Source organism: Electrophorus electricus, chromosome 8 (assembly GCF_013358815.1).
Source record: "Electrophorus electricus isolate fEleEle1 chromosome 8, fEleEle1.pri, whole genome shotgun sequence".
Classification (NCBI taxonomy): Eukaryota; Metazoa; Chordata; class Actinopteri; order Gymnotiformes; family Gymnotidae; genus Electrophorus; species Electrophorus electricus.
This window is the reverse complement of record NC_049542.1, coordinates 15976216-16047895: the sequence shown is the minus strand read 5'-3', so window position 1 is coordinate 16047895 and position 71680 is coordinate 15976216. Positions and strand designations below refer to the sequence as shown.

General features: G+C 41.2%; 4 protein-coding genes and 1 long non-coding RNA gene across 5 annotated transcripts; 2 read left to right on the top strand and 3 right to left on the bottom strand.

Annotated features, from left to right (window-relative positions):
- Positions 1-6942: 6942 nt before the first annotated feature.
- actb2 (actin, beta 2) lies at positions 6943-10740 on the bottom strand. The gene is made up of 6 exons (XM_027023528.2): positions 10638-10740; positions 9146-9275; positions 8799-9038; positions 8040-8478; positions 7758-7939; positions 6943-7660 (listed from the first exon to the last, which is right to left on the bottom strand). The coding sequence occupies exons 2-6, from the start codon at positions 9266-9268 to the stop codon at positions 7517-7519; spliced, it is 1128 nt and encodes a 375-aa protein (XP_026879329.1). The 5' UTR covers positions 9269-9275; positions 10638-10740; the 3' UTR covers positions 6943-7516.
- Positions 10741-17067: 6327 nt separating this feature from the next.
- Positions 17068-21728, top strand: LOC113586310. Its single transcript, XR_003411630.2, has 5 exons — positions 17068-17218; positions 17429-17527; positions 19092-19250; positions 20051-20161; positions 21170-21728. It is a non-coding gene; the product is annotated as an uncharacterized LOC113586310 (long non-coding RNA).
- An 8872-nt stretch (positions 21729-30600) lies between these two features.
- fscn1a (fascin actin-bundling protein 1a) lies at positions 30601-37666 on the top strand. The gene is made up of 5 exons (XM_027002963.2): positions 30601-31568; positions 34602-34758; positions 35086-35207; positions 35445-35612; positions 35773-37666. The coding sequence occupies exons 1-5, from the start codon at positions 30746-30748 to the stop codon at positions 35976-35978; spliced, it is 1476 nt and encodes a 491-aa protein (XP_026858764.1). The 5' UTR covers positions 30601-30745; the 3' UTR covers positions 35979-37666.
- Positions 37667-39132: 1466 nt separating this feature from the next.
- Positions 39133-58423, bottom strand: rnf216 (ring finger protein 216). The gene is made up of 17 exons (XM_026997965.2): positions 58318-58423; positions 57264-57431; positions 56889-57034; positions 56124-56753; positions 54232-54308; positions 54037-54139; positions 53688-53849; positions 53473-53587; positions 53221-53357; positions 53013-53063; positions 52494-52631; positions 51849-51997; positions 51632-51710; positions 44404-44501; positions 43579-43801; positions 42293-42368; positions 39133-42156 (listed from the first exon to the last, which is right to left on the bottom strand). Exons 2-17 carry the CDS (start codon positions 57328-57330, stop codon positions 41876-41878), a joined length of 2532 nt encoding a protein of 843 aa, XP_026853766.2. The 5' UTR covers positions 57331-57431; positions 58318-58423; the 3' UTR covers positions 39133-41875.
- An 8768-nt stretch (positions 58424-67191) lies between these two features.
- On the bottom strand, positions 67192-67844 carry LOC113571055 (urotensin-2 receptor; the record flags this gene model as incomplete). Its single annotated transcript, XM_035529183.1, is given in 2 exon segments — positions 67192-67398; positions 67401-67844. Coding segments are annotated over 2 exon segments (651 nt in total), but the record flags the coding sequence as incomplete, so codon positions are not given.
- Positions 67845-71680: the final 3836 nt, after the last annotated feature.

The window sequence follows — 71680 nt, the reverse complement described above, 5'->3', positions numbered from 1 at the left end:
CCATCTGCTGAGACAGTGATCTAGGAAGAAACAGGTTTTTCATAGTTTGTAGAACCTGCATGCATGCACATGTACATACATGCATATGTTCCCCTCCCTCTCTCTTCCTCTGTAGTATCCAGGAGTGTATCTGCTCACTTCTGTGGGTATCGTCACTACTGTAGCATGGAGTGTTTTGCTTGGGTAAGCACATCTCCTCTTCAGCTTATTTATACATTTGTGAGTTAGATGTCATGTGGCCTGTTTCGACTAGGAGTCCATTATTTACCTGATCGCTCTTGTCTTGTCATACCTTCTGCAAATGTTGATTGGTGAGGGAGTGAAAATTATGGAATTCACCAGGGGACTTGCCCACGGAGGCCATGTCTAAAGGTTGCTTGCACTTACTTTTCCATTGCCAAATAACCAAGAATTCAGGTTTCCTGTATTCTGTAAATGCCTCAGCTGTTGCCTGGGACATTCTGCTCACCTGTGAGACCTGTGTTTGTGTACAAACAGGGGCTGTTACTTACTGGCCATGGAGTCACAGGGACTAGCAGTGGAGACTGAAAGATCCTGGATCCCAGGATGCAAGTGTCTCTTCCCTAGATTTCCATTTTGCTGTCTGTCCACTAATCCACTTAGTGACTCTGAAAGGGGTCATTGTGCATGAAGTGAGTGGCAAGAGTTACATGGGTTTCTGTTTGGAGTGGGGCCTTGGAGAAGTGTTCACCTGACGATGTATACAAACAGGGAGGGGAGGTGCAGTTACTCACTTATGCTTACTTTATGTAGATATCATACAGACAAGCAAGTGGCAGCACTGCCAGCAATGCACTACACAACTTTACATCAAAGAAGAAAAGGGGTGTGTTCAGTAGCACAGGGCACCCAGGTGTTTAAATACAAGCAGTCTCTCGGGTTTTCCCTTCACCCAAGGGTAGACCTCAAAGAGAGGTTTCTGGAAACCCAAACAATAGCCAACAACTACCAGTTATATTAATCTGAGTAATGGAAGAATCTGAGTCTGATCAGCATTACCATGGCAATAGATTCACAAATGTTACTAAGCAAGCTGGTAGAGGCAGTAATGATGCGGTCTGAAACAAAGGTTATCTTCCCTATCACAAAACAGAAGACAAAATTTCAGTTCCTGGACTTAGCGCCAGAAGGAAGATTCCCAATATACCTGGAGGACATCAATGACGTTCACTGAAGAATTAGCACTGACAATTCCCTTAAAATTCTAGATGAATTCTGTGAGGACAGCTTGGATAATTTCTGAAAATATCCAACACGTGAGACTTTGGTAAAGATCTACGCATTGTTTAGTTAAAGAACCTAAAGGACATGGTCCTTAAAGTAAAATACAACAGGACAGCAGGGTTAGGGGAGAGGGGAGACAGCTCACATGATGATGTGAAAGTCAGGAGCATATGATTTAATAATGTTATGCTTTGTGGAGGCAGTGGTGGTACATCATTATACTAACTGTCGTAATAAGGAGATTCTCATTTTTTTGATTATATAAACCAGATTTATGCAGATATTTTTGCATGCCTACTTTAATGTACATGAGTCACATCTCAGTATTATTTTGCTTTTACAAAAAAAAAACCAACTTACCACCATTGTGCTTTGTCCTGTGATCACGTTAGAAGAAGACCAGCTGAGCTTATTTACATACAGCCATGCCATTCTGTCATTCATACTTCATGCCATTTTATTATTTTGGTTCTCCATAGGCAAGCCAAACCAGCAAATCTCCACACTTTTTACATCATGAACATACCTACTCACTTTTCTTCTGTTTCTCATAAGCAAAATTGCCTTTTAGCTTGTCTACACTGTAAATGTATCGATAGCTGATTCTAGTCCGTGTCTTAGAGTAGTTATTTTCACTCTGTCTGTCTATCAGTCAAATTCTGATTGTTGCCAATATCTAAAATAAATCATATGCACATAATGATCACTATCATCAGTCATCATCTTCATCATCATAAAACCATCAGTATGTTCTTTAGGTAGAATTAAGAATTGTGTTTTGATTTTATATATATATATATATATATAAAACATTGAAATTATGTTGCCTGCACTCGAATAGCATAAAGCAGCACTGCAGTGGAAACAATGCAGGAAAGTGGGGTAAGAGGAGACATCTCACATGATGATGTGAGCATCAGGAGCATATGACTTTATAATGTTATGACTTTATAATGTTATGCTTCGTGTAGGCGCACAAGTGGTGGTACATCATACTAACTGTCGTAATAAGGCGGTTCATTCTCTTATAAGTCAGGTCAAGCATCACTAAGTCCATAGTTCCATGAAAGACCTGCACTAAAACAGTATTCACTCATAGTAAACAATATTTGTATAATATTGTATGGAGTGGAAAAAAAAATGCAATTTCAGTTTAATGGGATGTAAAATAGGAAGATCATTGTTGTCAGTTTGCCGTTTTTTGCCTTTATTTTTAGCCATATTTTTTAAAATACAAGCCTGAATATGTGACACCTTCATGAACAAAACAATAATGAATACAAATGCTTTTTATGGAATTCTTTTCCAGCAAATTATGCAATCTTATAATGCCACAAAAAATGTCCCATTTTAACTTATATATCAAAACTGCCGTGTATTGGTCTGAATGTAATGCTTCCTCTGTTATGTTTGAGGATGTGGATGAACACACAGCCCAGGGATCTGAGATGAATGCTCCTTATAGGATATCTCCAGATCCCTTCGAAGCCCTGGTCCTCTCATGTGCTCTCCTCTCCTCTTGATCTGTAGGTTTTCAGAGTAGTGCAGATCTGGGGATAAGCTTCTCATTGCAAAGGTTTGATTCTGTACTCATCTGGAGGGAAGTTTTGGATCAGGGTCCTACCGTACCCAGGAGTGATTTAGTTTTTTCTGGAAAAGCTAGCTTGATTTCATCATAACATAACAATATCCCCAGAGCCTTCAGAAGCACATATCTATAACCATATTTCACAGAGTATGGTATGTATGGACCTTACTTTCTCTGGCAATCCCAGTGGTAGAAACTCCCCCACCCTGTGTACAGAAGAATGCACACACATCCTTTTCTAAGAAGATTTAACACATTTTCACTTGATTTCGGCTTCTTAATTACTGGCCCAGTAGTAAAAATTACTATTTTTAGGCATGTATCCATTTCTTAAAGAATTGCTTTGTTTATGAAGGTAAAACTTTTATCTAAAATTTTGTTTTCTGTCCATGTTAGTGAGCCAGGGAATGTAAACTGTAAAATCTAACTATACACTGGAAGATACTTTCATTAGAATTTCAAAAGTGCCAACGCATTCACAAATATGACATTTTCAGTTTTACATGATGCAAAAACATACATTTAAAAACTTTGCTGATGGCAAATGGCAGATCAGGAATTAAATCAGAAGATGTGTTTGTACTTACTCATTATCCACCCATAACCCCACAGATCTAGTTTTATTAACAAATTTATTAAAAGCTAGATTTCTCCCATATCAAGACCAAGGTTTTTTTTCAGTCCTTTTATGGGGATGGGGGGGGGGGGGGGGGGGGGGGGGGGGGGGGGGGGCTGTGGTCAGTCACATAAACACAATTGCTCAGTGATCATCATCACACCATATTGCATGATTACACCCCTCAGTGAAAATCTGGTTGTTCTCCAAAAATGCACTTGTGTTTCAGAGAAAAACAAGCAAATCATCCAAAAAGAGTAATTGTGTGAACAGTGTATTATGTCTGCAGTCTCCTACAATATGGTAGCCCCCACCCTTTACTCTAATGAAATACAGCAGCAGTGGATATAATGCCTGGACTTTGTATGTATGAGTGTAGAGTTACATCATGTATATCAGCCAAGGGCACAGAGAGGTTCTGCAGAACCATAATGAATGGTGTGATGAATGCAACATGCAGTGAATTCTATCTATAATATCCAAGCATATTGAACTTAGAATCAAAGAATCTATTCATGTGTATGATTCATTATTCACAAAGTCTAACTATTCTGAGATATGCTAAAAGCTGCAGAGTCAGCATCCAGGTCTGTTCAGTCCATGTGTTTTCTATTTGAAACCATAATGAAACAGTTCTAAAGACCAGCTCTGCTTGACTTTCCTCAAAGGTTCATCTGTAACACAAGGCAAAATCTTTACCCATTTTCTCTACAACTGTGCTATATTGGTGTTTTTAATCAAATGATTTACACTGAAGATAAAAACAATGGAGATGGAAAACATGTTCTGTGAAATTCTGCTTTTAAATGCTCTGCTGCCTAAAGAAAGGAGGAGGAGCAAATGCTTCTTAATTTTCTCTTGTTCATTTATTCAAACTAGCAGTCAAAATAAATATTACTGATGTGTAAAAAAAAGGGAGGAGGAGTTGGTAGGAATTTTTTTTAACATCAACAAAGGCTCATCAGATCATTTCTCAGTGATTATGTGCCTGCAATTACTTTAGTCCTTGAGGTTTGAAAGGCATATAGGAGTTTGTCGTAAAAGAGGAAAAATATCTTCTGAACCCATTGTAATTGGTCCTCTTCTGACCTGTGAAGCCAAAAGAAGAAAACCCTAATTTAGTGTACTTACTAAAGAGGTTATATAAATTAAGTGATGCCTTTTATTGACAGAGGATTCAAATGGCCATGTGCTACAGTGCAACAGCAGGGCTCTGGCTGGGCCAGGACTCCTGCCCCAGTCTCAGCATGGAGTCTGAAGCCCTCCAGAGTGGTTCAAGCTGGAGCAGAGTCTTCACACATGCTCGCGCCAGACGTCACCCAGTCCCAAAAAAATTGCTCTGAGACATACACTGCTCATTTCACCTTGGGTCCATGAGTACCCCAGTAATACAGTGGATTTAATGGCACTGTCGGCCCTCCATTTCACAAATTCCCCGAACTATAGTCCTCTCACTGCTCCCTGCTTCTGTAGCCTCTCTCTCTTCACACTTCCACTTCTCTTGCTCTCATGGTGAAATGATCCATTCCAAAGTCATGGTAAAATCAAAACCTCCCAAACATAAGGTTTTTCATGAAAACATTCAGTGAGAAATATTGATGCCTACAATCTGCATTAGTCCCATGAACCACAAACTGCTATAGAAGAGCAACAACGCTGTGGTCATACCTGGAGTGAACCGTGGCACGCTGTGCTCTGACTAGAGACACTTTATGTCATTCTGCTTGTTTGTAAGGAGACATGGCATCCTGTATCTGAGGAAGGGAACTACAAACACCTGCAATTAAAAAGTAGTCACATGACTACTAATACAAAACACCTTTAACAAAGGAGTCTTGGTTGAAGGTAGAGTACAGTTCACATGTGTGGGTGTGTGTGGATGTGCAAGTAGGACAAATAGGTTTTCTTGGCTGAACTAACATAATACCATACATTTTTATGAGATATAAATCATGTATGTAGCTTAATGAATGAAACATTTGAATCTATTTCCCAGGCAGAATTGCTTATTCATGGATACAGGAAAAGATGACCTGATTTCACTGTGTAATTAAATCAAAATTAGATTTGAAATAAAAGTGTAAAAAAAAAATTCTCTTTTAGTAGGTGCCAGTTTAAAAAAGACAAGCTGTCACCTTGTCATAAGCATATAGCCATAATTCTACATAATTGCACATTATGAAAAAAACTGTTGTCAGAACAAATTGTGTGATGTTCACTTACATTCTTACACACAGGATCATGAGGAACTGACTCGATCATATTTTATCAAGTGCTGTCAGAACACAATGAGCAGTTTGGAGTAAATCATATGCATCTAGGGCACCCATTCGTATCTCCCCATCTACCCTATAAGTAACTAAAGGAGCTTCAGCTCACTGAAATGTGCCTAAGACAGCAGTCACTTATTAGTGTATAATATTAACAAGGCTGATCTGATGTGCACTGCATTTTGTTATTCTATTTTGTGCCACTTTCATTTCAGTAGAACATCTTTCATTCTCTCCCAGGAGATAACTCTGGAGCTGTGCAGACGGCTAGTGCTTGTTTGCTGCACCACGGCAGGACGTTTGGAGGGTTTTCTGAAGACGGATAATGCATGTGTCTGCTGAATGAGCACAGCACCATCTGGTGTTTGGTCTTCCAAAATTAAGTCTGAAATATTCCACTTCCAGAAAGAGGATTCTTGATACACTGACCATGAAAAATCAAATGTAACTGCAAGCCTGTCAAGTTTTAAGTAAATGCCTTTCTACTCATACTCTGAAATCCAAGACCTTCTCATTTGTGTATTGCTTGGACTAAGTATTAACTATATTCACAAGATATTTTAATAGACTATTATAAACACTTCTAGAGACTACAAATAGACCAAGTATTTTTAATGAAATTGGTCATGGGTTAAAACTGGTTAAGATAAATTTTAAACTGTTGAGAGATCATGAAGAATATCCCTTCCATAAGAGGTTTGAATAAAGCCAACCAAGGACTGTAAGATTTGAATTGTTAAAATGTAATTATGTCAGACTGTAAATATCATAAAGGCAGGTATAAACCTTTACTGGTTTACCCAAACAGCCTGGTGCCCATTGTACCAAATTCTGCATACAAGTCAAGACATCAAGCATATATTGTAGGCCCACAACACCTGAAAATTTAGCAAGACCCTCAATGAGGCAAAATCTTTTGCTGAATAAGTACTTTGTAAACATCTTTACTATGCACAGCTCACAAAAGTAAACAGCTATACCCTTCACCTTTAAGAAAAAAAATAAATAAGCCAGCTTATGCAGTTTAATACATGGATGCAGCTTTATTGCTACTGTAGTTCCTTAGTGATTCAGAAACAGTTGCAGACCCAGCTAGCCTTCAGTTAACATTTAAATACTTGTATTGCTGTAGAGCAAGAGATTGATTAAACTTGTTGTGGCTTATCACTTAATATATAAAACCATTTTAATTTAAAGAAAAAAAGTCTCGGAGAAAGACAGGGTGATGTCTTACATGTGCACTTTTATTGGAATTGAATTAGTCAGTGTACAGGTTGGCCCCACCAAATGTCTGGCACCACCACATTCTATACAGACTAACATTTGCCCAGGGGGGATGGAAACCTTTACATTTTGAAGGTAAAGCTTTTGTTTTTTCCATTTTGTAACAAACAAAACTGAGATTAAGGCTGAAAGTACAAAACCCAGACATTGTTCTGTTAACATAATTTACATACAAGTAATACTACAAATGTTATGTATGCTCCCAATTACTGGGTAGCCTTCATAGAGGCAAATAAGTTTCTGAACAATGCATTTAACATTTGGAATGACTAAATGGAAAAACCAAAAGGGCAAAAAAAACAACAACAAAAAAAAACCCAAAAAAGGCCTTTGAGTCCTCAGATGCATTGTAGAACTTCAGGGATGCTTATTTGCCAAAAAAACATTACCGTCACCTTCACCGTTCCAGTTTTTAGATCCTGAGTCAAGCGCCAAAAATAAGCCATGCCAATGTTGTCGTTTCAGGTTTTGCTTTGCGCAGTTTTGAGTCGGCGTGAAGTGGTAACAGTCTGTTTAGAAGCATTTACGGTGGACAATGGAGGGTCCAGACTCATCATACTCCTGCTTGCTGATCCACATCTGCTGGAAGGTGGACAAGGAGGCCAGGATGGAGCCTCCAATCCAGACAGAGTATTTACGCTCAGGTGGGGCAATAATCTGCAAAAAAAACAAAAACAAACAAACACACCATTAGTCACATGAAAGCCTGATGTTAGGCATCAACTACCTGTGTACAGCCAGAGCCTAGTCTCACCTTAATTTTCATTGTGCTAGGTGCCAGGGATGTGATTTCCTTCTGCATTCTGTCTGCAATGCCAGGGTACATGGTGGTACCACCAGACAACACAGTGTTGGCATACAGATCCTTACGGATGTCCACATCACACTTCATGATAGAGTTGAACGTGGTCTCATGGATTCCACAGGATTCCATACCTGAGGACCAAGGCAACATTAGGCAGGCACTCCTAGTATTGCCATCAGCATAGAGGACCTTCCATTGTAGAGAAATTGATAGCTCATGCAGTGTACTTACCCAGGAAAGATGGCTGGAAGAGAGCCTCAGGGCACCTGAACCTCTCATTGCCAATGGTGATGACCTGTCCATCAGGCAACTCATAGCTCTTCTCCAGGGAGGAGGAGGACGCAGCAGTGCCCATCTCCTGCTCAAAGTCAAGGGCAACATAGCAGAGCTTCTCCTTGATGTCACGAACAATTTCCCTCTCAGCTGTGGTAGTAAAGCTGTAGCCTCTCTCAGTCAGGATCTTCATGAGGTAGTCAGTCAGGTCACGACCAGCCAGGTCCAGACGGAGGATGGCATGCGGCAGGGCGTAGCCTTCATAGATGGGCACAGTGTGTGTAACACCATCACCAGAGTCCATCACAATACCAGTGGTACGACCAGAGGCATACAGGGACAGCACAGCCTGGATGGCAACGTACATGGCTGGGGTGTTGAAGGTCTCGAACATGATCTGAAATGAGAAGGGTTGTCAGTATTTGTTTAAATACAGCACAATCCATGCAGAGGTTTATTAAAAAAAGAAATTAAGTCAAGGCAAGTTAAGAAAAAAGGCATGAGTGCAAAAAAACAGGTTCAACACAAAGGGGTGCAGCAACAGCAAGAATGCAGGAAAGCCAGGCAGGGGAAGAGGAAGTAACCTGCTGCTTCCAGCAGATGAGAAACTCAGGAGTTCAGGAGATAAAGCCTGGAGAAAATGAATGAAGGAATGAATGGGGAGAACTTGGGTAATGAAAGTTTTAAAAAGTCAGACAAGAGGCAGATTGAACCAACCTGTGTCATCTTTTCCCTGTTGGCTTTGGGGTTCAGGGGGGCCTCAGTAAGCAGGACAGGGTGCTCCTCAGGGGCAACACGCAGCTCATTGTAGAAGGTGTGGTGCCAGATCTTCTCCATATCATCCCAGTTGGTGACAATACCATGTTCAATTGGGTACTTCAGGGTCAGGATACCCCTTTTGCTCTGGGCCTCATCACCAACATAGCTGTCCTTCTGTCCCATGCCAACCATCACACCCTGTAACAAAACCCCATTTAGTCAAGTCTTCTCTCCCCCACCCCTTTTTTGTGTTAGAGACCAGCATTCACACATAGGAAGGCAGAAACGCAAGTAAAACTACATACCTGGTGTCTTGGGCGACCCACAATGGATGGGAAGACAGCTCGGGGAGCATCATCTCCAGCAAATCCAGCTTTGCACATGCCAGATCCGTTGTCAACAACCAGTGCGGCAATTTCATCATCCATGGCTGAGCTTAAAAAAAAAAGAAAATATTTACTGTAAAGCAATGTAGCAGTGTCAATGTGACTATACTGAGCCAACTTCCTGTTTTGCCCTGCATTCAATTTCCTAACCACTAGATGGCGCTGGAGCGGAACAATGCATACTCCCAGAGATATGCCAGACAAAGGAAGTCCCTCCGCTTTCTCGTTATTACCATAAAAGGCAATGTTTGAGGCGCTTTGCGGCTGCCGGTGGTGTGGCATCCAGCCAAAGGAGAAAGGTTCAATAAAAAGGAACGGATTTCGAAATTCATGTCCATAGCCACTCCCTAAATAAGTTTCCATTCCTCCTCCCACTGCCGGCTAAGTGTGCTTTACCAAATTGACAATTAGGCAACTCTACCTGACGAACATTACTGCGTCATATATCTGCAGCCAGTCGTGATGTTCCAGTTTCAACTCTTTGGCCGTCTCTACGAGCCTTTCAGAGCTAGCCAGCCGAGTGGATAATTTCAATAACAGTTATAGGCCTTTGCTTAAGTTCCTGCATTTTTAAAGCATAGAACATTTAACAGTCTGATGTGGTCAAATCTGAATTTCTGTTGAAGTAGTCGACTTTAATGGTCTATGCCAAACCGTTATTTCAAACAACTGATACTGAGCCACACCTTGTTCTGTCAACTGTCTTGTTCATTTGAAAGCGCACACCAAATGTGACTCGCGAAATCCGTTGAGTGACCGCTTTTTAAAATTCCGTGCTTGTTTTATCGGATATCCATACCATTTTATGGCGATTGCGTTCGATAGACGTATACCCGTCTCTGGGTCGTTTCAGAAGGCAATGTACATAAGTAGTGTGAAGAACACCTGGCCAGCCAGATAGCAAATGCCGGCTAGCATGCTAGCAAGCTAACGGGTAGCGTTAAGTAGGTCACACCCTGCTGCAGCAAAGGCACAAAGAACTACCCATGCCAGGCATAAATAAAGTGCCAGGTAGGTCAAGTAACGTTGAACCCTCGAAATGTTTAAGTTTACAGTTTAAAAATGTAAACGTCATTAAAGTGAAACACTAAGTGCCACCTGTAATTTGGGGAGCTATTCAACATGTATGCACAACCGTCTAGCGAATGGGTAACAAACTTAATCACAGCCAGTTAGCAGTTAACCTAGCTAGCAAAATAACCATGCCAGTTCCGAGCGTCATCTTAACTTTGGACTTAAAGATGCTCACTTCTAAGTACAGCCACAATAACTTAACCATAAAGTTGCCCGTTAATGTATTCCTAACATCTCTACTTGAAATAACCAAAAATGTTACAATTCAAATTGATTAATAGCATTTTATGCAATGAAAAGCATGTGGGTAACCCACTCCCTAAAGAAAAAAACTTACCTTAAGATTGGGGGGGGGGGGCTTGTCGGCTTAAGAAAATTTGTTACAGGCAGATGATATTCCGCACTAGCTGCGAATGGAGGAGCTCAAAGTAAGGCTGTGAAGCTGGGCGCACGTTTTTATACAGAGTTTGATGCCCGGCTCTCGCCATAAAAGGTAAACTTTCGCGGCTGTGCGCTCTGATTGGTTCAGCGTCACACACCCGGGCTATCGCGTGCACATTGCTACACTTGCTTGCAACTTGAGAGCGAAAGAAGGGGAAGCTAGCTAGGTTTGTAGCGGGAAACAGGCCTACTTAAGTCTTATGAAATTGTGCTTTTGTACTAAATTATTTTATTAAAGTCAATTTTTTTTGTTAGTCGCTGTTATCTTAAAAGAATGCATTTTCGTATTTTTATTCAGTTAATTCACCTTCACATTCTTTCTGTTGTTTACAAGGCCAAGCTTTTAACATGGATACTTGATTACAGGGCCTCATGTGTTTATAGTGCAAAAGAACAGTGACCTGACAAGTTGTTTAGCTTTGTTATGATTGTACTTTTAGTTATTGTTCAATGGGGCAGGATAAACATGACAAATCACCAGTACAAATGCTACTCCACAGTGCCACTTGTCAGGAGATTAGTTTGAGCTGATACAGGCTAGAATATGCATTTTCTTTAGCTTTTATGTTGAAACTTTGTGCAGGGGTCTATAAAGTCCTGTTTGAATTTTGTTAATCCATGCATTCAAGTAAAAAAAAGTAATTACCTGATTTATTTTCACTTCAGTAAGCCTGCACAACCAAACTTGCTCCATGTCACTGCTTGGAGGACAGCAGGATAGTATAGTGCACAGGTGTGTGCATATAACATAACACTTATAAGGAGGGGCAGATATGTCATTTTTGTATAAATGAAGTGTTGTAAGGTTTTATGGATTGAAACATGGAGCTTGATTCTGGCTTACTATTGGTTTATGCTATGTTTTATGCTTTCAAAATCTTACATTGAATTGATATGCAATCAGTGTCAGAAATGCAGTGCTGATTTTAATGGAAACATGAATGGAAATCGTTCTGATAATTACATTGATTCAGTCTGTTCAGAAATAATTGCAGGGGCAGTGCGGTGGCTAAGTGACTAGTAATAAGAAGGTTGCCAGTTCAAGCCCCAGTGCTGCCAAGCTGCCACTGTTGGGCCCTGAGTAAGGAAGGCTGTTAACCCTTAATTGCTCAAGTTGTTTTCAGTCATAACTGTAAGTCACTTTGGATAAAAGTGTCAGCTAAATCCCACAAATGTAAAATGTTTAATAATTCGCAAGCTTACTTCAGATGCTTACAGTCCTTTGTGGAGGATCAGAAAGACGTTCTTGTGACTTTTTAATATGTAAACAATGAGCAATGCTTGTGGAGCTTAGTCAAGAAATTTGTAAGTGGTAGTTAAAGTGGTAGGTAGCTCTAAAAAGAAGAGCTGACTATGATAGGCTGATTATGTCTGCTATCAGATACATTCTGTGTGGTTAGCTAAAGAATCATGTTTACATAATTTCAGACACATTACTGCTCCCTCATCTGCCTCTGTAGTATTCTTTAGTATGTGTCATATATTTGATTGGCAAACCTATTCAGATCTGAATTGTATTTTGTGAGGGCTATTATTTTTTGTCCTGCCCAACCATTGCCCAACTGTAGTGAGAGTGTAGGAGTTATAATGAAATTCAAAATTCTAATTTCAAAGGTTCATTTCAGGCCTAAATGAGTTCTCAAAATAGTGTTACAACTGGTGGGTTATATTCCTGGCATCAACAACTCAAATTAGGGAGACAGTGTTCAGAGATTAAGATAAGGACATGGTGCTGGTAGACTGAGTGGTATCTCATCATTTAGGTTTGAATACAGTCTCTCAGTCTTAAATAAGGATTTAGAAATTACAGGAAAAATCCTTTGCCATCCCCTCCCCCACACCCGCTTCAAAGAATCTTACAAGTCCAACCTCCTTTCACACAAGCTAACCTTAAATTACCAAAAGATTTTTTTTTAAATTATTAGTTTAATTGTTGTATTGAGGTGATATTTGACAGTATAGTTTAAGTTTGTCATTTCTCTTATATATTTTTCATTGTTACTTTAGTCATGATTTTCCCAGGCTGCATGGGGTCCTTCTACTGCAGATCTGCTCTGGCTTCCAACCCCACAGATCTGTGGGGTGCCTTTCTTCTGCCTTTCTGGACTGCATTTCTTATTCTGTTTCACGTTTATCACCATTCTAATAAGTTTACACTTTAGACAATTTCCAAAAAAACATTCACAGTAATCTGGATTTGCATTAATGAATATATACAATTACAGTATTCAGTGGATTTAATATGCATTAGCCAAAAGGAATTTAATGCATTTACATTTATTTGTTTGATTGTTTGTTTGTTTGTGTGCATGTGCGAATGTGTGTGTGTGTTTAGTGGGAGCTGCTATCAATACCTTACACCCCCAGTAAACTGAAGTGTGTCAGAGACTAGCCTATCCTGCTGAATTAGCATTTGTAAAGACAAACACACTCCATCTTAACCCCTTTCTCCTGAAATGTTCTCCACACACTATTTCTTAGCATCCAAGAAGGCTAGTGGCTTCCCCAGTAAATTTAAATGGACCACTTATTGGCAGCACTGTTACTACACGCTGATTTTTGAATCATTTAAATGTGCATCTTTACCCAGAACTTCTGAATAAAGCAAAACAAACAAAAAAAACCCCAAACAAACAAGGAAGTCACATTGTACTGTGCTAGCTGGGTTTTTAGTTTACAGATTGGATTAGACTTCAATTTATGGGCCATCTGGATTAATCTCCTCGTCCCCACACACTTAAAAGGGACACTTTTTTATCCCTTTGACCTGTTTCTTGTGATCAGCATAAATGTTTTTGATTAATTTAGAGGACCTCCATTTAATTTTATGTTAAACATGATAAGCAGGCCATAATTGTACCACTAAATGCTTTAAACAACATAAACAATGTTTTAAACATCCTTAGTGTTACTACAAAGAACAAAAACAAAGAAATGCATTGTGTGGTGATGCATTTAAAAATGTTCTGGAACAGGAAATGATACTGACCATGCAAAAAAGAAAGAAAGAATGAAAAAAACAGTGTTCCTATCGGCCTTAAGTGCTTCGGTGGTGGCAGTGTACTCTTGCCATATCTCTGCTTTGCTTCCTCTTTTCAGTGACAAGGGACCATAGGTGGCCTTTATGACTGCGAGGATTTACAGGGTGCTCAGAGCTCCATGTTCCCACAGCACTGGCTTGACCACCTTGGCCTTCTCACTTTGGTCCTGGCATGGTGACATGTCTGAGGTTTGACTTCTCACACAGGTGTCTCACTGCCACACTACCACCAACAACTTGGCGTGAGGGCCAGGTTGTTTGCTGCATGTGCGGTGGGTCACCGTCTGGTCACAGGGGGTGGGGTATGGTCTTTGGTACTCTTGTTAGGACAGGCAGATTAATGCAGATCGGTGCCTTAATAGCATCCCACTGAGATGCCTGCTAACTAGGGCACACAGAGTTCTGGAGAGATATTTCTGCAAATACAGAGCCATTCACTGAAAAGCATACTCTATGCAGCCATTCACAGTGGGGTCAGACATTTTGAAGTTCTAAAGTCGTCTATACAAACCGCACACCTGTATAGTTCTGCTCCATATACTAAGTGTGATACATTATATAACAGTAAGACTATGAGCCGTGGTATTCACAATAGTTACGATCCCTTTTGTCCATTGCTTGCATATTTCTTCTCCTTAAGTATAGCAATTAAGGGTAGATAAGGGGTAATCATGGCCCATCATGGCCTGCTATTCAGTGCTAAAGACTGCATGGTTGAAATTACTCTACTAAGCAACATTAATAAAACTCTGCTGAGGAATTGCCCAAACTACAATGGTACTAACTGAGTTTAGTGGAAGAGAGCATGTTGAATATTCTTACTATAGAAATTGTATATATAATTCTGAATTCTTATCTTCTGTAGTAACGAGATCTCCTGCTGTTTTCAGCAAAAACTGGGAATTTAATTCTTATAGGATATTGAGTAACATCTGCAACAGCAGAGTTCATCATTGTTTAACTCTATTGGTGATCATTTCCACATCCTGGAATCTTTGCTTAAAACCTTGGGCCTCACCCTTTCTATGCTAGTGTTTAAAAGGTTTTGCTGGCGTGGCCTTTTGATCTTCCAGATAAATGTTTATTCATTATGCAGTTAGTTAGGTAATGCATCATTAAGGCTAGTTGTATTAGTTGTACTGTACACCATAGTAGTTGTACTGACATCACACGCTTGGGCTGACACTTAGACTCCACCCTGCTAAAATAATACTGAGATTAATACACTAACTGACACTGGTTAGAACTGGTGAGACCTGTGTCTACGTACCATTCACAGGACTAGATCCATCACTATGCACAGGTCCTGTGTGGCTGGGAAATGCAATGCCTCTCTCACCTCTCTGCGAGGACAGGTTTCAACATCAATATCTGTCTTAGAAGTATATTTATGTTTTGAATAACACCTATCACTCCATTAGCATCTCTGCTATCAATCAATCAATCAATCAATTAATAGCCAGGCAATATAGCCAGTCTTCATGGTAATGATTTAAAAAATGCATATTAATTTTGATAAACTTTCACAAGTAAAGCAAGTAAAATAAAAAGGATTTAGGCCTCAGTGCATGGGAGACCTAGCCTCTAGGCATATGTTCATATAAGTTGCCAAATAAGGGAACAGCCCAAGCATTCAGAACAGGAAGTGAATTTCTGAGGGATCCCTTTTTTCTGCAAGTTTGTACAGGAAATCACATTCAAGCATTTGAAGCTAGGAGAGGGCTGCCTGACGCTGGAATGCACAGTGTGGCTGCGTGTGTTGACTGCTCTTTATCCCAGCCTGTCATAGCCTGCTAGCTCACACTGCAGTGGGAAAAGACGACGCGACACACTACCAACAAGTCATTTTAATTAGCACACTATAAACAAACTGCCTCATCTGTGTACTCTTCTGTGTTTGGTTAGACATGTGATCTAAATTAGTAAACCTCTGATATTGCAATAGTCTTAACATAGATTACGATTAAGATTATTGTTAAGATTAATATTATTGTTGTGAAAGTTTGTTTGTTTTGTTTAACTTGGCGGTCTCCGAACAATTTTCTTACTCTTTAGTTGAGAAGCCAAACATTAATTAGAGAGCAACTGATGTATAACCAGCCTTCAGGTTTTCTGATTCATCTTATCTTTCTAAGACGTAAGTATACATGCCCTTGTGGAGCTCATATAGAGCACTGCTCTCAATCCAGTACTTTTAAAGCATTTTGCATATGCTCCAGGCAGTAGCATTGAGCTAAACACATATATGGTAGTTTTTATTGTCGTGATGGGTAAAGGCAAGGTTCCCTCGTATTTATTTCCTCAAAGGCATGGCTTTCAACCGTTCATGCAATTTGGTAGTGTTAAGGCCTCGCCCTCTAGCAGATGTAACAGCAACCACCATAAAAGGAAATCTTTAAGTGTGTCACATGGTAACAATGTCAAGAATTCAAGGCCGCTGTCACATGGCACTTTCTCAAGGAAATCAGATTGAAACTGCTGGCCAAATGAATGAAGTATTGCTTGCTAAGCGATGCTAGGGAATTTTAAGCAGTGATGGTTTTCACTTTTATTTTGATGCACTCATAACCATGTTTTTTCCCTTTGTAAAAACTACAAGGTAACCTGTATTGCTTTTTAATCTCCCATGTTCATACAGCTGTACTTTGGTTTTGCTGTGGGGATTTGACATTCTGCATGTGTTTCTCATTCTCTTTGCTCATTGTGTAAAAGGTACAGTAGCTCTTAGTGACACTGAGAGGCAAAGATAAATGCTGTAGCAGAGATCCACATCACAGCAAACGAGAAGGAAGTGGTCTAGAATGATGATAGCGGAGTCTTAGCCTTATATAGTCAGCCTTGGCAAAGGAAAAGATGACTGATATATTGTGTCAACTTAGGGCAGCGAACTTTGTGCTTCAAGTGTGTAAAACTAAACCATTATCATGCTGCACTGAATTTCTAAATTTCACATCAATAGTTTTCAGTCTTAGTCTTTTCAACAAGTTCTCTATCTCTCTTTTACTCACACCCTCTCTTACACATGTACACACACATATGCTGTCACGCACACTCATACCCACACAATAACTCTTACATTTTCTATGAAACTCCCATCCTATCACTCCCATTCTCTTCCCTGCTTGTACTGTTTAGATGACAAACAATTGCGTGCTCAAGGCCTCTGGGGAGGAGCTTCTGTGCACTTCTCATGTCTCAGGTGCCATATAAGGGCAGAACCAGCAGGTAGTTTTTGCCAAACTTAGTCATCAAAGTGCATAGGGCTCAGTCACACAGTCAGCCCACAGTATTTGGATGAAACTTAGGGGGCGTGTTTCTTTCTACTCCAGGGCTCTATGTATTCTGGCAAATGCATGGTTCCCAAACCAGTTTATGATCTAGGCTTGTTTCTCCCCTTAAAACCCCAAGACCTAGAACTCCAAGAACAGTTTCCTCAGGTACAGTTGGTGAAAACCACTGGGGCATCCTGCCATTTTCTGTAACTGAATCTATAAGTGTTGTATAGAGGTTTACAGGAGTACAGTTATTAACATATATGCCTTTCTAAAGTATGAATACTGCTTCTTTTTAAAATTTTGGCCATGAGTTGGTTTTTTTTGTCTTATATTTAAGGGATAAATTATTCACATAATTCTGTTTTTCTGTAGGTTGTTAACTGAGCTTGTGTGTCCTAAGCAAGCTACATTTAGGACTGAGACACACAGAAGAAATACACACCTCCTACTTCCCACACTGAGGAGCTATTGGTTAGCGATTACTCTGATGTAACAGAGGCACTGAGTTTGAACAGAATCAAGTGCTTGCCTATGCATGCTAAAAATTCTAAGAAATGCTAATTGCTCTTCTCCTAATGATGTTACTAAACAGGACGACTGAAAATATGGCCTTGCTTTTGTCTCCTACAAGTTATTAATTCAATGTTTTTGACTTTTATGATCACTAATGATGGACTGTTTGCACTTGTGTAGCATGTTGTCTGTTGTTTTGTGTTGCACCATGGTCCTGGAGGAACATTGTCTCGTTTTTGTTGTGTACTTGTATATAGCTGAAATGACAATAAAACCTCTTTGAACTTTGAACTTGAACTTGAACTATTATCAGCAGTTATTGTTAGATGCAACTGTAACTGTCAAAGACAAGCCATGACACAGGTTGGATTGAACTGCAGGATTTCTCCTGTAAGAGACATGGTTAGGAAGCCCATGGGTAACTCTGGATATCCAACAAAAATATGTTTGGATTTTATGTAACAAAAGATTTTTTAGTTGTTATCTTATGCAACAAAGAACTTGATAACCTTGTATTCATCATGTGAGCACTGGATTGATCAACCACTTTAGATATGAAAATAAACCTTTTAAAGACCGTGATGTGATTACTAAAAGTGTTAGGAAGATCTCTGAGATAATGTGTGGGTAGGGATAGGAGTAATGTTGTGAATGGTTGAAGGCAGATAAAAAAAAGATTATCATGTATATCCCTTGATTCAGCACAGGCCTCAGTTTCCTGTTATTGTAAAAATGGAGTCCAATTTCAGATAACTTCCCCTTTCTTGTACTTTATGTGTTAAAAAAAAGAAACTTATTTGAAAAAGCACCTTCTTTGCTTCTTTGGCTGAAGTGCAAAAACTGTTTGCATGATTATGTTATTGATGTGTCTCAGAATCATAGCATTTACACTCTCCTTTCCCTCAACCACACCCAGGCCCACTGAATGTGGATGTGCCCACATCTTTCCCTTCACACTGTTCCATAATGCTAATTTCAAACAGCTGGAAAAATTTACCACATTATTTTCTAAAGCATGTGAGCATATATCTTCATACTCATTGTAAAGAACTTGGAAACTGAAATAAACAGGATTACTTCATTTAAACTTAAATCAGATTTGTGTTCACACCAGCTGGGTCATTCAAGATTATAACTCATCAATTATGCAGAGATAACTTTGCTGCAGCCAGCATTGACTCATATGTTGTGACCTACTTCTGGGCTATAACATTGCTCGAGCTTGACAGAACATGGAAAAGAAGTCAGTGAGAGACAGACTGTTCCGTGTGAATATGTGAAATATGAGGGATCTCTTTCCCCGCTCACTCTCTGCCCCTGTTATTATCCAGATATGTATGGTGTAGAGAGGGAAAAGAGTCTGGATTTAAGAGCATCTGTGGTTTACAGGGCATTGAATCAGAGATGCTTGGTATTCTGGCTATCTCTCTGCCTGGGCTGCTTCCTCTGTCCCTGTGAGGAGCCTTGTTGCCTGCTTACCCTGATCTCTTTTCTCCCATCAGCCAACTTTCACTCTGTGCAGGGTCAGTCAGAGGCCTGTAGAGGGAACAGAGGCTTCAACCGTGCTGGTACAAAGGGGTGAGAATTAGATGCTTGCTCTGCTGCCCCAGCTGTCCAGTTAATTCCTGAGTATGCGACCCATGTCCGTCATCCCACCCAGCCAAGGAAAGCAGTGCTGGAGGTGAAGACATCTCTTCCATTGGTTGTATCCATTAGGCTGTGGCTATGGTCATTATTCCATAATGGCATATTACTAGAAACAAGGACTCCTGTTCATAAGAAAGCATTTCAGTTTTGCTAAAACACTGAATGCTTTTCAGGCATTTTTCCGAAACGTTCATGTCATCTTTATTTGCAGCTAATATGTATCGGGCAATACTCACTGTATAATGTGTTTACCTTCATATAAAATAACATGCCACATGACATAGTCATGTTTAATGGATCCTTATCTTCTGTGGCAGTGAGCTTTGCCCTGATCGGTGCTGGGCTTTGCTCACAGAGAGTGGGTGGAAGAGGCAGTGATGGGATGGAGCTCTGGGCCACAGGGAGAGAGACAATACAGAGGAAGGGGAATCCAGTGTCACTCACTGCAAGCCTGTCACAGTCATTCCCTAAAAAGGCAATCCAGTCTATTGGCATGACTGAGGAGCACCAGATGGATATAGAGAGAAAGAGAGAGAGAGGGAGGAGCATTCCTGGGCTAGGTGTTGAGCCAGGTAACCCTCACAGTGTCTGTGAGAGTGTTCCATGGTCAGAAGCTGCAATCCATGCTAAGTTCCTGCCTAGCAGCTTACTACAGGTAGAGTGCAGCTCTCACCCTACCCTGTACGTTAAGATCATACTTTCTGCCTAAATAAGGAAAGATTGAAGAGTAGAAGACTGACATATGTAGGGGTGGGCAGAATTGCAACACTTCCATGCCTGAAATTCTTTATTATCTCTCTTTCCCTCTCATATTTTGTCTCTCTCACACTGCAGGAAGTTCGATGGTTCTCAGAAAAGAACTCCCACTGAAGAGTGTGTGGCTGAGCATAAACACACACGCCTGGTTAGAAGCAATATGTAACCTGAAAACTCAGTGATGTGCTGGTAGGGTGTTGCATAACTCCCAGTAATTGCACCATCTCCAACACGCAGTGTGAAGGCCAAGTGTAATAAAATAATGGATTTCATATCTCAAATTGGTTTCAGCTCCTACTCAGTGTCCTACATGTAGAATAGTCCCACTTTATGATAATCTAAGGATTTACAAATTTGGGATTTCCTTTGTTTGTTAAAAAATCTCTCAAGAGGTTTACAATTGACAAATGGCATTTTTTTTAAAAGGAATTTGACATACTTTTTGGCAAACATACTAGGTGTTTTTATCTTGTATGTTTGTAGTTTATATAATCTCTTTGTCCTAGTACAGTTCTGTGGTCAAATTCTTCATACTCTGCATACTCCTGACAACATTTACATTTGCATTTACATTTACATTTACGGCATTTAGCAGACGCCCTTATCCAGAGTGACTTACAAAAGTGCTTTGTCGTTTAGTCATAGAATATATCCTAGTACAGTATAGTAGGTTAGAATTAAACATACCAATGAACTAGAATACTGTAGAATACAGGAATTAATGCTGATACCTAGAAGTGCAAAATATATAAGGTCTATCTTAAACAATGATAAGTGCTATAAACAATAAGTGCTAGAGTTTGTTAAAAAGCATAAATAATGCCCTACAATAAGTACTAAATTAGTCAGTCAGTAAGGGAGCAGTGTCAGTTGTCCTTTAAATATTCTGCAAATAGAAAACAAATATTAATAAACAAATATTAATAGCTTGCAAGACAGAAAAAAGGTAAGTGAGGGCAGTCTGCTACATGTTTTACAGACTGCCTGTACTTTGTGAACACTTTATGAAGTGACAAGAGACACAGTTTCAGAGAAAGGTGGCAGTTTTTCTTCTAATTTTCTTCTAATTCAGTTTTTCTTCTAATTTTGAAAAATATTTTTCTTTGGAAACACTCAACCTGTCCTGAATTACCTGTCTGTTTTGGGGGGAAAAAAAGGCAAAGTGACCAAGCAACTGTCCATATTTCTCTCTATCAGGGTGGTGATTTGGACAATGTGCCGTTCGTCAGATGAAAGCTACTGAGCGGAAAGAAGGAGTGGAGCCAGGCTGGGGACGTGGACCATCATGGTGTTCGCCCCGGAGGGACTGACTGTTGTTGGCCAAATGAACAAAAGAACGTGTGTCACTGCAGGCTGGACAGATGGGCAGCAGAAAGCCTCCATCCCAGGTCACAATAGCATGGCTCAGCAGGAGCAGCGATAGAGCCTGGAGACTCCACAACACCACCCAGCTCCATTCCTGGCCACACCTCTGACCAACTACAGATGCCTTTATCTCTTGTTACACTGCCAGAATACATGGGGCTAACCCCATGGATGCATCTGTAACTGCAAATGGAGACTGTTCTACGATGAGAAAGGATCAGACCTTTATTAAATTGTAGTGAAAACTGTTGACTACTGTTGTCTGTATTATAACTTTTCTATCAGCACAGCCAGCTCTATTTCTATTAATTGAAAGCAGTTAGTAACCAGTGTAATAATTATGGGGAGATGTGCAAGTATAATATGTGTGATAATAAAATTATTACAATTCCGCATGGGTCAAACTATGTAATGTGAGAAGAATTAATGGTGTACCCTTAGTGCACCAGTAATTATCATACAATGGGCACTCTGCCAAAGAGGCAGGAGACCAAAGCCCTCTGTTGTGGGGTATCAGTGGAGTGTTGGTCTGTGTGTGTGTTTGTGTGGGTGTGTTTGGCCATCTGTGCCAGATGTTAAAGAGCCATCTATCAGCAGATGATGTGTGTTCCCACATTTAAAAACAAGAGATTTAAAATAAGAGTCTTTAGACAGTATCATTGTCAGTGTCATATTTTTTGCATCAATAACATTCAACTAATGAAGTGATACTAGAGGAATATTTCAATAATTCAGGCCTAGATCCTTGAAATAAATTACCCAAATTATCTTTCCTGGGGCTACTCTGCCAATTAACTGATGAAACTGAACAAGAAAAAGGGGTTAAAAAAGAGGGTTAAAAATGTTTATATATATATTCATTTATTTTCTCAGCTAGCTGAATCAGCGGTAAAGCAGTGAGCAAACAGCTGGTTGTGGGTAGTGTGTGTGGCTGAATGGCTGAGGCCTGAAGAATGGGGGCCCTCCAGAGTTGCCGCTGTTCATTGTTAGCTTAGTGCATATCATTAACATCCAAATGCCTTACTGACCAAACAGGCAAAATAGGCATGTCCAGAGAAAAGGGGGAGAGGCTGAGAGTGCAAAGATCGCACCCAGACACATGATAAGAGAAAGGCCTCAGTGGATGGGCATCGCCTCTGAGAACAACAACCATCTTACAAATGCTGAGGAACTAGGAGATGTTTTAGAATGACCAACATGTAGTCATCCACTCAGCAATCATAATCATCTACTCCTTGGTTCAAAACTAAATATTGTGTGTAACCATACAAACATGTGTAAAATAGACATGAAATATGAAATGTTCTGTGAGGAAAAAGGGATATTGGATTAAAAAATGGATATTGAGTAAAAATGAATATAATCTTCTAGGAGACGTTGCTATTGTAATGTCATTGTAGTTGATGCAGTATCTCAATTGGATCAGTAGGTGGAGTAGTAGAGCGCAGAAAAAAAACTACTTTTACGTCTGCCCACTGATGTGATTATAATCACAGGAAAATAAACAAACCACGAATTAACACAAAGAACCCCATATCCAGCGACTATCACTAGCATCTTAATCCAAACAGAAGAACATATTTTAGTGAATCCTGATCAAGCCTAACTGCAAAACCCTCTGGAAACTCTAGTAAGTTGAGAAGGTTCAGAAAGTGTTAAAAGATGCCCTTGATGAGTAGGCTGCAATGAATGTGACCTTGACCACTGAGTGGGTACAGTCTCTTACATTTGCCACAGCAGTTTTATTCTGGGATCTTGTTCCTCCAGCCACCACAGAGCTGATCTCCCTATGCAGATCGATGGAAGAGGAGTGTAAGGGGAGACAGCAGCCAGGCTCATGTACTCCATGCTGCAGGTACATTTGATGGGTCTTCTTCTCCTTTTTCAGCCACCCGTAAGCCATCCGTGATGGAGTCAGTACTGGATGCATAAGTTCTTGTATAAGTATAAGTATAAGTATAAGTATAAGTGCACTATATTGGACTGTTTGCACTTGTGTAGCATATTGTCTGTTGCACTGTTGTTTTTATGTTGCACCATGGTCCTGGAGGTACATTGTCTCGTTTTTGTTGTGTACTTGTATATAGCTGAAATGACAATAAAACCTCTTGAACTTGAACTTCTTCTGGCACAGGTTCAAATAGCAGTAAAACACCAAACCTTTAATCCAGTGAGGAAATAAAACTTTTGTGATAAATAAAACTGAGGAAATAGATGAGGTCTGCATGTATGCAAACTATCACCAAAAGCCAAGACAAAAGGTTTAACCATGAATGAAAACCCAACAATAATTTTGACACACACACACACACACAAACACACACTCACAAACTTGTACGCCTGGTGCTTTTCATGCAATTCAAATCAGCCTTGTATCAGGCTTAAGAAGCTTAGCCTAAATCAAAACAATAACAAGACTTTGTCTCTACATTTTTGGAGTCCAAATGGGTCCATCTTTTGGAGATGTGACTGAGATGTAATTACCGTAATCCAGTCTTTTGTAATTAACCTCCAGTCCTCTCTGTGTGATCCTAATTACTCCCTATAAACCATATGGGATCACTCTTATTCTGAGGAGACATTCTCCCTGCTTTTCATGTGGGGGCTTCTAAGGGGATTGGAGCTTGCTCTTAGGCAGGGGGGAACCCACTGATGGTTGACCCACACTGGGTTTACATGCCTGGGGTGGAGGTATGTGCAGCTACACCTGATACCCCACCCTCCAGCCTGGATCCATTTTGCAGCTAAAATCCTCCATCAGGGAATGCATTGCCTTTAAAGCAGTCAGCATGAGGACTGGGGAGAGGGATTTTTTTTTTCCCTCTCTGCTGATAGGAATTCAATAAATCTCTGTGCAGATAACTCTGTTGACATTATAGGTATCATTATCCACAAAGAGGCAGGCACAGATAATGCTTTATTTATCTGAAAGTGCATGCCAGTCACATAATTGTCATTACTGATTGTTACTACTCAGTTTATCATTTCGACGACAGCAATACAGCGTAAATATGACTATCAGCAGTGCTAAAACAAACAAAAGTGAATAGCACATTATATCAGGATATACACTGTTGTTTATACAACTGAAATGTCAGTGCAGGAAATGATTTCATTGTCCTCTGGCCCTCTGGATACCTACCATCTGCTGCCTTAGGAAGTTGCAGAGTGAGGCCACTCTTCCCTTTATTTGATCAGTTAACTAGACATGTAATCCAATACCTGTTTTGTATGCTGTGAAATGTTATTTGCAAAATAAGCGCTGTCTCTCTGCAGGCATATACAATTCTCTGCAGCTCCACTAAAGTGATCAGGGAGCTTTATGAGGTGCTTTGCATTGCACAGTGACCTTTAAATGAAAAGACTCACCTGTTATCTTGCATCCAGTGGAGCAGGATCTCCCTGTGGACCAGGTGATGCGTGCTCCACTTCCCAGTGTATCATCCATACCTTTGCAGACAACTCTCTTTGCCTCCTAGTCCCTCAGTAGCAGGTCTAGACCTTAGCCTTGCCTGTCTTTGAGTCTGACTGACCTGGATGTGCATGCTCCGAGTCTAATCTCTGTCCTGAGCATGAGCATGCTCCCTAACATTTTGTGATCTTTGGTCATCATACTGTGGTCTGAGCAAGACGGAGCCCTTGCAGCTCCCGACAGGAAACCCCTTCACTCATCTGGCATTGATGGCCTTTCTGAGGGTGCTGCAGGGATGCCTGCAGCAGGATTCTATGGGCTGGACAGTGGGTGAAGGGTAAATTTTGAAGGGTGGAGGGAGGCTTTGCTGTTGCACTGATGGATTAAGCAGGATCTGCTGACTTTGGCCCAGACAGAGAGAGACGTTTTTTCAGTTGGCATGACAATAATGGGCAGGAAATGTCAGTGCTCCAGCAGCCATACAGCCCCGTGAAGAAAAAAACACCTGGGACCTCTCACCTCATCTGCTGGAGGGATGGGCAGTTTACACTGACAGGGCTCCCCAGTGGTTTCAGGACTCATACTCTAAATCTGCTCAACTGAGAGGTTTCATGAGCTTTACTGGGCACTGTGTTCCTGGAATCAGATAAAGATATAAATAAAAGGTGTCAATGTAAAGGTTTAGCAGGGGAAGTGAAAATGTGTGTGTGTGTGTGTGTGTGTGTGTGTGTGTGTGTGTGTGTGTGTGTGTGTGTGTGTGTAAGACACCCCCCCCCCCCCCACCTCATATCCTGTTTTAGAACCATGTCAGTATTCAGCTCAGTCTTTAGCTCAGCATCTGGAACAGTCATTACAGGCTGCTACCTACAAAGGGTTTTAAAAGCCGACTTTCCCTATAAAATTTGCTTACATCAACCCCTCACTGTTCAACAGACCCTTTCAATGATCTAGTGAAATCTTTAATAAGGAATGTAGCTGAAATAACATTATACATAACATTTTTCACTCATTCAAAGTTTCGCTTGTCAGACAAGATATTTTAATGAAACAAAACAGAAGGAAAGAAAGAAAGAGAATCTTTTAAAAAATTGCAAAGTAATAAAAGAATGTGCTTAAATGAACATTTATTAGAAAGTATAGCTAAAGAAAGTTAGAATTTTCAAATATAAACAAAACTGCTTTTCTGATATGACTCTAACATCATTATGCCCTTGATTAAGCATGTCAGTCATTCTTGGTAACACATTCAGATATACATGCTAGGCATTCAGATACTGTATTTATACACAGGATAAGATGTAAAAATATCCTATACCAATCCATTTGAGCTTTACATTAGTTTTTCATTCCAGCAACCACAACATGGCATGCTCTTCTCAGGGCTCATCAGGTAGGCACCCCCCTTTGTCCATGTTTTGCTGAATTAAGTCCAGTAAAGTCTTGCATCCCAGAATAAAAAAAAAAGAAATAAGAAATGAAAAAAATGTACCTTTTTTCCAAAATAAAAAGTTGGCCAGTGACTCCAGAAGAACACATTTCCCTTTCCAGGTTGATTTTGTTTAATACTTAATCTTTGAACACTATCATTAATGTAAATTATGCTGATGATATATGTTTTATTGTCTTCTCAGACAGACTGAAATGTCTCTTTTTAAACCTCTGAATAGATAAGAATGCATTGTTTCTGTTGTGCTGTACATTTGCACTTTGTAGTCCTTTGCACTGTGCTGTTCTGCTGTTATTGTGTTGCACCATTGGCCAAAAGAAACAACATCCTGTGTATACTAAGCATATGGAGGAGTTACCATAAACGTGAGCTTGACTTGACTTGAAGCTACATTTGGAGTGGATGTTTCTCGAAACAATGAGGGTGTGGAGATGATGCAGTTCCTCCTTCCTCTCGTTCCTGCAGTGAGGAGCCATTGTTCCTACCTCTGGTCATTGATTGGTAAAGCACTTTTGAAATCTGGCCATTTTATGGATCAAAAGGCTAAATCAGCTAATTCTAATAATAGATCAGCCTGTGGTCTGTCCACTAAACAATGGGTTGCCTGCAACACGTTTTACTCTGGAGGGATAATTAGATATCCGCCTGTCTGGCGAGATTTAATGTTAATAATTTCTGCTAAAACCCACTTTAGTTAGTTAGTGCTTTTAAGCAGATTTAGCAGAGGGTGTAATTGTACTCTCTACCGCTGATGTAATGAATAGCAATGCCAGCTAACAAAGCTTAAAATCTACTATCAGCATTTTGGTTTGTCTGGGTTTGTTCCAAATAATTATATTTCATAGGAGACAATGGACAGAAGAGCATGCCGCATTAGGAATGGCACAGTGTACAGTGTGTAGGTCAGTCAGACAGTCAGCACACCCCACTGAAAAACTGAGATATCAGCCAGAGATATGTGGGAACTGGCAGACTAACTAGCACCTGGTTATCCCCCCCCCCCCTAAAAAAAAAAAAAAAAACCCAAAAAAACCCACCCCAAATCTACAATGTGGAAAAGGGAGAAAGGGTAGGAAGGGGACAAGGCAGAATGGTTAGTAAAAACATACTTGTGTCAGCAAGCTTCTGAAGGGGATTTAAGGTGCATGCAGCAATCCCACGCCTTACTCCATCACCTCTGGCGATATGAGACCTCAGTAACAGTGTGCGCCTTTGCAAGGAATTCAGCAGGTTTTACATCTTTAAATAGAGGGCATCAGATGTACTGAAGGCATTATATGGTTCCATATAAATAATCTCTTCTATATAGCAGCCACTGAGAAGATGAACAGGGTTGAAAAAGTACATGGCAATAGGTTATTAAAAGTTATTAATGATTCTTAAAGGTGGATGCCATTATAAAGGATGTGGAGCAGCAGAAAGATATGAATCATGTGAACTATTTGTCCCAGTTTTCCCTTGTATTGTGTTCTTTCTGATGTGGTGATAACAGGCACATAAAGACCATGGGAGAACTTGTAATGTATGTGATCTAAGCACCACTCAGTTACTGCACAAGATTGACTAGTTTATACTTAAACAAATCTGAAGACAAAGCTGCCCGAATAAAAAAGGAGCACCCTAGACAACAATGACAATGACAATGTACACTGTAAGCATGTGGGAACATGGGCAGTGTTTGGGAGGTAAAAGAAATGTCGGTGTTAGACATGAGTCACTGAGGTGCACACAAAGAGCCAGTCTAATCTAATGTCTTACAGAGGCTTGCTGGCTCATCCTAGTTGGAGGGCGGAGCATTATACTGAAGAGGCATCTGATTGGTGAAGTGGCAGAGCCTGCATCTGATCGAATGGAGCTGGCAGATCACATCTGACGCAGTGCTGCAGTACATGGTCATTATGCATGATACTGCGTCGCCTCCCAAGAGCAAACACAGCAGCCCTGGTACAGAGAGAGAGGGAAAGAGATGGAGCGAAGTACATTATTAATAGCGCAAAGCCCAGACAACAAATGGGGGTAGATATAGACAGAATAGAGACATATTCAATGGTTTCCACAGACAAATCCGCTGTTTGGACGAGTGTTGCTAATGCAGGATTTCAGTATGACTGACTACTGACTACTGAGTACTGAGGCCTATCCTGAGAGGCAGAGCAATTTGAGATTTGTATGCTGTTGCTGCTATGCAGACTCAGCTCCACAGCAGTAGGTGTAAAGGAGGGGCGCGCAAAGCCCACACTGCAGGGGTGGGGGAGTTGGAGTGGGTGCACCTTGAATTGAGTGGGCCCCCACAGAGGGTATCATAAATGTAAAAAATAATAATAATGATTGTTTTTTTTTTTAAGGGCCTCCACACTGTGTCTTGTGATGGAGCCCCAAAATTTTGTGCTTCACCACTGGGTGAAGGCTGGGACTGCCCTCCCCACCCTCTACTGGCCCCTTCAGGCCCCCACAGCACCACAGTCTACACCAAACATGACGCTCTGCACCACAACAATACCTCCATCAACTTTAGCTTCCATCCCAGGAGAGTTCTTGTCATGGTTTGTTTATTTAGGGAACATTTTACCTCTCTTCATTAAACCTGGTGCTATTCTCTAATCTACAGCAGATTTGGGGCTCAAGCCCCACTATAGCTTCCATTGTAGCTATGAAACTTAGTTACAACACAGGATCTTCTCAGATACATCTAGGAACATAAACAGAAGAGACGCTTGTGGCATTATATCATTTAATGTTTCATGGTTATATTAAGACCAGCCTTCATGCTATTGCAATAGACCTCGTGGTTCGTTTTTTATTCTGAACAGCAAATTGGAGATCTGTCTCCATGGTAACTGCAGTGGCAGTGTGAACAAAGATACCTCTCACTCGAAAATGCAGATAGACGACCACTCGTTCAGTTAGCTTTCTAGCTAAGAGTAGCATTAACAAAAACCTTATCTCAGCAAAGATATGTAGCACAATGAAATACAATGTTATAGATTTAATGCACAGATTTAATGTCTTTCTTCACAGACACTGAGGATAAACTAATTCTGGCGGTGAGGCTACAAATTATGTTTAAAAGGTAGATGGCATTTGATGACAGTCTGGCTCTGTGAAAAATAACATGACTTTAGATTTCACTAAAAGAAATATCATCTGGGATAGGAGATATCTCAGAGCAAAGTAGAAGGGACTAAATTATGTAGAGGGATGTACAATATTGATGTTTTTGGGTCGATACAATAACTGGTAATTAGCATCTTGCTGTGGCCGATACCAATAATAATACACATTAATTTTACATTTATGCATTTTAAAGTTGAAACTATAATCTATACGTGTGTAATACATGTGAAATCTAAAAATAGATAATTAATTTTACATAACCTTGTCACACAATCTGACATTGCAATTATTTTTCTGCCTTGAACCAGTGCATGTATAATAAAGCTTGTGGCTGGAACAACCCTAGAAAAGATATAACTGGAATATAATTATAGTCACCAACATCAGAAACTTTGCGTAATGAGTAAACCCCCCTTTATCCATGTTTTGATGAATTAAGTCCAGTGAAGTCTGGCATCCCAGAATAAAAAATGGAAAAAAAAGTACTTTTCCTAAATGAAAAGTTGTACATTTGCACTGTGCTGTTCTGCAGTTATTGTGTTGCACGAAACAATATCCCGTGTATACTAAGCATATGGAGGAGTTACAATAAACGTGAGCTTGACTTGACTTGTACTGTGAAGCTGCATTTGGAGTGGATGTTTCTCCAACCTAGGGTGTGGAGATAAAAAATATCTTGGGTATACTTTAAAAATCAGTATAGTATTAAATATAATTCCAGAGAATCATGATTATATTCACCTGAAAAATAAACACCTCCACAATACCGCCCCCTCTAAAGTTTTACTGGACTGTGCGATCTCCATGTCCAGACTATGAATAGACCTTTGACTCTGACAAACAGTATGAGTTTTGTTTTCGCAACCAGTCACACACCAGTGAAGCACAACTCATTCTGAAGTCAAAAATGTTCATCCTACTGAAAGCACATTCACAGAACAAGGCTATTTGTGGTAATCGCTCCTTACTTCTGTCATGTATGTAAAAAACAGCAATGAAAAAAAACATTGCTAGCGTGTTTTAACAGAAAGTAAAGATTTAAAGAACTATATTCAGTTAAACTGGGGTATGTACTTCGCTCATGTGCAGGTATCAAACCTTTTAGACGTGGTTTATATATCTTCCGTTTTTACGTTTTCTTTTTTCTTTTTTTAAATTCTTTTTTTTGTGGAATTAAACCTGATGAACGAAAACGAACTGATTAATCTATATTACCGTATATTATTTTTGCTAACGGGGCGGAGGCTGCGCGCATGACCTCACTCATCTGTATAAAAGCTACATCGGCGTCTTTAAGCTCGCGCTGTGAGCGGCTACATACCAGGGCGCGCACGCTCCCCAAACAAAGAGAGACCACACGGGCATCACTGCTACAGCAGAAGAATCAATCTCAAGTGCATATAAAGACAAACTAACCTCATTTCCGGCGAGAAACATGACCGCTAACGGAACCAGCGACATGCTCAAAATCCAGTTTGGGCTTATAAATTGTGGAAATAAATACCTCACAGCCGAGACGTTTGGGTTTAAAATAAATGCCTCAGCCACCAGCATGAAGAAGAAACAGATTTGGACCTTGGAGCAGAATGGAGATGACTCAAACATGTTCTTCTTGAAGAGCCACCTCGGAAGGTACATTGCTGCTGACAAGGACGGTAATGTTACAGGTGACAGTGAGAGTCCAACCGAGGATTGCCGGTTTATTATCACTGCCCACGATGACGGGCGCTGGTCTCTGCAATCCGAACCCCACAAGCGCTATCTTGGTGGCACCGAGGACAGAATTACTTGCTTTGCACAAACCATCTCTATTGCGGAAAAATGGAGCGTCCACATCGCTATGCACCCGCAGGTCAACATCTTCAGCCTCACCAGGAAAAGATATGCACACCTGGGCACCAATGAGAATGAGATCGCCATCGACAGGGATGTTCCATGGGGTGTCGACTCTCTGATCACCTTGGTCTTCCAAGACCAGAGGTATCATCTGCAAACATCCGATAACCGCTTCCTGAATAATGATGGCAGTTTATCACCCAAGCCTGATAAGACAACTGGATACACCTTGGAGTTCAGGTCCGGAAAGGTTGCGTTCAGAGACTGTGCAGGAAAGTACCTCGCCCCCTCTGGTCCCAGTGGAACCATGAAGTCCGGCAAGAGCTCCAAGGTTGGGAAAGACGAGCTTTTTGTTCTGGAGCAAAGCCACCCTCAAGTGGTGCTCACCGCAGCCAACGACAGGAATGTGTCCACCAGGCAAGGTATTACTGCACTGATGCAATGATCGTTACAGAGCTTTAAAAATATGAACGGCTTGTAATTTATGACCAATTCATGGATGGTGTAGCCTAATCTCTAAACGATTACTATATTTGAATACATCTAAGTAGAATACAGTATTCTGTAACTTGTGGCAATTTGTGTAACAGCCTTTAACTTCCACAAATTAAAGATGAACTATAGGTTAGGCTGATATCTTTCCATAAATCTTTTCTAATTACATAGTTCATTCTTAATTATAAATATTCCTCTCTGCTCTTCATGACTTGTGGTGCCTGTGTGGCTATGGGTAAAGCCAGTATGAGTGGATCTTCAAACGGCAAGAAGGATTTTGCCACTGCAAAGTCGGTTTGTGCTGTTGAGATGCTTTGACATGTCTTACTTCTAAAGTTTGGCTGTGAAAGATGCATGTGTTTTAGTGATTTGTGCTGCTGTGCAGCATCCATTTTGTGTTTCTTTCTCTCCTGAGTTGATCTCTGAATACTGTGACAACAAGGAGAGAAAAATAAGAGACAGTCCTATGAAAATGATGCACTATCCTGCATGTATTACAATGCATGTCTATTTCTCTTGGAATTCCACAGCTACATCCTAGAGAATCCAGTATATTGTAATTAGGATAGAAGTGAAGGTAGCCATTACTGTACACCCAGAGGAATGGGTATGAGGGAGCAAGACAGAAGTAAAGGATTAGACTGAACTACTACTCATTGCAGTATGATATGTCCTAATGTTTTGGTGTGTTGTACCCCTTCCCCCCCTCAACAGTAGCTTATTCTGAGGTTTGATGAACAGGACTGGCAGGTTTAAGAAAAGTTTGCTAGGCGGCTGCTGGGCGTTTGGCACAATGTATTACCCTCTGGACAAAGATGCCTGGTCTCAGCCCTGGTTCACGTGTGTTGCTGGCGCCGAGTAAGGCTGCTCGGTTGCAGGCTTGGGCCAGAGCCAAGAGCCCAGCTATCACACGTGGTCTCTGCAGGTCAGGATGGAGGAGGATGTGTGCTGTGTTCAGCCTTTGTTCTTCATCGAGCCTCAACTGAGCCTCAGGCTCTTTTTGCTTCTGCTGATGGGCAGGGCTGCTGTGTACTCTTGTGCTTCAGTGAGGCGTCCTCTTGCTTCGAAAGAGGACATTTTGCCATGAGCTAATTTTCAAGCATCTGGATTGAATTAAGAATTCCATCTTGCACAAGATAATCTGTATGCTTTCTGTGTCCTGGGGTCAATTTTTTTTCTGTGAATTTTATTCTTCTCACTAATAATTTTAGCCTCCCAACTTTTAGGTTTTTTAGGCTCTGATTTTGGCAATCAGTTTGCTGTGCTGAGTGTGGATTGTTCCTTTCTTTTGTGTATGAAGGAAAGGCTGCGACTTTCTGCTGTAGTGTGAGGTTGGGGTGTGTGGTGAGGGATGTACCAGAACAAAGGCAGTATGATATGGCCTTCTTGCCCCTGTACCCCAGTCTCATTGCCCCATAGGCAGCTGTGTTTAGCAGGACAAAGGCAGTCTCCCCTCCCACAAAAACAGGGCTTGTTCGAGTGGTCTCCAGGCACTCTAGGCTCATCTGTCTGGGAAAGGATTCTGTGTTTTTTCCTTGTCCCAGGCCCATGGTGCTATGTAAATTATTTTGGCAACCTACCACGAATACGGAAATGCTTTCCTCACTAACCACCTTTTCTCTCATCGATGGTGTCCTGGCACTGTTTGTTCACACAACATTCAGTTGAGTACCTTTTTTAGGTCTGACAATATGAGAACAGAAGTCCATTCCTTGTCTAAATAACAGGGATGTTTGAAGCCAACATTCCCATCTGCAACAGCAAATATCTTGGTGATGTTTTAAGATGAGATCTGTGGGATTTTCACCAATGAATAGTTGCCCTGCTCCTCTCTTCCCCAGTTGCCATGGTGTGGATAGATCAACTGGACATCTGTGTGAGGTGCCTTTAGAAATCACTGTGGGTTGGGGGTGGGGTGATTCAGCTGGTGGTTTTAAAAGCTCCTTCAGAACCAGTTAGGGGCTGGGCATTGATTACATGGGTAACCGAAAATGATCAAGTGCAATTTCTTTTCTGCCAGTGACTTTGCCATTGACTGATTTGGAGTCAGCTTTAGTTGCTCTCCCCCATACAGCCATGTGGTTCTCATCGTGGTCATTTATTTTCCTTGCTCATTCAGGCTTGCATATTTCTGTGGAAACTCAATCTTCCCATACAGAAGCTGGGTGCCTGTGCAGTACAGGCTTAGTTGTGAAGAGATTTGAACTTGCTGAAGCAGGAGCAAAAAAAGCAACCGTTGGTAGACAGATTCTTAAAGAAGTATTGTCTGGGCCACAGGGGATTAAACCCAAACTTTTTCTGCCAGATACCATGATTCCCCCCTTATACATAGACTTATTTTATTTTGTGTCCTGTTTCATAATTGTGCAAAGAAATGGTGAAAAACTACAAACTAATCTTTGCTCACAATGTGCAGTGAATGTTACAATATACCCATTCAGTTTCTTGCCATGTGGGGTTACTATAACTTCATGACTCATATGTTCATAGGGGTGCCATAATGGTTTGATGTGAAGTCAGTCAGTAGTTCAGTGGTATTCTGCTCTTTGGCTCTAGTTCACTTTGTAGACTTAAGCCAGATGCATCCTCAGGAACTGAGTCACATCTGTTGTCTCTCAGTGAGCATCTTGGCATGTATGATGGCTCAGAATTCCAGAGAAGATTAACTCTGTGGAGGAGGTTGCTGTGTGTGGAACTTCTACACAGTAGACTAAATGTTGCTGGCATCGCAGTTTTACTAACTGGCCATGTCTTGGAGAAAATCTTTTAATCTCAGATGAATATTTTGCAGCCTCTTTGTAGGACATGTATTCATTTAAAAGTGATGACCAAATCATAACCTATTTTCTGTGTCCTACTAATTACGTCTCAGGGGTTTGTTGGTTTTGGTATGGTGTTCAGTGACGGCCTCCAAGATGAGCTGGCTCCTCATCATGGTGTGCTAATTTTCTGTCTACCAGGGATGGATCTCTCTGCCAACCAGGATGAGGAGGGTGATCAGGAGACCTTTCAGATGGAGATCAGCAAGGAAACTAAGAAGTGTGCTTTCAGGACCTGTACTGGGAAGTACTGGACCCTTACTGCTAATGGTGGACTGCAATGCACTGCTTCTACTAAGTGAGTCTTGGGCAAACATTGAAACATGGCACTGGCCTATACTCTAACTAACAAAATATAGCTTCTTCCCATGCTAAATGCTAAGCAAATATTTTGGAGGCCATTTAAAAGTATATGCACTAGTGTAGTGACTTTTATTCTTTATGGGAATCTTTTGGATTTCTTCAACTTGTTTAAGATTGACTTGGTAGTTAAATCAGTATAATCTCCTACATAGTATATTTGTACAGAGAATAAATTTGATATTAATGTGTTTTTGGATTACCATGTATACTTTTATATTATCAATTTTATAAAGCTGGTAATAAATAATGCCCTTGAAATCAGGTCTGCCAACTGCTATTTTGACATTGAATGGCGTGGAAAGAAAATAACACTTCGTGCCAACAATGGAAAATACGTGGCAGCCAAAAAGAATGGTCAGCTGGCTGCCACCATCGACACTGCAGGTGAGGTGTGGCTTCCAACTCTTGCTAGTCATCAAGCTCTTGTTCAGCAGTACCAAGCTGATTTGATAAAAACAACTTGAAGAAACAGACTCCTTTTTGAAATCCTTTAGTAAACATCGGCTTTGTCTTTTCTGCCATGTTCTTGATTTTGAGACACTTGGTATTAAATTACTAGAGCAGAGTTCAGTGCAAATGTATTTGTTTGAGGCAATCATGTTTCCCCTTCTTGCTCTCCAGGAGAGTCGGAGGAGTTCCTGATGAAGCTTATTAACAGGCCCCTCATTGTCCTGAGAGGAGAGCATGGCTTCATTGGCTGCAGGAAGGTGACTGGCACTCTGGACTCCAACCGCTCCTCTTACGATGTCTTTGGTCTGGTGTTCCATGACGGGGCCTACAGCCTCCAAGGTGAGCAGGCTGCTCATGTCATGATTGGTGTCTGTCTTCATCTACCTAACCCCCATTTGAAGAAAGAGATGGTGGTGCTACACAATTAGCTCAGTGTTCTGTAAAAACAAAACGAACAACAAAAAACCCCTCTCCTGACATCCCCAATCTCTTATTTTAGATTCCACTGGGAAGTACTGGATGGTCGGAAGTGAGTCTTCAGTTGTCAGCAGCAGTGATGTCTCAGTAGATTTTTTCCTTGAGTTCTGCGACTACAACAAGGTGGCGATCAAGTCAAGTGAAGGGAAGTACCTGAGGGGAGACCATGCTGGTGTCCTGAAGGCCAATGCTGATGACCTGGACAGCTCCACCATGTGGGAGTATTAGCAGCACTTAAGTAACCACTGTGGCTTTCCCCCCTATAACTTTTTTTTTTTTTTTTTTTTTTTTCCTCCCCTTTCTGTTCTACATTTTCAACTAGAGTGAGCACAAGAGGGCATTATATACAGCAGAGAGCATCTTGAAGGCCTAATGGTTTAATTTTGGTGGCTTACATTCCTGCTTATTTCTACTCACCATAAGCATACTAGTACTCCACCATTCTCGTGCCATGAAATTCTTGCAGTGTTGTACGGTCTTCATTCAATGTGTGCCAGAGCTAAATTTATGGGGCTTTACCTGGTCTCCAAATTGATGTAGTGTGGTAAAGGCCTTTTGCATATTGTAACTTGTCATAATATTCGAATGGAATTAAAAAAAAATATTAAGTGTCTGAAAAAGGGTGTGTACACAGCACATTTTGAGGAGCCATGTTTTTACAGAATTGCTGAGTATCCTCAGTGAGAACTGATGGTATTCGAGATCCCTTTCCCTGGTCTTTGCACAGTTCTTTAAGAGCCCCTCTTTCTAGATATGTTGACCTCTAGAAGAATGTCTGGTATATTGATGTCTCGTCAAACCCTGTGAGTCTACGTTTCTGGTCAGTGCCCCTCCTACATGACATTGAGTGATATGCATCTTGACCAGAAGACATGGCAGTATTAAATAGTAATTATGAATAATCTATGACTATATTGCCATATGCTTGACAGTTATGGAGGGAGTTCTTTAACCACTGGAATAAGCAATGATTCTGATGGTGGGCTGTTTTGATTTTGTATTTTGAAGTATGCATATGTTCTTGTGAGGTAATAGTGTGTACTGGATGTTTGCTTGTGACATTACAATATATTTCCCTGTATAAGAATACAAAACTGGACATTTGGTATGTGAAGGAGTCACGTTGCAGGTCTTCATCTCAATTTATAAATCATAGGATTAATGGGGGGGGGGGGGCGGAAGAAGCCTATTAAAACAATTTCTGCAAGTAAAGGGTTGTCATTAAGTTTTGTGTAGATGTGAAATGATCTGTCTGATCCAGTATATTGTTGCAGGTTCAACACGATATTTATGATAAATTAAAAATTCCCTCCTGCTTGATTCGGATGGGTCACTGCAACATTCTATGTTTGCTGCAAATGTGTAACTGGCATGACTTATCTGGAAATGCACAATTATTTCACTGGAAAAGTATCAGTTGTTCTATTTTGATTTTCATAAGGCACAGACATTATCATAAACCTTAATACATATGAAGTGAGGAGTTGTGAAAACTCAGTAATAAGCATGTGCACAAAACACTCTCACCCAATTAGAACTGTTAACACATGGTGAAAGATTAATAAAACATTGAAAGCAAAGATGGTAACTTGTGCTCACATTTACTTCAGGTATGTATCAAGCCATCACAACTCAGCAACTCTTAACTGGACACCATCAAACAGTAAGGACAGAAAACTTGCATGTAATTCAGAATTGAGTGTAGGAGTAATTTTGTGTACCCTCACAATGGTAATGACTGTGCCTTATTTTGAGTATATCGTCATACTGGAACTAGGAAAAAACCCATTCCATATCTATACTTTGTAAAATGTTAGGCTTCCTTTTTATATTGTTTTGATATTATGGTTGCTTTTCCTCATGTGCCATGGGTGCAAACTAAATCCGATAATAAATTTGAATATGAAACTATGGCAGTGAATTGGTCATCTCTGATTTGTTTGTGTAAACCATTCTTTAGGTAATATTCTTCTGAAGTCTTTAGACTTCTTAGCAGATGGTGGAAATGATTCACAAGTAAAGCTAATTCAAACATTGCCAAGCTCCCTGGGAGCACTAGAGCTCAGAGTGCCTTTGTCTTGCAGCTGTTGGGAAATCACCTCTGAAATTACTGAGGCATGACTGCACCTTCTAGAGTTTATTTTCAAAGCCTGTTGCTCTACGTGCATAGGTCAGAGGAAGAAGTGTTTCCACAGGGATGATTGCTCTTCTGAGCAGTTTTAGATTTTTCTAGCCCTCATTCTGATCATCAATGAGATCTTTGTGCTACTGCTTTGTTGGATCAGTAATCACCATGCAGATTTCACTCAACTTTAGTTACTGCATTACAGCTAATTTGTTACAAAGAACCTGAAATCATGAACTAGTTATGGAACACTATTCAGTACATTTACAATACATGCAAAACCACAACCACCTTAATTGATAATCTGTAAGTTAATACATGGATCACACAGTGAAAAGGTGCTGTGCAGGTCATGCAAATGATTAATGACTTCAAAAAGCTTATTTACTGAATTTAAACAGGAGACATTTTCTAATGTCCCCATGGTCTTTCCCTTCCTCCACGAGCATGCCTCCTAACCCAGTAATGAACAACCCCACCAGAGCCTTTATCCACTTCACTGTGAATGCCAAAACCAGGCCAAGAAAATGTCAGGAAGGTTAATTAAGCTTGGTCCCGGTGGTCCACACAACACATCTAGCCATCTCAATGACAAAGTGCTGGTTAGGAACCTTAACCTTAAATATGAACAGTATTCAAACCAATAATTCATAAGCGTAATGTTTGCTTTAAACTCCTTTAAGCAAATCCTATTTATGCTATAACCTTTTGAGCTGGCAGGTTTTATTATTAGAACAATAAATCTGTACAAAGCTTGGGTGGTGTAGCCCCTGAGAAAAAGGTAAATGAAAGGGTTAAGTAATCTTCAACCCGGGTGCTATCATAGTTGAACGTTTCCATGGCAACTAAGAGCTTGTAGCTTGAAAATGAAGGCATGTGTGCCTGTTCTGGGGAAACAGAGGGGGTGGGGCTGATCCAGGCTCTACATCTCAAAATCAAAGGTGGAGGATGGACTATTGTTCAAAACAGGCATCTTGTGTTAGATACTCCCATAGTCAGGCAGATATTGCAGGCAAGGGATGTAAATGAATGGGAATGGGTTTGACATGTCATTGGCTGACTCAAGTAGATTGCAGGTTCCTGACCTTTAATTATATTAAATGAGAAAGGCCCACCACTGCACTGTTTCAGATGTATGTGTGCTGTATTCCTTGGCAAGGGGTGAGTTATATCATCAAGGGAACTGAAGCAAGGAAAATTTATTTAATAGGACAAAAAATATATTTTAACTCAAAAATATATTTCAAGGGAAAAATATTTCAAATCAGAATGCTGTGTATTTTCATTCCACACGTATGCTAGTAAAAATCCAGTAGAATTCAACAAAGAGTAATAGTAATGTAGATATACTTTCTTAAACTGGCAACATACTTGTCTGAATGGTTAACAATGGTACTCTTCAACTGCAAAAATAACCACAGAATGTTACAGAAAAACATATTCAAAAGCTTTCAGTGAAGCAGTAAAATGGAAGTCAAACAAAGTTAAAACAAATTGATGTGGCATTTCCCAGTAGCTTTGGAGAAAGTGATGAAAATAGGAACAAATATGCTCACACAGACATCACATCTCATACCTAATCACCAAGGTTGAGAGTCTGCAATTCCCTAGAATGTCCCTTTCACAGTACTTATATGAGCCAAAGAGGCTCCTTCTTTTAATGACATCATAAGATATGGGCAGCAGCTGCAGCCATCACATGACAGGCACTGACCCCAAGAAGTTAATCAGAAAGCTTCATGCTACATTTGACCACCCCCTAAGGCACTGTGATGGGGGAGATGGCCCTCACGACCTTTAATGGCTATAGTATTATACCCCAGGGTAAGCAGGCTTCTCCACAACTGGCATTAGCTTTATCTGGCCAGACACAAAGCAAGGTTCAGGAGAGCATATGTATGTTACACAGTCTCACTAACCATACATGTCAATCACAGGTGGCACAGGCAGTAAATGTAGGGTGGTGGGTAGGGAAAGATTTGGAACATTGCTGTCATTGTCACACAAGTAAAAGGTATTGCTATGGTGACCAAGGAAGGATGGCGATTGTTCATCTTGACCAAAAGTTGACAGAGGAAAAAATGCACAAGGAAAGCAAAAAAAAAAAAAAAAAAAAAAAAAAAAAAGACACAAAAATGAAACATTGCAGTTACACAACAGCTATGTGCAATTTTGAGACATTCGCTGATCTGTTTCTCTGAATTCTCCATGAGTCCATAAAAATAGAGATAATTAGATTCTGAGCTTCATAGACACTGTGAATCGCGAGATAGCATCTTTACACTATTGCTATAATCAACCACTATAGCATATTATCTACTGTATACAAACAGCAGTTCTCACATGTACATCTAAGATAATGGTATATAAAACAAACATTGTGATCAACTGGATGGACTGAGTGAAAGACTCCTACCAGCAAGTACACTTGAACTTTAAAAAAAAAAAAAAAATGTAAAAATCAAAATTTATTTATATAACGCTTTTTACGACAGATGTCACAAAGCAGTTTTACAAACGTTCAAGTCCAAGCCCCATAGTCATTTTACTGACCCAGTTAAATGCAGGAAGACTCAAAGGCTTACCTCCATTTTCAGCAGCCTCTCTGGCAGTGCTACCTCAGAGCTACCTGCAGTGTTCAGCACTCCATACCTGTAGGGCTGACCTAGTGGCCTAGCTAGCAGGTGGAAGTCATTGTCAAACCAAGCTCCCTTAAGGTTACAAACAGTACAAGAGCCAGGTTCCATAAACCTGAGGGAACACCACACAATCTCAAGGACCACTCACTGTCAAGCTGTTAGAAGCTTACGTCTTTTTTTGTTTGTGAAGTCCACATCACGACAAGACTCACTGAACACTTCAGTCTAGAGGTGCTCACTTGAAATCTGTCTTAACAAGTTCTTTTTCTTAGAACTCTGTAGCCTGACTTGCTCTACTGGCTGTACAGGAATTGACTCTGCATTCCTTTCAGAGAACTACAGCACTGCACAGAACTAGACTTGACCCCAAACCCCCCACCTCTTTAGTTGTGTGTCTGCAGTGGCATGTATTTCTGACCCAAGGGCCCAGTGCCAGCTTCCTGGAGTGGAAGTGTGACGAAGGCTGAAGGCAACAACCATACCAGGGTATCAAAACCAAGTCCAACAGGTGGTAAAGAATGAACTGATCTCTCAGTGTGATCAGAGCAGTGAACAGTGAGCTGACAGAAGAAAAAAGGTCTTTTCCCCATGAAGCATTTCCACAGCACCTCCGGATGATCTGATAAAATAATATGCAAAAATATGTGACAAATATAAACAGTAAAATTAACTATGCAAATGATTTCAGACAGGAACATATCTGCCACATAACGAACGGGCAGATAAGAGACTCCAGTTCTTTGCATGCAGCTCTTCCCAACAACAGTTTTCCTTAGATGGAGTAGAGGACAACTTTTAACTGACAACTTAGAGATTTTATCTAAACAACAAAACATTAACCTACAAAATGGGAGTGGGGACGGGGAATTCCCTAAAAGGCATCAATATGGACAGAGTCGGTTAACCCACACTACAATGCCTAACAAACTGCAATAAGAAATGCCTGCTGGAAGGTTATGGCTGGTTTCTTTACTCTAGATTGTTCTCTGTAGCTCAGAATGAGGGTTCATTTATATGTTCATTTTAACACTTACTTTTAAATGCTGAGTCCTATTACAGCAATAAACAAACAACAAATTACAAGTCCATAAACATATTTTATTCAAATTAAAACATATCCTCTTGTGTGCATGAGTTCCACATTCTGTAAAAAAAAAAAAAAACAACAAAAAAAAACAACAAAAAAAAAAAACACCTTTCCAAAGAAATGAGAAGAAGCAAGTGGAATAGGCACTCTGCTGCAGTTCCACGCTCTGGAGAAAATTAGGTCTCTGTCTCCTGAACCACCATGCTAGAAAAAGAAAATGAGCGAGGGTCTAGGCAGCGTTGGGTACTAAGAGTCGCTCACACGTTCCACGTCTTCAGATGGGTCTGAAGAAGCGGTGTGGTGGGCCATAGTGCATAGGCAGGTTAAAGTCGAAGTTAGGGATGTTATAGTTGGCGGGGCCCATGTTGGGCAGCGGCGGCACATAGGGGGCAGCAACGGGCTGCAGGAAGAGGCGCTGTGCACCGGGACCCGGCAGCATCACCTGTGGGATGAGGAGGGGCGGTCGCACAGCGTTAGGGGCTACAGCCTGCATCACCCGAGGTCTTTTAGCAGGGACAGGCTCCGGAGGAGGACCCACTCTCTTCCCGGTGGCATCTGAGGGAGCGGTGGTGTAATTAGTGGCTATTCAAGCTCTGCTGTTTATAGTTAATGATACCTGACAGGTGTAACAAAATACTGAAATGAGGGGTGAGACAGACAGACAGACAGACAGACAGACAGACTCTCCCACCTGCCAGACTGCTCTTCTTGTTCAATTCAGCTTCACCCTCCTTCTGGATCTCCTGGATAATTCTCTCATCATCTTGCTAAAGACACACAAAGAGTAAGGGACTGAGAAAGAGCAAGAGAGATACTGTGTGCGTAAGAAGGTGAGTGAGAGATCACATGCTCACAAGAGTATACATATGAGAAAGAGAAAGAGAGAAAGAGAGAGAGAGGGAGAGAGAGATATGCCAGAGAGAAAAATCATTCTTTGAGAGAGAACGTGAATGCTAAGGTTCCTGACAGTTCTCCGATTATTGTACTCCGAGGACAGTGAACACTCCTGGCCAAACCCAACCCCTCTCTTGCCAGGGTTAGAGTTAAGCTGAAGCACAGGCCAGGCAAACAGGACCAGCCAATGGACCTGGTAGTTCTGCTTCATCGGTCCAGCACAAAGAAGCTGAAATGTGCATGGTAAGGCTCTGTATGTAATGGCATACCCAGGGAGCCACTGGGACAGCCCATGGCCAAAATAACAGTGTTAATTTATAAATTAAATTCTTAACAGTTTAGAGAATTGACAAGACATTTCCGATTATAAAAGGAACACACAAACCTTTAAAAACTCCAGGTGGACAGAATTGAGCAGGGTGCTGTGAATACAGTTTTATGAGCATATTCCAGTATGCTGGGGTCCTCATCTGTTCTCACAGAGCATCAAAATGTTTAGTGTAAAAAGCCTCCAAAGCTGGGTGTAAATAATACATGATGAGTTCGGTAATTTGTACTTGGCCATTATTCAGCTCCGATTTGCAGATGGAGTTCCTACTTATCCATTATAGAGCCTAAGAGTAGCTGACATGGCCAGGAAGCTGTGGTGCACACATGACTGTCCTCTCCCTGTATTCAAAGGCCTGTGATGAGCAATAACATGAGCTACATTACTGGAGTGCTTACTAGTATTCATGAAACAGTTGTAACTCAAGTCCTAAATGGGCCCCGGTGTATATACAGTGCTATCACAAAGCTGGAACAGGTTGTGACTGCATGCATGTGTTTACTCAGAAGTTCAACAACTTGGCACAAAGGGTGAAGCCCAGCAGACGTGGAGTATCAGGTTACTGCACTTACATAATGGGCTCCAATGAGAAGCGTTCACCTGAGACCAGAGCCTCACTGAGACTAGGGGGAGGAAGAGAGAGACAGAAGGGAGCGGGCACGAGAAAGAGAAGGGGACAGAGGGATCTGAAGGGGGGTGTGTGTGTGTGTGTGTGTCTTGTCTGTGCACACAGGTGTAGAGGGGAAGCTGTTCACCGTGGGGTCTGTCCACAGCGAACACCTCTTGCAGTGGCGGCAGGGGGCCCCGGGCGAGCGTGCGTGCTGGCAGAAGTGGTTGTAGCCGCTGATGGGCTGGCGGCAGAGGTAGCACATGAAGGCCCCACAGCGGCACGACATGCGGTTGCAGCCCTCAGACTTGACCAGGCCCGCCGAGCACTGGTGGCACTTCCTGATGCGTGCTGCCGTCATCCGCTCCTCGCTGTGGTGGGAGAGACAAGAAGACAACAGCATGGGGTTTAGCTGCAACCACAGCCTCACCTTGGATCGGTCAGAAAATGTTACTAAAGAAAATTACATAGCAACGTGTCTAATTTAACCTCACTGCAGAGCCGTTCTTCCTGTGGGAGGAAGCAAAAAGGTGTCAAGGACGCGGGGTAAACAGGATAGCTGCCACTGAGCCGCCTGCTTCCTCCAGACAGGGACAGGAAGGAAGCAGCACTGCTCCACATCCTGGCCAGTCCAGGAAGTGACCAGCCGCAAGAGCATGCTGTGCCGCTAAACATATTTACACAGGCCTCCATTATCCTCTCTTCCTCCTTATAAAAATGTAGCACTGCAATGGGTCAATGGCAGCTGGACAGACTGTACACCTGCATAACAGGAAAGCTTTGGAGTGCACAGTCATGTTTGTAGAGACCTCAGTTAGAAGTCATGAGAAGTGCTTATTGATGAAGGCAGACTCCAATGATGTCATTAACAACCGCTTTGATGGTGGAGGGCATAGGCAAGAGCCTTGCCAGGCCAAACGCTGAGCTACAGCGAGGCAGGGCCCTGGCTAAAGTTTATCAGACAGGAACTTACAAGGCCACTCGCAGCCGGATCTCGTCCCTCTCCAAGACCTGCTCGCAGGTCTTCCCTGCATGTTCCTTCCATACCACATGGCACCTCCGGCAGCTTTCCTGTAGAAAGAAGGGGTGACAGAGACAAGCCTCCATGTTAAATGTACAGAGTGGTGGTGGACAGTATTTTGTTTATGCATAGCATGTGCTCAACTGGATTTGTGTGTTAGGAAGTGTTCTAAGTTCCCTGCACCGCATCCAAGTCTCCTCTAGCAGCAGTGCTGGGACCTGTATTGCCGGCACTCTTTTGGGATTCATAGGAAGGCCTTCAGACAACACAGCACGGGTCAACGGCACAAAGGCTAGGAGCTGAACTATGCCTACACTACAGTAAATGAGTGAAGCTCGCTGCACATCTGCCTCGCTCATGCCCCCTGTGCTAATGTTCCCCACACACCTACAAACAGTCTCTGTGAGACTTCACATGCAAGGGCAGCGTGGCGGCCCTGTGCGTTTGCAGACAGGAGCAGCTAGCTGGCTGCACCCATCACCCAGGCTGGTTGCCTGGATACAGTACCTTCATCTGTTCTGTTTTAGTCATGCTTACCCATGATGCTGGGCCTTTCAGCTGGCTCTGAAGGACATCTGGCCTGGGTGCTGGCAAAGCCCCAGACCTGGGGATGTGTGAAACCGGGTTAGAATGCAGTCCAGACGCCTACACAGTTCACACAACCGACGTCTTGGCACAAGAAATCGGCATGTGCAGGACGCAGCTGTGTTGCCTCTGAGACCAATTCACCATGCTACTTCATCAATCCTGGATTTTTTGCCTTTCACATAAGGCCACCCTCCACAAGTTTAGGGACAGGTTTTTGGTGTGTTAAAGACTGGCCTTAGTTGTGCTAATTTCCACACTGTTACAGTGTAGCACTCTGACACTGGAGATAAAGAGCACACATTGTGTGAGAGCAGCTGCCATGTCACAGCTTTAAACAGCACCAACCTCCTCTCCTCTCCGTTCCACACCCCTCCACAGACAGACACACATACCCAACAGATGTGGCCACTGCCCATGGAGCGTCTTCTCTCCCTCTGCTGAGAGTTGCCTGGAAACAGCCCCCCTCTGCTAAATTCCACCAATATAAATATTTAAAGTTGACAGTGAATTTTAATGCTGAAAGCATATGACATGTGACAGCTTGGAGAAGCAGGACACGGGTAGACAACTGTCCTCAGCACTGACGGTCAGAGGTGAACCACAGCTCTGAAAACAACCCTAGAGCACATGGTCATACAACAGCTTTAAGTGCATTACTCAGTACCTATTCTTTATGACAGAGGAATTATTCACAGATGTAGCATGCTTTAATCTTCCTGACAAAACATAGACATGCTCATAAAATGTGAGACACATGGTGTCTCTTTTCCACCAACAGAGACGATGGCCAAGCAGAAAGGCAGACGGAGCGGTGGTGTGGAGTTGTGCTGAAGAGTAGGATGAGGAGGGATCACCCCCTAATGGAAATCAATGAAACAGCAAGGGTGGAACAACAGTGACCTAAAGGGGAGGGTGTGCGTCAAGACAAATATGGCCTGTTCAAACCATAGCCTTTCTGGAAACAAAACATTGACCTGTACTACACAGTACATGCATCTGAACTCATTCACTGTTGCAATTTAGACACAACTGCAGCAAGTGATCTGTCTCCTTCCTGAGTAATCTCCCTTAAACTCATGTGACACCACCAACAAAAACTTTCCATATTTCTTCACTTCCTCAAAAATAAGAGTCATCCACAAAGAACTTTATGATACTAGTCTCAAACTAAAAAATGTTTTCATATCATTTAGCCCATTAGCTTTGGAACTCAAATGGCTTTCAATGGTACTTGAACAGGTTTTGTGATCTACAGATACAGTACGGAGAAACAGCCTAAGACTGGGTCACACAGTGGAAGCTAATTTCTGAAGTTAAGAGTCATATATGAAGGCTTGGCCTTGTGCAGGGAAGACCAGGTGCTGCACAGTGGCTATGTGCTGCAGACTGGAGTTGCGAACACAGTGAAGGAGGCTGAAGGAAATGAACTCTTACACGAGTGCTGTGATCAAAGGTGAGCATGCAAGCACCCTTGCTTATATAGTGAGACTAAAATACAGCAGTGACATCATGCTGACATCATCCTGGTGAAGGAGCACACCTCTATGCTGAGCTGACACTTCCTGGATTGCTCAGAGTGGTGCTGAGGAAGGGGTGGGGCTGGCCCAGAAACCTTCTCAGGTCCTCTGCTCATGTAAGCCTGCCCCACTTCCTGGTTGGCATGCTGGAAATGTACACTTTGGCTTGTGTGCACTGTTGGCTTTATGAAGTTGTTTGGCACACTGTGAACTCCTGCTGGAACCACAGCAAACACTCTTCAGATGCATGAGTGATGGGAGTGGAAAACTACTGAGCGCCAATGTTTCCAGAGGCAAATTGAGGAATACCAACAGAACTGAATTTTACACCATGAATCTCACTACAATCAGCCGAGAGAGAGAGAGAGAGAGAGAGAGAGAGAGAGAGAGAGAGAGAGAGAGAGAGACCCCTCCAAATGCCAGAGAGAAAATCATTCTTTGGAGGTGCCATGTATGGAGGAACAAGCACTCCCAGGGCATAAAATCAAGAGGAGCCAGCTTGGCCACACAGGAAGTCAGCAGCCATCTATGCCAAGTTCACTTTTTTTAAAGTGACAAGTCAAAGATATCATCCCGACATGCCGAGCTTCAAGAAAAACGAGAAAAACTACCTCTGCAAGCAAAGGAGAACGTGACACTTCATGTCAGCACATAGCAGCACTAGCTTCCTATCCCCCAATGAGCAGAGCTAGCGGCTGCTGGTTAGCAGAGAACTCATGAGCAACCCACCCAGTTTGGAATCCTCAGCACCCTGGTCTGCACTGGTGCACGCAGCAGATCATGCCCATACACCGCAGTCAGGCCCAAAATGCTGACCGGCAGGCAAGCACAAGTACCATGTGAATAAGGGCTCTCACCAACAGCCTTGTTGTACTGCACAGCCCCACATGAAACAAATGTGGTTTGTTGAACATATGTATGTTAGCGCAGACATGCGCAGCATGTAAGAGCATTGTCCAGCTCCGTCTCTTTTCCGTGCTCCCCCCACCTAGCACACCAGCCGCAGCATGCCCTTATAAGGCAGAAGGAGACATTAGTGGAGCTTCTGATTGGGGGGCTGCTGCATGTGCAATCGCTAACGTCTTGGTACGCAGTGCTCTGAAGGGGTGTGCCGGCCTACGTCTTGCCTGGGCCCTAGCGAAGAGAGTGGCTAAACCACGCATGAGCACACACTCGCGCCACGCGCAGTTACGGAGCGAACTGTAAGGTTGTTTTTTTCCTTCACTGTGCAGGCGGGGCGTGTGGAAGCAGGGCAGGGCTTGCTTGGCTCATGAATGGCTTGTGCTGCCAGGCAGAGTTAGCTCAGGTCTCTGGAGATTAGGCAACATGTCTCAACTAGAACTCCTCTCCAACATCTGCAGGTAGATGGAGTTGCCATAAAAGGCTGGATGCTAATGCTAACTAGCAAGTGGAAGAAGAAGTGAACGCGCGCACATGCAGCGAAAACGCCGCCACAGACATCTGTGAGCTGCAAACGAGAAATATGAGCCATTCCTTTTCTCATATCACTTCAGTGTAGAGTAATGCATCTCAAAGTTTGAACACATACACGAAAGCTAACACAATGGACAACTCACAGGAAACACAAAAGCAGCAAACTGTGGTCAGCACAGTGGGTCTTTAAAAAACCCCACTTCTGTTTTCACTAACCACATATGGCATTTTTTGAATTTTGAAATGTGCACACACAAGAATGGGTGCGTTGGCGGGGGAGGGGAGATCTGTGTCTAACTTAAACTATTCTACATTTTAAACTGGAAGGATCTGGGCCTGGCCAATCAGGTGCTCAGAGTGGCAGAAAGAGGCGTTAGCCCATAGATACTGAGGTGGAGAATGCGTGTCAGTTATATAGGCTAACTCTTGCATGCACAGCAAGGGGAAGGCCATTGGTGAGGGGCATGGGGGTTGAGTCAAACCTAAACAAAATCAGTATTTATGCAAGGAAGGAAAAAGGTTGGGGGGGGGGGGGGGGGGGGGGGGAACACCTCCTTGCGAATGAACACGCCACCTGGGAGGAAGAGGAGGGGCAAGTTTCTGCAGCTTGCTGGGGCAGGACGCTGGCCGCCCAGGCAGGGGTGACTGCAGAGCTTTACATAGTGGAAGGCTCTTCGACATGGGTCCCATTGACTGTGGCCATTGAAAACCTCTCTCAGTGCAAGCTGGGAGGTCCTCTAACAGTCTGCAGACTGAGGGCTACTGCAACCCACAAGCCCTACGACTTCAGTGATTACAACTGAAAAGCTTTCAGTTTTTCACAAACCAAATCATTCAGCATGTTTTTTTTACCTCCTGATCATTTACATATAATTTGTATTTTTTGTATTAAGAAGTAGATAATTTGGATTTGGAAATAGTCCTTCAACACAGATCACTGCAGCTCAGCCCTAGCTGCTCTCTGCCAACAAAAAAGTCAAATAAAGCACTAGAAAAGGGCAGGGAAGAGGAAGAAAGTGGGTCATAGTGTTACACCCCCCCTCCCCCCAAGACTATCCATTCTCCTCTCACCCCATCCTGGGACACTCAAGAGGACGAACAAAGACAAGCAGTAAAATGGAAGCCTAGGCTGATAGCTTTTTACGTATCAGGAGTGTTGGAGAGGGCAGCCAAGGGCCAAACTGCTGGAGGGTGTGTCCAGCAGGGTGGCTTTTCCCGCTCACCCTCCCTCCGTCCCCTCTGGATGTGATTTTCTGCAGGAGTGGGGAGGAGCAGGGCACGGGGCAGCCAGAGGAGGAGGTGTGTAGTCAGAAGCAGCTGTGGAACTGGGCGAGGCAACCTTATTCTGCACTACAGAGCAACACTGCCACCATGAGGATGTACTGCACAAAAAGCAGGCACCCTTTCTGCAAATCTCCTACATTTTTTTGTGGTCATAATACACATGTAAACCTACCATAAAACTCAGCAGACACATTAGTAGCACAGAAAAAGAACCTTCCTATAGGCAACAACCATTGTTTGTGCTGTAATTCTGTACAATGAGTACTGCTCACAGCAATTGAGACGCACTACAGTGTAGTGTTAAATGCCAGGCTCAGGCTAAGCTGAGTGTGTTAGACGGGTAAATGCTCATGCTATCTAGCACTGGCTCAAGCAGGTGCTGGGTTTGTATGCACTTTCAAAGCTTCAAAGAGAAAAGCCTGGAATTGCAAGCTATTACATCACACCTGTGTGATTGGCAGCGGGGTTTCCCCCTTCTGAGAACAAGCATATACAAGAGCTGCAGGAACTATGGACCCTCTTCCTAACTCAGCCACTCTGATCCGGTAGATCGCAGCACACTCGCATGCAGAAAGCCATGCCTGTTCCTCACTGGATCTGCCAGACAACGTTCCCAGCAGGTACACCCAGGCAGACATCACCCCCAGCAGGCACACCCTACAGGCGTTTATGAAGGTCTGGGCAGGGTGCAGGAAAAGCGCCCCATCCCTGCTCTCCTCTGAGCCTTCATTTCTGATGGAGTGCCTTCTGCATAACGTGGGAAAGAAGCAAGAACTTCTAACTCTCATGAGACACACCTCCTCATATGAGAGTATAATACAATAACCATTAGGACAATTAACCCAGATTTGGGTTAAGAGCTACTGGCTTAGAACTACTACTCTGGAACAGGTGGTAGAATTAGTGCACTACACCTGTATGCTGGAATTTAAAATGTAGTAATTCCTAAAGGCAGATAAAAATAAATAAATAAATAAATAATTTTTTTAAACAGGGAGTACCAATTAAACCTAGCTGTGGAGGATTTGGTAAAATACAAATCCCACTGAGACTTTACACACTACTCATCACATAATTAGTTTTGCCCACCTTAAGCCTCCTCCTCCTTCAGTGAAACCGTCCAAGTTGTTTATGAAGTGCTGGTACAAAGAGAGTGTCCTTGAGTGGGTCATTCACCACTGTGGAATGCCCTTAATCATACACGAGTTTTTTTTCTTCCTTTTAACCCCCTTCTGTAGCAGTAAGACATATTGGACAGTCACAGTGAGTCTATCCCACTGGACTCTTTGAGGGTGCCACAAACAAACCATAACACCTTACTAAAAGTAGGTCACCAGGAACTTTGCATTGGGGAAAGTTTATGTCGAAAGGCACTTTTAGAGTAAGTGACTTTCACTGAGTGAAAAAGCTCTGGGTAAGAGCCGACCCTGTCTTTATTCACGCCTTGAGGACTGCTGAGCTCCCATCTGCAGTGTTAATTCCTTCCCCTTAGCATATGAGGGGAGATGCCAAAGAGGCCAGTGTTATTACCAAGCCAGGGAGAGAAGTTGACAGGAAAAAGAAGAAGAGAAGGCGGCAAAGGGTGAAGGTTTTGCGGTTCCTTATCTCTCTGTCCCTCTGAATTGAGGAAGGGACAGCTATGGCAGTGTGTTTGACATGCCCTGCCCATCAGCTCAGACACGGAGCCAGGTCCCTTTCCGCTGCTGGTACATTCCTGACAACTACCCGCCCAAAACGCCCGCCCGCCCGCCCACCCGCACGCACGCCAAAAACCCCTAGAGCTCACACAGTATGCTGAAACCCTTCTCTCACAATTCAGCAAAAGACGTCGACTTTTAAGACATTGAACAAAACTTTACTGGCATGTTTAAATGAAATGAATGTGTTTAAATAAAATGTGTTTCAATGGGTTCTTCTTCCAAATAGAGACAAATGAAGCAGTTCACAAATGGGAAGCAATGTTTTCATTTATCGGAGCCTTGATCTGTTTGGTTGCAGATCAAGAATGGTTAAGTTGATTGCAGATCAAGAACGGTTAAGTTGCCTTAAAGCTCTTGAGAGTGGCGGGGGTTGTGGCAAATATGATGAATGCCTGACTCTTTGTTCCCACATGACCTGGGTCACGTGAGCAGAGGATGTCCTGCCAGCACAGGAACCCCATTAGGCTCGTGTATACCTGCACAATTCATCACGAGGGGTCAAGCTTCAGCCTCATTAAAGTGCTGGCCCCCATGGCAGCCGATCCAATGGGCCCACAGCACCACCTAGTGATGACCAAGGGGCCCTGCTACCTTTAACACCAAGCCATCAGCGCTTTCCATTCAACTGTAATCAATCATAAAACCTTTACCACCAACCTTTCTGCAGCGAGGATTGGGACAGCTGAACAGAGAAATATCTTTATCCAAGAGTGCAGGGAAGTTGCAAAATGGACACCTTGAAAGGGAAAATGGGCAAAAGGTCAGCTTGGGCAGCACTTCCAAAGTGGAGGAAATTCTCAGGAGCCTCTGTGTTCAGAGAGGTGTGAGGACGTGTGTATATGCGTGGAGCGCCTGGGCCTGGCGGATGACGTACCTGACCAGCTCATCTGCGCAAGTGGCAGCCACGGCCTCTTCTGCCTGCCGCTCATAGTACTTGCAGAGGATGTTCTCCGGCAGAACCTTCTCCAGCTCGCTGGTGGGGAAGGAGCAGGTGCAGCTGCCATCCATGCAGCTCAGCTCCGACTGACAACACAAAATGCTACACGATTGGACTTGCAGGGCATGTGCATGCGGCCATATCAATAAAAACTTTGGTGTTTTAAAGTGGGACTGGGCTATGTGTTAATCACATAACATTCATATGGTGTGAAAGTGAAAGGCGTTTCAGAAAAGTTTGGAAAACACCTCCACCTTCCCATTTCAAAGTGAAGAGGCCAATACCAACTGAACCACTTCAAGTGCTTTCCACAATACCAGTCAATGATTTATGACTTTCAGTTATGTTCCCTTTGAAATGGGAGCAGTCTATCTGCTCATGCCACAATGACAGAGTCCAAACAAAACATTTCAATGCCCTTTTATGGAAGCATGTATCAACAGCCATCATCACTGCAACAAGCATTGAAACCATAAGACTATCATCTGACAGTAATCGTGATACATGATCAGCTGAAAATGATCTGTTGGTACCACGCTTTGTGGCATGAGGAGCAGAATCCCCGCCTTGCGAGCCACATACCCGTCCAGAGCCGAACACAGCCTCCTGGGCATACTTCACCAGGCACTCCTTACAGAAGAGATGACCATCGGAGCACTGCGTCATCTCCTCAAAGGCAAAATCACCACAGCAGCAGCCACACTCAATCAGCTGACCATCCTGCAGGACACACAGGTCAGGCACAGGGCCTCACATCACCTTTGGCCACCACGCCTCAACCAAAAGATTTTGCCAGACCCAGTTTTTGCAACACTGCAGAAAAGGATGTTACTCCTCATGGTCAGGACTCCAAAAGCAAACATCACATTCACTAATAACAATTTTCATATTATTTATATTATTTTATAACAGAAGACAATCCAATCATTGCTTTATCTTTTGGCCAAGAGTGGAGTGAAAGAATTGCATTTGGAAAATTAGGTATATAAAATAAGTTGTTATCTCCCACAACAACTAGGAATATACTAAGAAATGTTGTAAATGAAAATGGCTTAATTCCTTTCATGGGTCATTAACAGTGGAGTATCTCCTCAGCCCCACCTTTTGATACTGCTCCTCATTCACTTGAACAGCCAGAAGGAAATCTTCATGCTGGAAGCAGAAGTCAAAGGCACCACACAGCTCACAATTAATTCCCACATCCTTAAAACTGCCACTCGTTATGATCTTGCTCTCATGGCGCATTTCAGAGAAAAAGCAAAGTGGAATCTAAAGCCTGCTGAAACAGTGGGATCTGTCAAAAATGTACCTCGGCCATTTCCTTTGCTTTCTGCTCATAGAACTGAAGCTCTTTTATTAAAGATGGCTCCAGCACCGCACCAAAGCTCCTGCACCACCTTCGGTTTTTCTCCAGGAAGTACATCTTCCTCTCCAGTTTCAAAGAACCTGGGAACATGAGACTGGTTACCAACATTCCAGTAACTCTTACAATGGCCTTTTGAAGATATATGGTAGAAAATGATCAACCAAGAAAATTTGGAGGCAAGTGAAGTGCAGTCACCCTGCTCAAACTTGAAATCGATAAAGGTGCGTTCATTGGGCTCTTTCCTCTTCTTCTTCTTCCCTGAGGGATCAGTGGAACTTTCTTGCCACTTCTTAAGGGCATCAAATAAGGCCTTGAACACACAACAACAAGTGTTCACATGTGGAAAATTCAAGCTCCAGAGCTCAAAAAAGACAGGTCCGTGGGAAGCTTGTAACACCCTTGCTCAGTACCTTGCGGGTGATTGCATAGTGTCCTTTGAGGGAATTCAGGGCCCATTTGATATCCTGGCAGCTGAGCATTTTGAAGTCACCCATGAGCATGTCTGCTGCTTGCATGACAACCTCTGGCCCAACACTTTTCAACTTGGAGTAATCAAAATAGTTCTCACTTTCCTGAATGAGAAAACAATACTCAAAAACAGTTTTATCCACCCTGGAATATTCAACAGGTCAGCTCAAGAAATGGTCCTTTCATAACATAGTAGTGTTATTTTACAGCCTCAGGTCAAAAATGAGAAGCCTCAGTAGAACTGTCTCAATTTTGCCTGAAAACTTGCTAAGGGGGAAATACTGTACAAACCTGCATTTCAGTGTCATTTGTCTCAAGGAGCATACTCCTCTGAGTTAGAGCAGAGTTTGCTTTCCTTGGATAATCTGGATTCTCCAACAGCATATTGCATAATCTGGATTTTTAAAAAATAAAAGGTTTTTACCTAATGAACCTAAAATGATTTAGAAACATATAGGTACAAACTGAAGGAAGTAGATAGCTTACACATTTAAATCTTTGAGGTTACTTCCCTCTATCAGTTCTGATACATAAGCCTCCTGTACATCTGGGAAAAGGTCCAGCTGTAAAACAAAATGATAAAATTTAGCATACTGACATGCTGTGCACATGAGCGACTTATCTACCTTTGATGAATCAAATTGGTATAACTGTAAAAATGGAAGATCTCTGAATGTGCTGTAATGGACCTCAGGAGTAGGACTCTAATGCCATAATGTCAGAGTGCAGCTAGCCCAGCTACAAAGATCCTGAGTACTTAATATATGCAAGTTAAAGCAAAATTCAAACTAAACTTCTTGCCAGACCCTGTAAGAACCAAAACAACTTACAACTATGCCAGTTGTAAAGTAACTGATCATTGATTAAAGCTGAGGGCTAGAATGAGCTTTCTCGAACACATCTCAAGGACCCCATCATTTCACATTAGGAGCTACAGCACCTGTGAACAACTCAACATAAATCCGAGCAGAGCATTAGCCTGTGGTCTTTGTATTAACAGTATACCAGATGCTGAGATTAGAATGCAGTTTATTACAGCGGAAAAAGGGTAGAACTCACAAGAGACTTATAGGGCTGCTCATATCCTGGTTTGCAAAGAAGAGTATGGGGAAGGCTTGGAGGTGTATACATAACAACTTAAAAAAAAATGTATTAGACTTATAGGACCAGTAACAAATGCTTCAGAGTCTATATAGCCAGATTATCCTGTTCCTGTCCCTACAGCTGTTCCTTAAACATGAAATTCAATTTAAAAAATGTATAAAGTAAAATAATATATTTTTATTTTCATGGTCATAGAATGAAAATTAAAAAATAAAAATGCCAGAAAAATCAACAACTTCACTAGAGACCTTCAGTAGTTCTGATGTACTCATGTATACTGTGCTGATGATCAGTCTGTTTTAGATATGAAAATACAATTTTAATGAGGCAGATGTGCAATCCATATGTTGGAATCTAGTCTAATACAGATTTCTATGGAAGGTCTGACCACTTCAAATCTCTAATTCTGTCAGACTTGTGTTTTAAATCATTTTTATTAGATTAAAAATTCATTTAATCCACGTGTACGTGGAGGGGTATAGTATAAGTAGACTGATTTATATACATTTACATTTTTAATGTATATTTTTCAACACAGATGGGTGAAGCAGTCTGATAAACCTGTCAGATGGCAGTCACTGTTTTAAATGTCTAGTAAATTTTAGATTTTTTTTATTGATGAAAATTGTAGTTTTCTTTTTTTTACATCCTATATTCAAGCATTTACTTTAATAATATTAATAAGTAAAGAATCATTACCAAACTAACATGGAATGTGTTGACTGTTTAAACCTGTCTAGGCTATCTTCAGGAGTGATTGCATATGCCTGCTAGCTACATTCAGCAGCAAATTGATCTATTGTGGGGGGCGGGGGAAACGACTAATTTGAATGTTTTTTTCATGGGACATTGTGCATTTACAAGCTTTTATGTAAATAAGGTAGTATGTTATTCTTAAAGCCAATGACAGCTGTGGTCAGAATAATGATCACAGTCGGCCCACTCTTTGTCTTGAGGCTGCATGTTTGTTATATGGAATAATTAATGCAGTTATTCATTTTGATCAGTCGTACCACTGAGCATGTCAACAATGTAAGTGTCAGGGAGATCGAAGAGCAGCCTAGAATACTTGAACAGATATGCTCTCAAGTTTCACATTCCACAAATTGTGAACGAGCGTTACTGCAGGCTACCTGAATAAAGTATTGCTTAGTCAACATTAAGGGATTTACATAATATTAAAGTCAGTATTTAAAAGGATATCAAATCACACAGATGATGCTCACTGATCCAGCGAGGGGCGAGGTACATGTAGATACTACTAGAAGACTCACCACTTTCTTCACAAGCACCTCAATACCATTCTGCTCAGAGGCCTGTGGTACTGGAGGCACCATGGCTGTTGAGGGGCCAGGCCTCTCGTCATCGGCCAGTGCCAGTAAGCTTGCGGGGGAGGGCGGAGCAACCCGCTGCTGGTCCTCAGGCTGGAGCATGGCTGCCTCGGGCTCTGGTGCCACCTGCACAGGCTGGGGCTGGACCAAGGGTGGTTCCTGAGTGGGGATTGGGGCAGCAGCCCCTGTGTACCTTTCAGTTCTCTGCAGATTGCCTTCTGCCATCTGGACATCCATGCCCGGGTGAGCTGGTAGTTCGGCGACAGGTGGGGTGAAAAGAGAAGTGCCCCAGTCTGAAGGGTGTGCAGCAGGCACAGGCCCGTTAAGTAGGGGTATCGACCCTGCAGCAGCAAAGTGAGGTCTGTCTCTAGACGTGGAAGGTACAGGGTTCTGGTCCGTGGTAAAGACACCTATGGCTTCATTTCCTGATGTGGGCTGTGCAGGTGCTACAGAGGTCTGGGGAAGTTGCAAGTCCACTGGGTGTGGGACTGGCGCAGAGGCCTGGATCTGGGCTATGCTGCCCCCCCACTGAGCAGCAGGCCGGATCAGGCTGCGAAGAGGCAGTACCTGTGGCTGACGAAGACAAAACAGCAGACAAGCTTCCTGATAAAACTACCACAGAAACTGTATAACGTTATTAAAAACCTTTTGCATCTATACAATTTGACCAGTGTTTAACTTTGGTGACACATGCTCAGTTTTACATACCTCCAAAATGCTAACTTCATCTTTATCATCATCATCATCATCATCATCATCTCTGACCACAACAGAATCATTTGCCACAAGTGTGACCAGCTCATCCTCAGAATCATCAGATATGGTTATGTAGGTGCTCCCTGTTGATCTGTTACCTAATGAGAACACACAAAAAGAAATGCATGCAATAAGTCCACATCTGCTCCAAGACAAGGCACTGTGGTCCCTTCATATGAAGCATTCAAACTTACACTGAATTTCCACAAATGTTATATTTTATCTTAACCCATGTTATCAAAGCTTTGGTACTGAATCTGTTACAAGACAATCATAGCTAGATTTACAGAGGGTTATACAAACGTAGTATAGGAATGTGACAGAAACCTTGGCTGCGATGTGTGTTGAAACTGGCCAGATGAATGACATCGTCATCACTGGTTCCGTCAGCCATGGTAAGACAGCCAGACTCCCTGAATCTTCCACCTTTTCTCTCTCTTTTGCACACAAACTCCCATGCACACAAAAGGGGCCTGAAATCAGAGGACCATGGTCCTGCAGACAAAGACCCGAATAAAACTAGTTATTGGTGGGTGAATATTATGATGTGATTCCAGGTTATCTAATTCTGCACAGCCCCAAACAAGGATCTAGCTGTAATTCTCCACGAAATGTTACTCATTCAGTGCAGAGTTTCACTACTTGAAAAACTGATATTTGTATTCTTAACATGAATGCGTTTGTTATAAAGTAAGCTCGTTACCTAACGAAAATAACAATAGCTAGTGTTTACTTGAAGTGATTGAAATGTTAATAAACGTCGTAACGAATTTATAAGACATTAGCCCCTCAAGTTAGTAAACTCCTAAACTATCTGATTAGCAACAAACGAGCCATTCACGCGGAAAAATTATAACGCCTTAATTGTACTTTTTACAACATTGTTGTCGCTTAGCTACCAGCCAACTACGATTAAACAGTAAACTAGAAACACAAGTTGACTGACACACCAATAGCACCAGTAGCACAGAGTGCTCAAAAGATTCACAGCTTTCATCGATGGGACTTGCTCTGCACGTTAACTAACAATATAGTAAACTTTGGTAGCTTGAATGATCAGGAACATAGCGTTAGCTAGGTTAGCAAACAGAACACGCAGATAAACAGCTAGATATCAAGCTAGCTAACCAAAGAGGTAGCTAGGTAGCCAACATAGCTAGGTAGCTAAGATAGCTAACTAACCTAACGCTAACCTAGCTACGTTTTAGCCAAGAGTAGTCCAGCTGGCTAACATCCTAGCCGACTAGACAAGGAACTAAAAGACTGTACTTAGGTAGATTTAGTGGTTTAGATTACCGTTTCAACATAACTCAGTTGCAGACCAGAGGGTTATTAATCGGATTTCAGTACGCCGAATGTTGGGGAAAAAATTTACACCTACCTCTCAGTTAAAACGTCCAGCACATCGACAAGGTTTAGGAGCCGGATATCGAAACAAACGGTCAAAACAAGCCAGCGTACGTCAACGACTCAACGTACGTGAGGAGTCGATGATGATGGGGGCTGTAGTTCTTATCTTCAGACACGGTACTCGAAAGTGTACGCACAGTAGATGTCACTATGTTCTTTGCAGACAGTAAGGAAACACAGATCTGACCTGTCTAGTTCATGAGAGAGAGAGAGAGAGAGAGAGAGAGAGAGAGAGAGAGAGAGAGAGAGAGAGAGCCAGCAAGAGAGAGAGAGCGAGAGAGAGCAAGAGAGAGAGCAAGAGAGAGAGAGAGAGCCAGCAAGAGAGAGAGAGAGAGCGAGAGAGAGAGAGAGCAAGAGAGAGAGCGAGCGAGCGAGAGCGAGCAAGAGAGAGAGAGAGAGAGCAAGAGAGAGCGAGAGAGCGAGCGAGAGATCGATCAATCGATCATCGATCAGAATATTATGAATCAGCTAGACTTGAAAAGGGTTGTAAACCACAAGGTTCAGACTGACAATCTCCAGCATATTCTACTATAACAAAGTACATTTTTATTTTGAGTGGCAATAGTCCAAACCACATAATTTTTTTCACATTTCCTAAAGCATTTATGATCTTGACTAACATACTGCATCCAGAATTTTTTGCGTCATTTATTTGTGATATGAAATAATGCTTCTAAAAGCATTGGCAAAAACATGACAGAGACATCTATTAAACATTACAATAAGGCAAAATCAATTGCTAAAGTTAACCATTTTTCTCAGAAGCATGTGTCACAGTGTCTCCTCTGAATTTAGTATTTTGTGCATTAGGACAAGACTGAGTCAATGGTGGAAGTGGATCAATCATGTCTACAGCAAAATCTCTCCAGAACTCTCATTCATGGACTCTTCATCTTAGCCACAGCTTTTAATGGGATTTAGACTAGCTGGCTGGGATGATCAAGCAAAATATTTGATTCTGTTATCAGTGAACCATGGGACCACTAGACAATGAAATAGTTTTTAAGCCCAGGTTTTCAGGCTTGTTATCAGCTTTTACACAATGCCCTTCCCCGCCTCAACAACCCTGCTCTGCTGCCACAACCAGGTGTAGAGTAATATGTGGGGGCTCTATAATACCACAAGACCCCTCACAACACTGCTTTTAATTCACCTGAAGATGCTCAAACACACAGAGCAAATTTTGCAACCAAATCTCACAACAGAAACAAACAGCCCAAAAAAGGGGCTTGGTTAAACAAACAAACAAACTAACAACAACAAAAAACAAACAAAAAGCCCAATCAGTGTGTGAATGAGGTCGCTTGATCAATTTATACATATGTACAAATGTATTGAATATATGTATGCATTTCATAAGAAATCATTAAAAAATATTGTAACTTGTAATTTTATATTTTGCTTTTTAACTCTAGAGAAACCTAGCCTAGCCAAAAACTGAGGAATGACTAAATAAAACAATGAACCAAAATGAAAGTGAAGACGTCCCATATAATGAACTGGCCAAGTTTTATATAAGTGAAGGCAAAACAAAGATATGTTGTTGGCCTGTTAAACAAAGAAACTGATGAATTATGTGATTTTGAGTTGTCTCACTCACCTCTGTGTCTGTGTTTGTTTGTTTGTTTGTTTGTTTGTTTTGGGGGGGTTGTGGACAGATCCTGCAACAGGACAAACTAGTTAGCAAGCTCCAAATAAGAAACCACACTACAAAAACACCGCTCCCCCATGATATTATCAAAATATAAACAAAATATTTTTATTTTGAAATTCATAGTATTATCCAGTCAGATCATGTAGTGGTTTTGTTGCAGACTGACATTCTTATACAGGCTGTAATATAGCTGTATGCGGAACCTTCAATAGGCAGTAGCCTATAGGTGGCCTAGTTTTCTTTGAACAAATCACATTGTTTTATGAGTTTCTAAAATAAGTACTAAAATAGATTGAGGTCATGGCCATTTGGTGTGCATTTTTTCCCAAGTTTATAACAGGTTATGTTTCCTGTTAGGAATGTGTACTGAGCCCCTGTGCATCAAGCCCTTCTTTTCCCCCATGACTGTCTCCCTGTCCACAATACAAACACAACCATTTAGTATGCAGGCAACACCACAGTGATAGGGTTGGTCTCTGATAATGATGACTCTGCCTACAGAGGAGAGATTCAGCACCAGGCAAGGTGGTGCTCAGACAATAGTTTATCTCTTAACACCAGCAAGACCAAGGCGGTTATCAGTTTCAGGAAAGGTAGTGGTGGACACACTCCACAATTCATAAATGGCATGGTGGAAAGAGTGTCAATCCCAAAGTTCGTGGGCATCCACCTGTCAGAGGATTTATCATGCACTAGCAATACTATAGCACTGATAAAGAAGGCACAACAACAGCTCTGCTTTCTGAGATGACAAAGAAAGTAAACTTTAGCAAAGATCTGCATGTCACCTTCTACCACTGTAGTATTGACAGCATGCTTATATACTGCTTATGTACATCAGCTGTATCGCTGCAGGTCTGCAGAGGGTCATCAACTGAATCTATACACCAGAACCCAGTTGCCATTATTCAAAGCAATTTAGAGCTTGTGCTGTTTCTGCAGAGTCACCACCATTTGCATTGACCCTATACACCCCTGCCACCACCTTTTCACTCTCATGCCCTCCAGATGCCCACCAGTGCCCACACTGCCAAACTGAGGGAAAGTTTATGTCCCAGAGCAATAGACCTTCAGAGCCATTTTTAAAAATTGTATTTTAAAAGCGTATGTATATGCAATGTCAACATTATTCATGTGAAGCTGCTTGCTTACCTGCACTGTACTGACATGTACTTAAATTGCATATTATATACTGCACTGCTGCTACTTACACAAAACTGACCACTGATTGCTCTGTCACTTTAAAATTACACACTACTGTTCAATGAAGCACTTCCACTTTAAAATGCAACATACACATACAAAGATCTATGCTGAATTTTACATCCAGAGACATCCATGGTTGAGACTAATGTAAACACAAGAAATGTACAATTTACAATGCCTTACTTATTGTCATATACTTTATAGCTTAGTACCAGTGATCAAACAAAACTAACCAACAGCTATAGGAACTAGTACGGCATTGATTTAGAGTCCTGAATAACCACTCACCATTTCTGGTGGAGAAAAGCCAAAGTGACTATTGTGATGTGACCAGTCTTATCTCTATGAGAGACAATAGATGTGCACAGCAGTAGATGTAGATGAGAATAAGACTTTATAGACCAGTTGGGCCTACAAATCCCCTGTTTGGCTCCATGGGCCATTCAGAACAGTTCCACACATGTGGCTCAATGTCACATGTTCTGGTCTTTTACAGAACATGTGATGTCTTCAGACTTCAGAAGTTCAAATATGAAGCTGTTTAGTTCTTGTCCCAGTTTTGTGTTGTGACATGTATCAGATTAGTATATAACATTGTTGTCTTAAAAATGCCCACTGAGCTTTCACACCTCTAGGTGAGGAGCAGGGAAATCAACATCTATCTTCTCTCATCAGAGGACTTTGGCATTCAGGACTGAGGGAATATGTTCTCAACAACACAAACTGCATGAAAAGATTCACAAGCACTGAGGGCTGAAACAGCACACAGTGTAATGAATAGTTATTTCAGCTGGTCAAAGTATCAAAAATTCTAAATGGATTTGGAATTAAAGATGGTCAAGATAGACATAAAGGAAGACATCCTTAGAAGTTAACTAAACTACTCCTGTTAACAGTGAACATACCAGTCACGTTCTGGTTGGCACCCAGTCAAGAACACATTCATCCACCAATTATTTCCCAGGTCCCAATCACCCACTTGCTAATCACTTTTTCCTATTTATTCCCACAGGCTTCCTCTGTCTGACACTTCACATTAGCATTACTTAAGAGTAAGGTTTGGCTGTCGTCTACCATCCAAGAAGAATGTTTTGTCTTAAACTGAGACTCTTCTTTACTTTTAGTTTCATCATTAAAAGTAACCTGATTCCTGAACTCGCGCCTCACTCCACTATATTCATGTCACAATAATCCATCAACAGAACAGATCATATGTTTATTCTTAAAGCCTCTGTTTGACACTAGAAAGCGTAAACTAACTTAGTTTAATGCCAGAGAAACTATTGTGGTACCAGCATCAGCAAAAAAAAAAAAAAAAAAAAAAGTAATAGAGAATCTCACAAATGTTTCAAAACATTAATCAACATGGTGTTGTGAAGGCAGCAGCAGGGAGGGAGGCAAGAGTGTGGTTGTGGAGAGTCTATTCTCCACTGCAATAAACCAAAGCGGACAGTAAGACGCTTGGCACAGCAAGGTGCGAGCAGACATCTTCTTGGCGTGGTACTGGAGCTCAATACACAACACTGGAGGAGAGAACCTGTGGGCTTTATATAGGGAGAGAACAAAACAAGGCACAGGTGCTTACATTTAATAATGAGGTGATTGAGAACAGGGCAGGTGCAGTGTGTGTGTGTGTGTGGGGGGGGGGGGCATGTCTCTGCTGCTGGGTGCCTGGTGCACTGTGACAGGTGTGAATTAGATTCAGAAATTATGATGGATAGATAGACATCTAAAATATAAATTGGGAGAAAAGTTAATGAATATTAAATAATATTAATTAATACAATTGTCTAGAACAAAAACAATACAAAAGTGCAGATTTATCAGGTTGGTTAATCTTCCAATTTGGAAAGATAATTCCTAAAATTAGCATCAGTGATCTTGTTTCTGCATGGGAAAGAAAGATTAAGTTTTGTCCTGTCTGTGTTGGCCATATGGTGTTTGCCTGTAATGTGTGTGCACAGCAGCGTCACCATATCTGTGCCACATGTGTTTAGCGTGCTTCAGAAAGAGGCAGTGAAAGAAGTTAAGATATATCATAAAAGACTATGGTTGTGAACTTGCTCATTGATAATGCACTCTTGGTTTTATAGGAGTATGTTAAATTTAATTAGAAGGTATGGAAACCCTGAATGCTGTTGAGAGAAAATTTTATTTGGTTAGGTTAATATTCAAACATTCTTCTTGCTTCTTAGTGAGGTAGATTGGGGTTATATGGGAAATAACGCATTTCACCACAAGGAAGGATGGAAATGTTCAATATACCTAACACATATGACTTGAAGAATCTGACAAAATATTTAATTCTGGCTTCAAACAAAAGATTTTTGAATTGGAACAACATTTTCAGCTTCTTGCTGAAATGTTACATTCATTTACAACCAGCCTTATGCAAAAGCTATAAATGCTTTATTCTAGTGACACACATATGCATAAACAATTAAGGTCATGTTTTTGCTTTAAAGGAAATTAAGTCTGAATCTAGTACAGTAAACCAATGGCTTTGACCAATTTGCTTAGCAAAGACATCTAAATATTTGACTGGACTTAAGCTTACATTAAGAAAAAAACCCCACAAAGCACCATTTAACCAGTGGAAAAGAGATTTACACCCCACTAAAAAAAAACATTCCAAGATGTATTCATTGCTAGCTTCTTGTCTAATCCTTTGAGATACAACTCAAGGTTTTCTTTACATCGGTAGCCCAGGCCTCCATGGGAGTTTTCTCACCTACAATAGGATGTCCCTGAGCCATTGTGCGTACAAGCTTATAATCTTTCTTAGCTTTGCGCATGTCAGCACACCTGCTATTCTGTGGGTATTCCAGCCCATTCTACAAATATGAATAAATGGTTAACCTATACCTGCCCTGTTACTAAAAAGTAAGATAAATTTGTCTTACCTCAGAAGAGAGTTAACCCAAATATGCAGAAGTATTCCAGTAATGATTGCAGACACCAACCTGCGTGTGAAGGGTTGTTGACTGGTTGTGTTGTCAGGTAGTTGTCATGTTGCCAAAACTGAATGCTGGTTACTTTTGACTAGTAATGACTCACATCATAAAGGGTCACCAATTTCTGTTTGATGAAAAGCCTACATTAAATTGGTATGTAATCACATTGGTTTCACCGAGTTCTATGGACTGAAAAGCCTACAATTCTGTTATCTCTCAGTAACAGTGTCAGTGCCAATATGCTGCCACCCTTGATTTCAGAACCTTTCCAGGAAAAGAAATCTTATCCTCACAGCCCATCATGACCCTAGAGTCGGCCAAACTCCTGAAAGAGCATCCAAGTTATCGCAAGCAATCAGAGATGATTGTCCAGGAAAGACAAAGTCAAAAGTATATAAGACATATCTAACTGCAAAAACAAGAAGTGCAAAGGAAGGTGTGTGAGTGGAAGACTGGCTGATTGGCTGTCTGGCTAAGTGGATGTCTGCTTGAGTGGATGTCTGGCTCACAATGGGTAATTTAAGCAACAAGCTTATAGGAGAATGAAGCTTGATAGAAGAACGGTATCAAGTGCTTAGTAATGCTACAATATGTTTTGTAAAAGCTGTCAAATATCTATCTGTATCTTTTCATAAACATTGCTGTGGCTATGTAATCTTTTTGCAAAGTGCTTTTGTGGCATACTGCAAATTCACAGGCCAGAAAGGATTTTGACCATATAAAAAAATTATTTATGGAAAATTCCCAGGGGACCATTTCCTTTCAATGTAGCAACAAATAATAACACATTTATTGAAGGTAACACCTGAGTGCAGATCCAGTAAGCTCCCAGTGTTTTAATTTTTTTATGTTTTTTAGTGATGCTTGTTCTGAGTGTGTGAATACAGTTCAATTTATGAAGCTCTGTACACAGACACAGACACTAAGTAATGTATAACAATGATATATTTCTTATAATGTAATGTGATTCTATGATCTCATTCAGTGTTAAGTTGCCAAATACATATGAACAAATCTGCTTACCTTTTTAACAGAAAAAGGTGACAATAACATAAAAAATAATGTTTTTCAAGACTGAACAATGCATGTAATAACTATATCAATAAAAATGCATAATGCTTTGCTTGTATATTACCATAAACAACCCATAGAACATCTAAGAATAAGAATATTTATACAAATGATCAATAACATATAGGTTATAACATATATGTTAACAATAACCCTATAACAATAACATATATGTACGAGCAAAAATAAGACAACTGACAATCTTACTAAATGTGCTATATTTCTATCTTTTAAGGACTGGAATCACTGTGGTTTGCATATACATGTAAACAGAAATAGGGGTGGAATACAGTTACATTCAAGAAGCATAATTACAGATTACAATTGTATGGTAGCCATTTTGTATCCCTAACTTTAAAAGCAAATAATTATTACACCACTATTATCTGGCAGTTTCTAAAAAAAAACAATTATGTTTTATTACAATATGCAAAGTGAAAAAAAGGATTTATCCCATTAAGGTTGATTTATAATGTAGACCTAACACTGAGACTGTTAAACAATGCCAAACAAATATTAGTGCTAGATCAATATTTTGATACTGATCTAGACCAATTTACAGTTGATAGTGAAATATGGTTGACAGTGAAATGTGGACGACAACAGTTTTGATGGACAATTAGTTTGGTGAGGCACTGCATATCTTATGAAGTTACCCATTAAAATGATTCATATCCCTGACTTCTGTGGCAGGATGAAGTAACTGGAGCTTGGAACAGCCTGAACAATTTCTGTGGATGTGCTTCATAGTTTATGTTGCATTTGTTATGTAGGAAAATAAAATGTTACATTTGCCCCTAATCTGTAGCAGTGTCCCAGAAACAGATTGTGTCGAAAGTTAGTGTAACAAGTTTATTGGGATTTCTGAGATAATTTTATTTTATTTTGGTGGCATAATCCATAACTATAGTGATATATCCTGTCATGAGCAGTCATTTAAATTAGGGATGTATGATTTATAAAAATCAACTGAAAGGAGCAGTTAAAGACATTACTGTGTGCTTATGAAGGCTGGTGTTCTATGCAAGGAATTATTGTGGGATTGCGTAGGCTGCAAAATCTGATGTCAGTATGAATGACTAACAGAAAATAGACAGAAACATGGGTGCTGAAATGCACCCTAAACCTGTATTCAGAAACTCTAATGGAATGGAAACTTTAATCACTGACTAACTTTGAAGTTTAGAGGACACTTTTTAATGTTTAAGCACTAGTTTTTGTAATGCAATATGTAATATTCTCTTCTTGTTACAGTAGACTAATAAGGACACTCAGTGGAGAATCACCACTGGTGGTTTCATTTAGTCTAGAACCAGGCTTCAGGAAACCAGTTCAGAATGTTCAGACCTCTCATTAGGGTCATCCCAAGGAAACGTACAAAAGCGAATGAACACTATATGTCTCATTACATTTATGTCAGTACAGTCACATGAATCAATACACCTACATATTTGAATGCTGCATGCTGTACATATTTTTAAAATATGTGGCATTTCAGAAGCCACTCCACTCTGCTAATTACAGTGGGTATTGTGATGCACTATTGACTTAAGATATATCTCTCTCATTCTCTCTCTCTCTTGCTCTCTCTCACCATCGGTTCCATTCTGTTCTGATCTGTAATTTGTTCTGTACGTCTCATCTATAAATCACCCATACTGTTTCTTCTTGTCTGTTTATGGGAACCTTTGTTTTTTTTTGTAAAGTTCTTGTTAAACCTTTTCTTGTATTAGATTTAATGATGTCCATTTTGTTTTTATAGACATCACATTTCTAAACTGGATAATTCTAATAATCTTGGCTATTAGAATATGTCACTGCTCATAGGAGAATGGTTGCTCTTCACAATGGGAGTATATGAAAATGTCAGGCATTGCTGTAGACATTGAGAACACCATTTTGGTGTGTGTGTGTCTTACTATGTTGATAAACTGATGACTTCCAGATGACAGATTATAAGTTATACCAAAGACTTATAGAATACCTCCGGTTTGTAACACTTATTAATTTCATTTGATGAGAATTCTGTAGTTTGTGACACCCAGTACACTCTTGCTAATTTGAGATACAGATAACCAATGATGCACCCAGGAGCCAAAATGCAAGTGTTAAAGAGCACAGTCAGGTACACCTTGTATGCCGTGATCTGCCAGGTCGGATGGCACATACGCTTTTCCGCTCCATTTGAACGTTCTTCTTCAGCTCGATCATGATGATTGTTGGGAGTGTAAGGAGAAAAGAGATGAGCCAAACCGCACAGGTGACGGTGCGTCTGTAGCGCCTTGACCCAGCAAAGGTGTCCAGAGGGTTGGTCACAGCGAGGTATCTCTCCGTGCTCATTATGGTAAGGATAAAAATGCTGGTGTGCATTGTCAGGAAATCCAGACTAAAGAGAATTTGTCATCCAGTGGTGCTGAAGTACCAATCTTTCGCAAAATAAGTGCAGACCACAAAAGGAATTGTGGTCAGGTAAAGTAAGTCTGCAAGAGCCAAATTCACAATGTAGACGTACATGGTTCCGGTCACTCGGAGAGAGACATTAATCACGACCAGAGTGTACACATTTCCAACCACACCGACTAAAAACATTACAATGAGGACTGCTCCCAGCAGTCATTATAAGAAGACTGTATATCATTATAAGAAGACTGTACCTCTGCGTATGGTATGGTGATCACCGTTGGTAGTGCGTTGGCAATCTCACTCAAGGATACATTCACTTGGACACACTGACTAACAGCAGGTCGATCAAGTGTTCCCATGTCCAAAAATATATAATATGCATACATAAAATCATGGATGTTTATTAATAAAAAATTGACAGATCCGTGTTGGAAAAAGTTCAGGCATCATTGAACTTGAAGCAGAAGAAAAAAAAGTGGGCAGCTAATTATTTCGAATACATTCCAGAACACCTAAGATTGCCAAGTAAGTGACGAACACAAAAATCCAAATTATTGACTATTCTCCAAAAAATACCCCAAATCTTTCACCATTACCGCACATGGTTGGTTACTGTTTGCGATTTACAATTCAGAAATAACTAGCAATACGTTAAATGTAGGCATAGCGCTACCTGTCTCATCAGCTTCGCATAACATGTCTTTGTCTGTCTGCATTTAACAATCTGCAATATTGTCTCCATCCGCAAACCATGAACAGAATGGATCAATTAAGTCTTTGAAATGAAGCAAAAAGGCATAATTCATATAAGGACTGAACACGCGTGAAACCTTTCAGTTAACTTCAGTATGCAACAGCTTACTCCAATGCGCAGGAGGTATGTGGTATTATGAATACCCCCACCCAGTTTCCCACCGTCTTGCTATTAATGGTCAAGTCATTAAAAAGAGTGGTCTTTCTGAGGTGCGATAGGGAGAATTGAAACTAACAGAAAAAGACTGGTTTTAAGAAAATATCACAATCGGACCTTAATATGTGTATACTGTTACAGACAAAGCAAGCACACTGTACACTGATTTTATTTCACTCCTTTTCCATGCTGAAGTATGGAATTGTGTGGTATTTGAGTTTGAGCGTAAATCTGTTTAGTTTGATATGAAATGCAATATCTGTCTTACATGTAAAATATTTTACAATATTGTATGTGGTCTGTTTTTGTTGTTGTTGTTTTATACCGCATTTTATACTTCTTGCTTTATGGTGTCCATATTTGGGTTCTTCTTTCTGAGTACCAGTCAGTAGCCTCGGTCCTGAGATCGTCATGTAAATTATGCTTTATAACATGGTCCTACTTCTGTATCTACTTAGATTGAGACAGACTGTGAGGGAGGAAGGTAAATGGTGAAACAGATCCCACGAGTGAGCCAGGCAATAAAGGTGGGATGAGAATGCTGCTCTGGGGCTTATATGTAGAGCAGTTCAAAACTGTGGGTGCAAGAAAAGCGATGCTCCCACTCATCTCCGATTTTATTGCCTGATTCAGACTATAATTCATACTATAAGAAAAGACTTCTCAGTGCAGCTGAAATGACTAGCTCCAAATTTCTCTACCCAAATCTCTAAACAAAACTGTGATCTAAATCTCAATTTTAATAAGTAAAATAGTTTTAAAAAGCACTGATTCCGATCTTACATGAAAAGATGAGTACTTTCTAATTCACAGCAGTGGGTGGGTTGCTAGAGCCATATCTAAGCACATGGCAGGTCTGCTACTGTTCGTGCTTTTACAGAAGGATTTTGGCCTTGAACTGGCTCAGAGGTGTTAATTAGATAACAGTCACAGCTTCTTTCACAGTGTGCTGCTGCCTGGATTTACACTGAAGAGGATTTCTGCCTTACAGTATAGTATTGCTTGCCACTGGTTTTGTGGTCAGGTAACCTATCACTCATATGACTGCAAAAACAACAACAACAAAACACAGATAACTACCTCATAGTAACGGTAAGATTAAATTCACACATTTTGCATTTGGGGGCAAAAACAATGACTGAATGATTGAATGAATAAATTAATGAATGACTGATTTCTTATATAGTGAAAATGTGTACCTAATGTAGATGTCACTGTCTCAAAAAAACATGCAGATGTCACTGCATTAAAAACAGCCTGAGCGCCTGGATAATAATCATTAAATTGTACACTATGGAAATTATATACGATGGAAAATAAAATTATTATTGTGCATGTATTTGCCAATACTTATTTAAAATGAAGGCGAACAATATTTTGTTTACTTAATAATGTATAGATTATACTTAAATGGAATTATACTTTCACTATGCCTGGTCCTTTTTCACTACAGAATCTTATACAGTCTGCCATGCTACACATCCTGTCTGAATGTACCAAAATAAATATAATATCATGTTTACTTTATCTTAATTCAAAATAATTATATTAATATTATATATTATATTTATTTTAATATATTGCTAATGAGCTTAGTTTTAGATGCTAGTAACATTGTTTCTTGAATGGCACAGTTTCTCTGCAGAATGTAATCACCTGGATATCTTAGTCTGGGGGGTTGACATAAATCACATAAATGAATCTCACAGGACAGACACAGCATCTATTTTACCAAACTGTTTTCAAATATCTCACAAATGTAATTCAATTCAATTCAATTCAATTCAACTATTATACTGATAAATATGGAACACTCATAACTGTCATACTGATAAATATGGAACACTCATAACTATAACTGTCATAATGACAAATATGGAACACTCAGACTGTCATATTCATAAATATATAAGTTGTTTTGCATAAGTGTACACTGAAAATGTCAAAAGATATCTTAATTATACACACAGTTCAACAGCACACTCCGCTCTCACTTCATTAATTCATTCATTCACTCAATAATCACCATGGCTACAAATCGAATATCAGAGAAATGCACAGATATTCATGATCAGCAGTAGGTCAGTGTGGCAGTTTGAGTACTTTACAGTGATATCATGTCAAAATCAGCCTGGCAGGATTTTTATAGGATAAAAAACACAGTGTGTCAATCAATAACAAGGAAAGCACAGAAGCAGAGGAGAGGGAAATAACAGACAATAAAGAGGCTGAATCTTTAAACGTGTACTGACACTAAACTAGTGATGAATGTTTACTAACTCTTATTTACTATCAATTATCATTTCCAACACAGCTTCCAAAACTTAAGGTCAAAACTCCGAAAACATATAGTGATTATTGTCTTCACCATAGACTATGGTCTTCACCCACTAACTGACACTGATTCCATTAGGCCTAGCTAGCTTTTTGTTTTATTTTTGCTTTGGGAGTAATTGTTCCATCTTATGACACCACAGCATGGAGCCCATGAAACACGGTATTAGAGACTTGGCACTCAGTTCACCTTCAAGTAACAGGAGAAGCTCTAATGTGACACGTTCATTTTGAGTTGTACATGTTAGAGGGCAACACTTCATTAGGGCTTTTTATGAGTATCCATATCACATTTCCTGGATTTAAAGTATTTCAAAGAGACCATAGTGACCATGGGCTTTTGTTGATAAAAGAAAAATGAAACATCCACATGCCTTTAAGTGAGACATAATCATAAGATTAAAGGCATGGGCCCTCAGAAAAAAAACAAAAAAAACAGATATTAAGTAATTTCTTCTGTTTAAGTCAAAACTTGGGAGCACAAGAAGAAATAATAACAAAGAATAAACTGACAGTCTGTGTCCCAGCCAGCAGATGACCCAGATGCTACAAACGTTTTCAGAAACACTACTTTGGAACACTACAGTTTCCAGCTGGAAAATTCGACAGTTACAGTATGAGGAATGCCTAACAGGCAGTGTCATGCACTGCATAAAACAGGTACCTCTTCTGCATAATTATGCACATTGTAGTCATTGTAATGTCTGTGATTCACCTCATGTCCTTCTGAATACTGGCACAAAGAGGAAGACAGAGAGAGGGCCAGTCCCCGACACCAGCACCCAGCTCCTCTCAAAGGCTG

Excerpts from the sequence above, each read along its gene's own strand:
- fscn1a (XM_027002963.2), top strand. The coding sequence starts at position 30,746 with ATGACCGCTAACGGAACCAGCGACATGCTCAAAATCCAGTTTGGGCTT. Across the intron at positions 34,759-35,085 it reads CAATGCACTGCTTCTACTAA|GTCTGCCAACTGCTATTTTG; the intron begins GTGAGTCTTGGG and ends CCTTGAAATCAG. Across the intron at positions 35,613-35,772 it reads CGGGGCCTACAGCCTCCAAG|ATTCCACTGGGAAGTACTGG; the intron begins GTGAGCAGGCTG and ends CTCTTATTTTAG.
- actb2 (XM_027023528.2), bottom strand. The coding sequence starts at position 9,268 with ATGGATGATGAAATTGCCGCACTGGTTGTTGACAACGGATCTGGCATG. Across the intron at positions 9,039-9,145 it reads TGGGTCGCCCAAGACACCAG|GGTGTGATGGTTGGCATGGG; the intron begins GTATGTAGTTTT and ends GTTTTGTTACAG. Across the intron at positions 8,479-8,798 it reads ACAGGGAAAAGATGACACAG|ATCATGTTCGAGACCTTCAA; the intron begins GTTGGTTCAATC and ends TTCTCATTTCAG.
- rnf216 (XM_026997965.2), bottom strand. The coding sequence starts at position 57,330 with ATGGCTGACGGAACCAGTGATGACGATGTCATTCATCTGGCCAGTTTC. Across the intron at positions 54,309-56,123 it reads AGGTGCTTGTGAAGAAAGTG|CTGGACCTTTTCCCAGATGT; the intron begins GTGAGTCTTCTA and ends TTTGTTTTACAG. Across the intron at positions 53,588-53,687 it reads ACTATGCAATCACCCGCAAG|GCCTTATTTGATGCCCTTAA; the intron begins GTACTGAGCAAG and ends TGTGTGTTCAAG.